The 72,089-nt window shown below is 44.2% G+C and overlaps 1 protein-coding gene across 1 annotated transcript; it reads left to right on the top strand.

Annotated features, from left to right (window-relative positions):
* Window positions 1–52,418: 52,418 nt before the first annotated feature.
* Window positions 52,419–53,294, top strand: LOC123410827 (acyl carrier protein 1, mitochondrial). The gene is made up of 2 exons (XM_045103767.1): window positions 52,419–52,744; window positions 52,859–53,294. Exons 1-2 carry the CDS (start codon window positions 52,523–52,525, stop codon window positions 53,033–53,035), a joined length of 399 nt encoding a protein of 132 aa, XP_044959702.1. The 5' UTR covers window positions 52,419–52,522; the 3' UTR covers window positions 53,036–53,294.
* The last annotated feature ends 18,795 nt before the right edge of the window (window positions 53,295–72,089 follow it).

The raw sequence follows: 72,089 nt of genomic DNA, 5'->3' as shown, positions 1-72,089 counted from the left end.
GCTCAAAGCATACAGAAAGATTAAGATGGAGGAGATGAACACACTTTTAAACCAGTACCTCAATTTCTGTAGAGTTTCTCTCAAGGTGAGTTAACTAATCCAGGAAAGGCTACATGGATCACTTATGATTTCTTGTTATATGTCATCTATAAAAATAAAAAATAAAAAATTAACAGATGCAAGCTGAAACACCGGTGATCGAGAAGAACAGTCTTGCAAATGGGATTATCGAGCTCATTGATCAGAACCACATTACAAAGCTTGTTATGGGAGCATCTTCCTTCTCAGTGTATGTACAGATGCAATACTCCAACTCTGTAACGAGGTTTTCTGGAAAAAATACACCGCAATTATTTCCAACTGCACTGTTTCCATAGAGCAAAGCACCATGAGTTATATAATTAGATGTTGGACTCCTGTATATGTAAATTTCATATTTCTTTTTTATTGGTCCGTTGTTCTAACAAGTGGCGATAAGGAAGGCGGCAGAACCATTTAGTCAATACTTCACTTAAAACTCCCAATAACAAATAACTACAGTTTAACTAATTATCATCTCTCCCTGTGTCAGAAGTCTAAAGTAGAAATAACCCAAGGTGTTTATGTTGATTATGAATCTTGCATGAACAGGAAGAGGAAAGTACCAAAATCAAAAGTTGCTACCGGTGTGCATCTACATGACAAACCATATTGCCAGATCTTCTTTATTTGTAAAGAGACTCTTGGTTGCTCTAGGTATGAGTGTCATGCATCCCTAACTCAGCATAAAGCAAATACTACATAGACTTTGCAAATTTTAGCTCAAGCAACTACTCAAAATTATATCTAGCCTGGCAAGTAAAACGGTGTCATTTTTCTTATCATTTTTCAGGGAGGCCACTCAGCTTTCTACAAAAGTAGAGTCACCCTGAAGTAGCTGTGCAAGCACTATCTCAGACCAGCCTGATTTAACTCCAAGATCCGTATCACTGCCACCTGGGCCTCCAGGTCTCTTAGGCCCCATAGGCCAACAACCTCTTCCACGACGGTCCAACTCAGTGAGTTATCCCTTGTTTGGATTGATAACAAAAAATGTAGAAAATAAAATCAGTGGAATGTTTGACAATAGAATGTATTTGGCTGTAGTAACTCTCAACAAGTAGTGTCTCTAATGTTTGCCAATGGCACTATGGAAAAATTCCACTTTGTGAAACAAAATCTTACTTCTATTGGTCTATCATCTAAATTTTAGTTGACCAACCAAGGTCTTCTGTTTTGGTCTCAGTTATCATACTTACTAGATAATGTTGTCATACTTACTGAATTCAAAGCGAACAAAATGTTTTACAGGTGGAAATACATGAAATGTTTGAGCAACTGTACCTAGTCCTCAATCAGCTAGAGCGCTCCTTCCACTGCCAAACATAATGCATGTGACGAACCACTGCCAGGGCCCCTTCCACAGCCGCCCGGGGTCGATGGCGAGCACGTTGAGCACAACGGAGAGGGAGGCGAGGCTGCAGAAGGCCGGCTCCGACTACGTCTGGAAGTAGGAGATGAGGTTGAAGAAGCCCTCCATGGTCCCGCCCTGTAGTGCCTCCATGGTACACTACATCACAAGACTAGTCCAACTACAGTACATCATAGCACAGTAGAAGAAATCAATCTAATTTCTGAATGCAATCAAACGGCAAATAGCTACTAGCAATATGGGTTAGGTACTTTGAGCTCTCATCATCAGGCATTGCAGCATCAAACAAGCTAGCAGAGGAGAAAATCTTTAAATAGGGGAGAAGAAAAGTGGGCTGAACCGAACCCGAACAGAAGCTTCTCCGTCATGCACATGAACAACAGCTTAGCTTCTCCGTGGACCATCCCCGATCGCACAAGAAGGGACCCAATGAACGACACTAACGTCGCCGAGGGGCACTGAGCGGATCCTGACGGAGTCGACCACGCCGAAGGTGGTGAACTCCTTGGTGAGCGCCTTCTTCTTGGTCCGCAGGGGCAGGTTCTCGACGAAGACGGTCCTGACCAGCTTACCCTCGTCGTCGAACACCTCGTCCTCCTCGCCCCCGGAGGCCACCGCCTCGACATCGTGGGGCGCCTTCCTCTTGGCCCCAACCACCAGTCGCGGCCGTACCTCCTCCTCCGCGGGCGCCGCCCCGAGCGTCCGCCGCTCGTACCCGGCCTCCACCTCGTCCCGCTTCCTCTTGCGCCATGCTGGCGGCCCCTTCGCCTCCCCTTGCCCCGCTTCCTCCGAGACGGATCCGCGGCCTCCGCCTCTGCCTCAGCCTTGGGCCGCTTCGAGGGCTTGCGCGCCTGCGTTGGGACGGCGGATGCAGGGGTTGGCGGGGGAGCGCGGGGGGCTCCTCCGGGGCGGACTCCTTGCGGCGGCTCCGGATCGGAGGTGGGGGAGCCGATGGCTCTGGAGGAGGGGAGATACTGGATCGGGAGGAAGGGTGCGATGGGGGTGGTGGTGTGACCTAGGGTCTGGCTACGGGTGGGTATCTTTTTTTTCTAGATAGATGGATGGATGGATGTGGGTTGGAGATATGGATGGATGGATGGATAGGTGCCATGTCATCAATCTGTGGGAAGATTTTTCATTGGTTCGAAAAATCAATGATTTAAAATAGTTTCTGAAGCATCTATCAAAAATATTTTGCAAAAGGGCACCACACAAATTTTACTAGAGTTAGACCACATTTTATGGATGAGGACCAATTTGTATGCATTTTCGATCTTTCTAGCTTTTTTAAATCATTTTTCGAGTGGCAAAAATGATTTTTTTGTGAAGAACCTACCAAATATTTATTGCAAAATTGAACTCCATCAATTTTCTAAAATACTAGTCCATATTTATGATCCAATGTATTTATGAAAAAAATCGAGAATTTTTGGAATGACGGAATAGTAGGTTGCTTCACAAACTAGGATGAGGTGGGATAGAATGGACCCACGAGTGACACGTCAACATAGTTAGAACATGTTACGACATTTTTACAATCGTCGTAAAAGTTATGACGATCTCATCTTATGCGGTTACGATGTTTTTGACTCACATCGTCGTAATTTATATGTAGATTTGATCCACTCAAACGGTTTCCGACGATCTCGGATGAAATCGTTATAGATTTATGCGAATTCATCAACGACATCTTAAAAACGTCATATATGAGCATATTTCTTGTAGTGATAGTATTTGGTGAACTGGCGTGCAGGTTCCTATCGTCCTTCTTCTTCTCCTTAGGATGACTAGGTGTATCAGCATTGATTCCTTGAGAATCTTGATCAATTCTCTTAGGATGACCTTCAGGATACAAAGGTTCCTGAGTCATTTTTCCTCCTATAGTAATGACTTTGACAGAGTTGTCATTTAATTCATTGAGCAGGTCATTCTGAGCTTTAAGTACTTGTTCCACCTGAGTAGTAATCATAGAGGCATGTTTACTCAGAAGCTTCAGAGCATTGACATTTCTGTCTACACAAGCACTTAGATGGCTAAGCATACGAGTACTTTGTTCCAAATGTCTGCTAACATAATCATTGAAACTCTGTTATTTGGCAACAAAGTTGTCAAATTCATCAAAGCATAGGCTAGCAGGTTTATCAAAAGGAATACCACTCTCATCAAACCTACGCAGAGAATTCACTTCTACTACCTATATCGGGTTATCGAGACCGTGGATCTCTTCGATAGGTGGTAGATTTTTGACATCTTCAGATCTAATGCCTTTCTCTTGCATAGATTTCTTGGCTTCTTGCATATCTTCGGGACTGAGGAATAGAATACCTCTTTTCTTAGGAGTTGGCTTAGGAGGTGGTTCGGGAATAGTCCAAGAATTATCGTTGATCAAGATGTGATTTAGTAGGATCTCAGCTTGTTCTACAGTTCGTTCCCTAAAAACACAACCTGCACAACTATCTAGGTAGTCTCTAGAGGCATCGATAAGTACGTTATAGAGGATATCAAGTATCTCGTTCTTCTTAAGAGGGTGATCAGGCAAAGCATTCTGTAGCTGGACGAGCCTCCCCAAGCTTGTGGAAGACTCTCTTCTTGGAGTTGAGCAAAGTTGAATATTTCCTGCAAGGCAGCTTGCTTCTTATGGGCAGGGAAATATTTCTCATAGAAGTAATAGACCATCTCCTGGGTACTACGCACACATCTAGGAGCAAGAGAGGTTAACCAGGCTTTAGTGTCATCCTTTAGAGAGAAAGGAAACAACTTAAGGATATAGTAGTGGCGAATCTTCTCCTCATTAGTGAAGAGGTTGGCTATTTCGGATAGTTTGGCAAGATGGGCTATGACCGTCTCAGACTCATAACCGTGAAAAGGATTAGATTCGACTAAAGAGATTATCTCAGGGTCGACAGAGAATTCATAATCCTTATCGGTGACAAAGATACGTGAAGTGGCAAACTTCGGGTCATTTCTCATCCTAGCTTCCCGAGATTTTTCCTTCCACTTGAAAAGTAATTTCTCAGCGTCATAGGCATCCTTACACACAAGAAAATCCTCAGCTATCTCTCCCTCCATAACGTAACCCTCAGGTATATCAGGCAATTCATATCTAGGAGAGCTAGATCTAGCAGGAGCAAAAGCAGGTTCTATCTCAATAGTATCGACAGTATCAGACGCATCACGAGCATTGGCAGTAACTCTAGCAATATGAGCATCAAGGAACACCCCTAATGGAACATCAGGCAAAGTAGTATCTCTAGCAGTATCAAGCATAGCATCATCAGGAAAAATAGCATCTCTAGCAGTAGTATCAAGCATAGCATCTCTAGTAGTATCAGGCATAGTATCAAGCATAGCATCTCTAGTAGTAGTATCACAAGCATCATCAAGCACAGGTGACATATCAGGATTTCTAGCAGGAGGTGATGTCTCAAACTTACTCATAACTGAAGGTGAATCAAGTGCAGAGCTAGATGGCAATTCCTTACCTCCCCTCGTAGTTGAGGGCAAGACTTTGGTCTTCGGATGCTTTAGATTCTTCATAGTGATCAGCAGATATAAATCCCAAGTGACTCAGAGAATATAGCAATACCTCCCCGGCAACGGCGCCAGAAAAATGCTGATCCTGCAATCTCTGGCGTTAGCTAGATGAATGCTTATGACAACAAACCTTCTCCTGCAACGGCACCAGAAGAATGCTGAAAGCACTCCCCAGCAATGAGGCTAGAAGAATGTTGTTGATGGCCCACCAGCGCGTGGGTTCGCAGCAGTTTTCGAGGGTAGAGTATTCGACCCAATTTGTTGATAAGCCAGTCGGGAGGTGAGAGAATACTCTCGAGTATTAGCAGCTGAATTTGTCAGACTCAACCACACCTGAAAGATTAGTATCTGCAAGCACAGTAGTAACAGCAAAGTAGTATGATAACAACGGTGTCAGAAACGATTTGTCGACGACAGACTATTCCTAACAATTGTATCAATGGCGCGTTCGTTGCCGCGTAGACGGAAGTTGTCAATTCCCGTCAACGGTAGGTGAACCGACAGTGTAGCAGGTAGCAGCAGTGTAACGAGCAATAGCAGTGGCAAGGAATATCAGCAATAGCAAGTAGAAACAGTAGCAAGCGACAGTAGTAGCAACAGTAGTAGCAGAGCAAGACAAGTAACAGCAGTAGCAACAGTAGTAGCAGCAGCAGAGCAAGACAAGTAACAGCAGTAGCAACAGTAGTAGCAGCAGTAGGACAAACTCGTAGGCAATGGGTCGGTGATTTGTTTGGATGATATTCATCATGCAACATCTATAACACGGAGGGATAAGTGGCTAGCTCCCGTTCGTCAATGTGATGTTGGCATGCATTACATGTGTCGTCATACGTGCTTAGGGAAAAGAACTTGCATGACATCTATTGTCCATCCCTCCCGTGGCAGCGGGGTCCAAAAGGAAACTACGGGATATTAAGGTTCTCCTTTTAATAAAGAGCCGGACCAACGTATTAGCACTTGGTGAACACATGAACTCCTCAAACTATGGTCATCACCGGGAGTGGTTCCGGTTATTGTCACTCCGGGGTTGCCGGATCATAACACATAGTAGGTAACTACAACTTGCAAGATCGGATCTAAAACACACATATATTGGTGACAACATAATAATTTCAGATCTGAAATCATGGCACTCGGGCCCTAGTGACAAGCATTAAGCATGGCAAAGTAGTAGCAACATCAATCTCAGAACATAGTGGATACTAGGGATCAATCCCCATCAAAACTAACTCGATGACATGATAGATCTCATCCTACTCATTACCGCCCAGCGAGCCTACAAATAGATTACTCACAAACGACAAAGAGCTTCATGGAATTGGAGAGGGAAGAAGGTTGATGATGACGATGGCGACGATTTCCCCTCTACGGAGACCAAGACGGACTCCATATCTGCCCTCCAGATGAAGAACAGAAGGTGGCGGCGCCTCCGTATCGAAAACGCGACGAAAACTTCTCTTTTTTATTTTTCTGGGACGAAAGGCAACTTATAGAGCTGGAGTTGGGGGCGGCAGGTGCCTGTGGGCCCCACAAGCCTGCCCACCACCACCAGGGGGTGGTGGCGGGGCAGGGGCTTGTGTCCCACTGGCCCACCCCCTGAGGTGGAGCTTGGCGCAGATATTTTTGATATTTTCCAAAACTGCTCACCGTAAATTTTCAGGACGTTTGGAGAACTTTGATTTCTGCACAAAAATAACACCAAGGCAATTCTGCTGAAAACAACGTCAGTCCAGGTTAGTTCCATTCAAATCATGCAAATTATAGTCCAAAACAAGGGCAAAAGAGTTTGGAAAAGTAGATACGTTGGAGACGTATCAGGGGGCCACAAGCCTGGTAGGCGCGGCCACCCCCCTGGTCGCTCCTAGGGGGCTTGTGGGCTCCCTGCTGGCCCACTGGCTCCCCTCTTCTGCTATATGAAGGGTTTCGTTCCAAAAAAAATCCGGAGGAGGCTTTTCGGAGGATTCGCCGCCGCCACGAGGCAGAACTTGAGCAGAACCAATCTAGAGCTCCGGCAGGACGATCCTGCCGGGGAAACTTCCCTCTCGGAGGGGGAAATCGTCACCATCGTCATCACCAAAACTCCTCTCATCGGAGGGGACTCATCACCATCAACATCTTCATCAGCACCATCTCTTCTCCAAACCCTACTTCATCACTTGTAACCAATCTCCGTCTCTCGACTCTGATTGGTACTTGTACGGTTGCTAGTAGTGCTAATTACTCTTTGTAGTTGATGCTAGTTGGATTACTTGGTGAAAGTGTTTATGTTCAGATCCTTGACGCTACTCATTACCTCTCTAGTCATGAATATGATTATGCTTTGTGAGTAGTTACTTTTGTTCCTGAGAACATGGGATAAGTCATGCTAATAGTAGTCATGTGAATTTGGTATTCGTTCGATATTTTGATGTGTTGTATGTTGTTTTTCCTCTAGTGGTGTTATGTGAACGTCGACTACATAACACTTCACCATTATTTGGGCCTAGAGGAAGGCATTGGGAAGTAGTAAGTAGATGATGGGTTGCTAGAGTGACAGAAGCTTAAACCCTAGTTTATGCGTTGCTTCGTAAGGGGCTGATTTGGATCCACTAGTTTAATGCTATGGTTAGACTTTGTCTTAATTCTTCTTTCGTATTTGCGGATGCTTGTGAGAGGGGTTAATCATAAGTGGGATGCTTGTCCAAGTAAGGGCAGTACCCAAGCGCCGGTCCACCCACATATCAAACTATCAAAGTAACGAACGTGAATCATATGAACATGATGAAAACTAGCATGACAGATATTCCCGTGTGTCCTCGGGGGCGTTTTTCCTCCTATAAGACTTTGTCCAGGCTTGTCCCTTGCTACAAAAGGGATTGGGCCACTTTGTTACATCGTTTCTACTCTTGTTACTTGTTGCTTGCTACGAATCATCTTGTCACACAACCACTTGTTACCGATAATTTCAGTGCTTGCAGATTTTACCTTGCTGAAAACCACTTGTCAGATCCTTCTGCTCCTTGTTGGGTTCGACACTCGTACTTATCAAAAGGACTAGATACATCCCCTATACTTGTGGGTCATCAATTGCGCATACCCATGCTTAGTTGTCTTCTTTTGGAGGTGATGGTGGTGGAGTTGTTGCAACCTTTGATTCCAAGAGGGCCATCAATCTTTGATTTATACCTTGGAGATCTGTGATATGTTTCTCCAGCAAAACAACTTCACGAGTGAGATAAGTATTGCAAGCACGAGTTGTCTCACAAAACCTCAAGAGTTCAATCAAGGATGGAGACAGTAGGTGGAGGTAGGGTTGGAGGAAATCCACTTCTTCAGCTTCTTCCTTGTTGAACACATATTGTACTTCGTCCCACGCCTGTTTCTTCTCCTTAGTTTTGCCCTTGGTTTCTTTAGGTAGCCTTTCCCTGGCCTCCATGACCTCCATTCTTTTCAGATCAGCATTTACTTCTCCATACACCCGAGGGAGATTGTTCTCCCCCACAGATTCCTGAGACAACATCTTGCTCTAAATCTGCGGTAGAAAACAAGCTCGAAACGAAAACAGAGGAAATCTGCGTGATACGAGGGTCAGACCTTACATGAAAATATATAATGATTTCTTCCGACTAGAAGGGGTACTCCGCAAGAAAACGGAGTCCGGGAGGCACACGAGGTGGCCACAAGCCCCCCAGGCGCGGCCAGGGGGTGGGCCCATGTCTGGCAGGCTTGTCGCCTCCTCGTGCGCTTTCCGGACTACTTCCAATTTTTCTATTTTTCTAAATATTCCAAAACGGAGAAATATTCCTACTGGAAAAGTTTTGGAGTCTGTTTACTTACCGAAACACATACCTCTTCGTTTTCGGAGTCTGAAACAGGCTGATAAATATCCCTTAGGTATTCCTCAGGAGTTATGGTATTGATAATATTGCTTTCAACATTTATGGGAGTACCTGAGATATAATGCTTGATTCTGTGCCCATTAACCACTCTCGGACAATTACCTTCCGTGTTGTTGATTGCTGCGGCAACAAAAGTCCTTCCCAGGCGCTTAGGAATTCTTCTTGTTACTTCTCTAGTTTGCGTCGGTTTTTCCCTTGAAGAGGAAAGGGTGATGTAGCACAGGAGCAGTAAGTATTTCCCTCAGTTTGAGAACCAAGGTATTGATCTAGAAGGAGGGCCTCGTCAAGTCCAAACTACCTGCGCAAACACAAACAAGCTTGCACCCAACGCTTCAAAGGGGTTGTCAATCCCTTCAAGATTGTTTGCAAAGTGAGATCTGAAGGCGGAAAGAGCAACAAAGTAAAAAGTGTAAGGCTGAAAATATGGTGTGGAGTAGACCCTGGGGGCCATAGTTTTCACTAGAGGCTTCTCTCAAAATAGCAAGTATTATGGTGGGTGAACAAATTACTATCGAGCAATTGATAGAACCGTGCAAAGTCATGACGATATCTAAGGCAATGATCATACATATAGGCATCACGTTCGAGACAAGTAGACCGATACTTTCTGCATCTACTACTATTACTCCACACATCGACCGCTATCCAGCATGCATCTAGTGTATTGAGTTCATGAAGAATAGAGTAACATGATGTAGAGGGATAATCTCAAACCAATGATGAAAACCCCATCTTTTTACCCTTGATGGCAACAACACGATGCGTGCCTCGATACCCCTTCTGTCACTGGGTGAGGTCACCGCACGGTATGAACCCAAAACCAAGCACTTCTCCCATTGCAAGAATCATAGATCTAGTTGGCCAGACAAAACCCACAACTCGAAGAGAATTACAAGGATATGAAATCATGCATAAGAGAGATCAGAAGAAACTCAAATAAGATTCATAGATAATCTGATCATAAATCCACAATTCATCGGATCTCGACAAACACACCGCAAAAAAAGATTACATCGGATAGATCTCCATGAAGATCATGGAGAACTTTGTATTGAAGATCCAAGAGAGAGAAGAAGCCATCTAGTTACTAGCTATGGACCCCGTAGGTCTATGGTGAACTACTCACGCATCATCGTAGAGGTCTTGGTGTTGATGAAGAAGACCTCCGTGTCCGAATCCCCCCTCCGGCAAGGCACCAGAACGTGCCCCAGATGGGATCTTGCGGAGACAGAAGCTTGCGGCGGTGAAAAAGTACTTTCGATGATCTCTTGATTTTTTTGGGAATTTTTGGGAATATATAGGCGCAACCCCTTGGTCAGAGGATGCTCAGGGGGGCCACAAGCCTGGATGGCATGGTCTACCCCTGGCCGCGGGGTGGGGGCTTATGGGGCCCCTGGGGCTTCCCTGCCTTGGCTCCCACGCTCCCCGATCTTCTTCCGTTCCAGAAAAAATCTTTTCGGGGATTTTCTTCTGTTTGGACTCCGTTTCAAAATCTCCTCTGAAAGGGGTCAAAAACATGGAAAAAATAGGAACTGACACTTGGCACTGAGTTAATAAGTTAGTCCCAAAAATTAAATAAAAGGCATGCAAAACATCCAATGTTTGACAAGATAATAGCATGAAACCATCAAAAATTATAGATACGTTGGAGACGTATCATTGATCTTGATACCACCAGAACGATATACTTCCACAACAATGTAGAGACCTTCCCATTTAGAGAGAAGCTTGCCTGCAAAAAATCTTAAACGAGAATTATATAGCAAGACATAATCACCTACATTGAACTCACGCTTTTGTATCCTTTTATCATGCCACCTCTTAACTTTTTCTTTGAACAACTTGGCATTCTCATATGCCTGAGTTATCCATTCATCAAGCGAGCTAATATCAAATAACCTCTTCTCACCAGCAAGTTTGATATCAAAGTTGAGCTCTTTGGTTTCCCAATAAGCTTTATGCTCTAGCTCCAAAGGTAAATAACATGCTTTACCGTATACCATTTTGTACGAAGACATGCCCATGGGATTCTTATAGGCAGTTCTATAAGCCCACAGTGCATCATCGAGCTTCTTAGACCAATTCTTTCTAGACTTTTTGACAGTCTTTTGCAGAATTAGTTTAATCTCTCTATTGCTTAGCTCTACTTGACCACTGGACTCAGGGTGATAGGGAGACGCAATTCTATGATTGACATCATACTTAGCAAGCGTTTTACGGAAAGCACCATGAATGAAATGTGAACCACCGTCGGTCATTAGATATCTAGGGACTCCAAATCTAGGGAAAATAACTTCTTTAAGCATCCTGATAGTAGTGTTGTGATCAGCACTACTAGTGGGCATAGCTTCTACCCACTTAGTGATGTAGTCAACAACAACTAGGATATGAGTATACCCGTTGGATTTTGGAAAAGGTCCCATATAATCAAAGCCCCAAACATCAAATGGTTCAATGACAAGTGAATAGTTCATAGGCATTTCCTGACGTTTACCGATATTACCTATTCTTTGACATTCATCACAAGACAAGACAAACTTACGACCATCCTTGAAGAGAGTGGGCCAATAGAAACCTGATTGCAATACCTTGTGTGTAGCTCTATCTCCCGCATGGTCTCCTCCGTAGGCCTCGGAGTGACACTTCTGTAGGATCTGTCCCTGTTCATGTTCAGGTACACAACATCTAATAACACCATCTACTCCTTCCTTATAAAGGTGAGGATCATCCCAGAAGTAATGTCTCAAATAAAAGAAGAATTTCTTCTTTTGCTGGTATGTGAAACTAGGTGGTATATATTTGGCAACGATATAGTTTGCATAATCATCATACCACGGTGCACTACGTGAAGTATTGATGACATTCAATTTCTCATCAGGAAAGCTATCATCAATAGGTTGTGGGTCATCAAGAACGTTCTCCAACCTAGACAAGTTATCTGCTATGGGGTTATCAGCACCCTTCCTGTCGACAACGTGCAAATCAAACTCTTGTAGCAAGAGGACTCATCTCATGATTCTAGGTTTAGCGTCTTTGTTCTCCATATGGTACTTAATAGCAGCGTGATCAGTGAGAATAGTGACTTTGGAATCAACTATGTAAGACCTGAAATTTTCACATGGAAACACGACTGCTAAAAATTCCTTTTCCGTAGAGCATAGTTTCTCTGGGCACTGTCTAGAGTTTTACTAGCATAGTGAATAACATTCAACTTCTTATCAACTCTTTGCCCTAGGACAGTGATACGTCTCAAATGTATCTATAATTTTTGATGGTTTCACGCTGTTATCTTGTCTTCTTTGTATGTTTTATGTACCTTGTTATATCTTTTTGGGGACTAACTTATTGATTCAGTGTCAGTTCCTGTTTTCCGTGTTTTTGACTCTTTTCAGATCTGATTTTGGAATGGAGTCCAAACGGAATAAAATCCCCGAAATGATTTTTTCCCGAACGAAAGAAGACCAGGGAACCTTTGGGCCAGGCCAGGTGGGCCCTAGGGAGCCCACAAGGGCCCACTCTGCCACCAGGGGGAGGCGGCGGTGGGCAAGCTTGTGGCTCCCCTGGCCGCCTCCTGACCTAGGTTTTGCGCCGATATATTCCCAAATATTCCGCAAAAAATCAGGGGAGCCTCGAAAATACTTTTCCGCCGCCGCAAGCTTCCGTTTCCGCGAGATCTCATGTGGAGACCCTTCCCGGCGCCCTGCCGGAGGGGACTTTGGAGGTGAAGGGATTTTTTTCATCATCATCATCACCCCTCCAATGACTCGTGAGTAGTTCACTTCACACCTACGGGTCCATAGTTAGTAGCTAGATGGCTTCTTCTCTCTCTTGGATCTTCAATACAAAGTTCTCCATGATCTTCATGGAGATCTATCTGATGTAATCTTCTTTGGCGGTGTGTTTGTCGAGATCCGATGAATTGTGGACTTGTGATCAGATTATCTATGATATATATTTGAGTCTTTGCTGATTTCTTATATGCATGATTTGATATCCTTGTAAGTCTCTCCGAGTCTTGGGTTTTGTTTGGCCAACTCGATCTATGATTCTTGCAATGGGAGAAGTGCTTGGTTTTGGGTTCTGCCATGTGGTGACCTTTCCCAGTGACAGTAGGGGCAGCAAGGCACACATCAAGCAGTTGCCATCAAGGGTAAAAAGATGGGGTTTTTATCATTGGTTTGAGATTATACCTCTACATCATGTCATCTTGCTTAAGGCGTTACTCTGTTCTTATGGACTTAATACACTAGATGCATGCTGGATAGCGGTCGACGTGTGGAATAATAGTAGTAGATGCAGAAAGTATCGGTCTACTTGTTTCGGACGTGATGCCTATAGAAATAATCATTGCATAGATATCATCACGACTCTCACAGTTCTATCAATTGCTCGGCAGTAATTTGTCCACCCACCGTCTACTTCCTTTCATGAGAGAAGCCACTAGTAAACACTACGGCCCCGGGTCTATTCACATCCATCATTTACAACTCCGCTTTTACTTTGCTTTGTTACTTTGTTACTTTCAGTTCTCACTTCGCAAACAATCTAAAAGGGATTGACAACCCCTTCATAGTGTTGGGTGCAAGCTCTTGTGTTTGTGTAGGTCGGTGAGATACTCTTCCGCCGGATTGATACCTTGGTTCTCAAACTGAGGGAAATACTTACCGTCGCTGTGCTACATCACCCTTTCCGCTTCGAGGGAATACCAACGTGCCGTAGTAGGAGTATTTCTGGCACAATTGCCAGGGGTACACACCAAACATCAGAAGTATTTCTGGCGCCGTTGCCGGGGATCTTTTTGAAGTAGCAGAAGTATTTCTGGCGCCGTTGCCGGGGAAGAGGATCACTTGCCGAGGAGGATTATGAAGAATATTCTCCTGACAACACGCCTATTTCTGGCGCCGTTGCCGGGGAGGAGAAATCAAGATCTATCCAAGTAGGTCTCACAAACTCTTCTCTTGCATTTACTTTTATTGCCATTTGCCTCTCGTTTTCCTCCCCCCACTTCACATTTGTCGTTTTCATTCGCCTTTCTCCTTTGCCTTTTCCGTTCGCCCTTTTCTCTCGCTTGCTTTCTGTTCGCTTGTGTGCCATGTGCCCTCAATATGCTTGCATCTTCGCTTGCTGAAAATCTAGTGATATGGATCCTCATCCACTTGCTAGTCTCTTTAAGAGACCCACTCGTGTGGAACAAATTGCTATTGAGTTGAGGGAAATTGCCTATTCCTTTGGAGTTTGCGTAAGATGCGTGAATCTGAAAATTGTGAGGAAGAAATTCATGAAGTGATTCACGAGGGCTCCTTGGATGAAAAGCATGATTGCAATGATTTCACTATAATTCCTATTAGTGAAAATCATGCTAAAATTATGCAAACCCCTAAGCTTGGGGATGCTAGTTTTGCTATGTCCACTACTTGTTGCAATAATCATGATTGGGGTGATGATCTTTCTTATGATCTTGAAAATTTGTTCAAACCCCATGATGAATATGATATTTGCAACAATACTGGAAGTGGGATTGGAGAAGTCATGACTTTATTTGATGATAATCCCACTATTTTTGAAGAGCGTCAACTTTGCATGCATGTGGATCATGAAAAGAATATCCTTTGTGATAGTTACATTGTTGAATTCGAATATGATCCCACATGTAATAGCTATGAGAGAGGAAAATATTGTGGTAGAAACTTTCATGTTACCAAATTACCTCTCGTTATGTGGAGATTGCTATTGTCTCTTTCTTCTTCCTTGCATATGGCAACTATTGGTTGCCTTGACAATCTGTTTTCCTATAAAATGCCTATGCATAGGAAGTATGTTAGACTTAGATGTGATTTTCACATGCTTTAGGATGCTCTCGTTATGCTTCAATTCTTGTCTTTTGTGTGAGCATCATTGAAATCAATGCCTAGCTAAGGGCGTTAAACAAAAGCGCTTGTTGGGAGGCAACCCAACGATCTATCATTTTTCTGTTTTGTGTTTTCCACACTTTCATAATTCTGTTATGATTGTGTTTTTTGTGTTTCTTTTTGCATTTTTGCCAAGCAAAACCGTTATGATTAGTCTTGAGGATGATCGTTTGGTCATGCTGGGAAAGACAGAAACTTTCTGCTCACGAAAAGAATTTTCATTTTGTTTCTGTAAGAGCTTTGGAGTTGATTCTTTTTGCTGCTGATTTCTACGCAAATTCTTCAGACTGTCGTAATTTTTCAGAATTTTTTAAGTACCATAGGTATATGAAACATACATATTGCTACAGACTGGTCTGCTGTTAACAGATTATGTTTTTGTTGTGTTGGTTGCTTATTTTGATGAAACTATGGATAGTATCGGGGGGTATTATCCACGGAAGATTGAAAGTACAGTAACCCAACATCAGCACAAGTATAATTTAAGTTTGCTACAGTACCTAAGGAAGTGGTGGTTTGCTTTCTTGTACTAATGTTATCACGAGTTTCTGTTTAAGTTTCGTGTTGTGAAGTTTTCAAGTTTTGGGTGAAGTTCTTATGGACAAAGATATAAAGGGTGGCAAGAGCTCAAGCTTGGGGATGCCCAAGGCACCCCAAGAGATTCAAGGATGCCGTAAAATCCTAAGCTTGGGGATGCCCCGGGAAGGCATCCCCTCTCTCGTCTTCAATCCATCGGTAACGTTACTTGGGGCTATATTTTTATTCACCACACGTTATGTGTTTTTGCTTGGAGGTACTTGTATCGTAGGAGTCTTTTTTTTGTTGTGTCACAATCATCCTTGCTGCACACCTAGAGAGAGACACGCACACGCCGTGATTTGGTCGAGCTTCACTTATATCTTTTGAGCTAGATACTTTTGCTCTATGTGCTTCACTTATATCTTTTAGAGCGCAGCGGTGCGCAGCTTGGTAGCTGATCTATGCTTTGAAAGTAGTCTCAAAAGGGGTAGTTATCCAAAGGGATACGAAAACTTCCTCCTTCATGTGCATTGAATAGTTAGAGAAGTTTGATTCATCTCAATTAGTTTTGAGTTGTGGTTATGGTAATATGAAAGTCATGCTAGTAAGGTGTTGTGGATCTAGAAATACTTGTCTTGAAGTTAGTGATTCCCGTAGCATGCACGTATGGTGAACCGCTATGTGATGAAATCTGAGCATGATTAGTATATTGATTGTCATCATTTGCGTGGCGGTCGGGATCGCGCAATGGTTTATACCTACCAACCCTTCCCCTAGGAGTATGCGTTGAATGCTTTGTTTCGATTACTAATAAAACTTTTGCAACAAATATATGAGTTCTTCATGACTAATGATGAGTCCAAGGTTTAGATGCACTTTCACCTTCCACCATCACTATCTTCTTAGTGTCGTGCAACTTTCGCCGGTGCACAAAACCCACCATTAGCCTCCCTCAAAACAACCACCATACCTACCTACTATGGCTTTTTCAAAGTCATTCCGAGATATATTGCCATGCAACTACCACCATGACATGTGCCACCACATCTACTTGCCTTTGCATGATCGTAAGATAGCTAGCATGATGTTTCCATTGATGTCTATGCCATGCTAGATCGTTGCCACGGTACACTACCGAAGGCATTCCATATAGAGTTATAATTGCTCTAAGTTTTGAGTTGAAAGTGTGATGATCATCATTATTGGAGCATTGTCCCATGTGAGGAAATAAAAGAGGCCAAAGAAGCCCATAAAAAAGAGGCCAAAGAGCACAGCAAAAAAAAGAGAGAGAAAAAAAGAGAGAAGGGACAATGCTACCACTTTTTCCACACTTGTGCATTTTGAGCACCATGATCTTCATGATTGAGAGTCTCTCGTTTTGTCACCACCATATAGCTAGTGGGAAATTCTCATTATATAACTTGGCTTGTATATTCCAATGATAGGCTTCCTCAAAATTGCCTTAGGTCTTCGTGAGCAAGCAAGTTGGATGCACACCCAGTAGTTTTAGTTAAGAGCTTTCACTTACTTGTAGCTCTAGTGCATCATTTGTATGGCAGTCCCTACTCACTCACATAGATATCTATTGATGAGCATCTCCACAACCCATTGATATGCCTAGTTAATGTGAATATCTTCTCCTTTTTGTCTTGCAACCTCCACCATACTCCACACCATATATAGTGCTATAACCATGGCTCACGCTCATGTATTGCGTGAGAGTTGAAAATGTTTGAGAAAGTAAAGGTGTGAAACAATTACTTGGCCAATACCGGGGTTGTGCATGATTTAAATTCACTGTGCAATGATGATAGAGCATAGCCAGACTATATGCTTTTGTAGGGATAACTTTCTTTTGGCCTTGCTATTTTGAAAGTTCATGATTACTTTGCTAGTTTGCTTGAATTATTATTGTTTCCACGTCAATAGCAAACTATTGTTTTGAATCTAATGGATCTGAACATTCACGTCACATAAGAGGAATTACAAAGGACACCTATGCTAGGTAGCATGAAAACATCAAAAATTCATTCTTATCACTTCCCTACTCGAGGACGAGCAGGAGTTAAGCTTGGGGATGCTTGATACGTCTCAAACGTATCTATAATTTTTCATGGTTTCACGATGTTATCTTGTCTTCTTTGTAGGTTTTATGTACCTTTTTTATATCTTTTTGGGGACTAACTTATTGATTCAGTGCCAAGTGCCAGTTCCTGTTTTTCCGTGTTTTGACTCTTTTCAGATCTGATTTTGGAACGGAGTCCAATCGGAATAAAATCCCTGAAATGATTTTTTCCCAAACGAAAGAAGACCAGGGAACCTTTGGGCCAGGCTAGGTGGGCCCCAGGGAGCCCACAAGGGCCCACTCCGCCACCAGGAGGAGGCGGCGGTGGACAAGCTTTTGGCTTCCGTGTCCGCCTCCTGACCTAGGTTTTGCGCCTATATATTCCCAAATATTCCGCAAAAAATCAGGGGAGCCTCGAAAATACTTTTCCGCCGCCGCAAGCTTCCGTTTCCGCGAGATCTCATCTGGAGACCCTTCCCGGTGCCCTGCCAGAGGGGACTTTGGAGGTGAAGGGCTTCTTCATGATCATCATCGCCCCTCCAATGACTCGTGAGTAGTTCACTTCAGACCTACGGGTCCGTAGTTAGTAGCTAGATGGCTTCTTCTCTCTCTTGGATCTTCAATACAAAGTTCTCCATGATCTTCATGGAGATCTATCCGATGTAATCTTGTTTGGCGGTGTGTTTGTCGAGATCCGATGAATTGTGGACTTGTGTTCATATTATCTATGATATATATTTGAGTCTTTGCTGATTTTTTATATGCATGATTTGATATCCTTGTAAGTCTCTCCGAGTCTTGGGTTTTGTTTGGCCAACTAGATCTATGATTCTTGCAATGGGAGAAGTGCTTGGTTTTGGGTTCTGCCATGTGGTGACCTTTCCTAGTGACAGTAGGGGCAACAAGGCACACATCAAGCAGTTGCCATCAAGGGTAAAAATATGGGGTTTTATCATTGGTTTGAGATTATCCCTCTACATCATGTCATCTTGCTTAAGGCGTTACTCTGTTCTTATGGACTTAATACACTAGATGCATGCTGGATAGCGGTCGATGTGTGGAGTAATAGTAGTAGATGCAGAAAGTAGCGGTCTACTTGTTTCGGACGTGATGCCTATAGAAATAATCATTGCATAGATATCGTCACGACTCTGCACAGTTCTATCAATTGCTCGGCAGTAATTTGTTCACCCACCGTCTACTTGCTTTCATGAGAGAAGCCACTAATAAACACTACGACCCCCGGGTCTATTCACATCCATCGTTTACAACTCTGCTTTTACTTTGCTTTGTTACTTTGTTACTTTCAGTTCTCACTTGGCAAACAATCTATAAGGGATTGACAACCCCTTCATAGTGTTGGGTGCAAGCTTTTGTGTTTGTGCAGGTCGATGAGATACTCTTCCTCCGGATTGACACCTTGGTTCTCAAACTGAGGGAAATACTTACCGTCGCTGTGCTACATCACCCTTTCCGCTACGAGGGAATACCAACGTGCCGTAGTAGGAGTATTTCTGGCACAATTGCCAGGGGTACACAGCAAACATCAGAAGTATTTCTGGCGCCGTTGCGGGGGATCTTTTTGAAGTAGCAGACATCACCAACAGCATAATCACTAGCATCAAAAGGTAAGTTCCAATCAGGTGGTTGAACAATAGGTGCAGGTATCAAGGCCTTCTTAAGTATCTCGAAGGCTTCCTCACAATCATCGTCAAAGACAAAAGGAATATCCTTTTGCAAGAGATTGGTAAGAGGCCTAGAAATCTTAGAGAAGTCTTTAATGAACCTTCAATAGAAACCAGCATGACCAAGGAAACTTCTTATACCTTTGATATCTGTGGGGTATGGCTTTTTCTCAATTGCGTCAACCTTAGCCTTATCGACTTCAATACCTCTTTCAGAAATTTTATGTCCTAAGACGATGCCTTCATTAACCATAAAGTGGCACTTCTCCCAATTCAAGACAAGATTGGTATCTTTACATCTCTACAAGACTCAATCAAGGTTGCTGAGGCAATCATCAAAAGAAGACTCGTAAACGGAGAAGTCATCCATGAAAACATCGACAATCTTTTCACAAAAGTCAGAGAATATAGCCATCATACATCTTTGAAAGGTGGCAGGTGCATTACATAAGCCAAAAGGCATACGTCTGCAAGCAAAGGTACCGAAAGGGCTGGTGAAAGTGGTTTTCTCCTGATCAGATTATGCAACAGGTATTTGGGAGAAACCAGAATAACCGTCTAGAAAGCAGAAGTGTGTGTGTTTAGACAGTCTTCCTAGCATTTGGTCGATAAAAGGCAAAGGGTAATGATCTTTCCTAGTGGCTTTATTCAATTTCCTAAATCGATCACCATCCTATAGCCAGTAATAATCCTCTGTGGGATCAATTCATCCTTATCATTAGGGACAACGGTAATACCTCCCTTCTTAGGGACGCAATGCACCGGACTCACCCAATCACTATGAGCAACATGATAGATAATACCTGCTTCCAGGAGCTTTAGTATTTCTTTCCTTACTACCTCTTTCATCTTAGGATTTAATCTCCTTTGATGATCAGCAACTGGTTTGGAATCAGGACCATTTTTAATCTTGTGCTGGCATAGAGTGGGACTAATGCCCTTAAGATCATCAAGAGTATATCCAATAGCAGCACGGTGCTTCCTCAGAGTTTTTAGTAACTTATTTTCTTCATGCTCTGAGAGGCTAGCACTAATAATAACAGGATATATCTCTTTTTCATCAAGATAAGCATACTTAAGAGTATCTGGCATCTGTTTAAGCTCGAATACAGGATCACCCTTTGGTGGGGGTGGATCCCCAAGCAGTTCAACAGGAAAATTATTCTTAAGGATAGGATATCATTCTAAGACAACTCTATCTATCTCATCCCTTTCATCCATATGCATATCATTTTCATGCTCAAGCAAGTATTGCTCTATGGGATCAGTAGGAGGCACGGCAATAGAAGCTAAGGCAATAGTTTCATCCTTACTAGGCAACTCTTTTTCATGAGGTTGTCTACCAAACTTGTAGAAATTGAACTCATGTGACACACCTTCAAAGCCAACAGTGATAGTTTGCTTCTCACATTCAATATGAGCATTGACAGTATTGAGAAAAGGTCTGCCAAATATGATGGGACAAAAGATATCTTGTGCGGTAGCAAGAACGAGGAAATCAGCAAGATACTTCGTTTTACCACACAAGACTTCATCATCCCTAACAATTCCGACATGGAAGATAGTATCTCTATCTCAACAGGTGCAATCTCGTCTTTGATTTCATCATATAAGGATTGAGGTATTGCACTAACACTAGCACCCACGTCACATAAACCATGAAAATAATACTCTCCTATCTTAACAGAAACAACAGGCGTGCCAACAACAGGCCTATGTTTGTCTCTAGCGTGTGGTTTAGCAATTCTAGCAGCATCTTCACAGAAGTGAATATCATGGCCATCAACATTGTCGGACAGGAGATCTTTGATAATAGCAATGCTAGGTTCAACTCTAATTTGCTCAGGGGGTGTAGGTGTTCTAATGTAGCCTCTACGTATCACAGTTGAAGCTTTAGAATGATCCTTTATCCTAACAGGGAAAGGTGGTTTCTCAATGTAAGCACTGGAAACAATAGGATCATTATAGGCAATGATTTTCTCTTCAACTGGATTGGGTTTAACTCCATTGACTTCTAAGGGAGGATGATATTTAAACCACTTCTCTTTGGGGAGATCAATATGAGAAGCAAATGATTCACGCAATGAAGCTACTATCTCAGAGTCAAGTCCATACTTAGCGCTAAAGTCACAAAAAGTATTTGTTTCAACAAAGGATTTAACGCAATCAAACTTGAAATTCATACGTGACTCCTTACCTTCATCAAGCTCCCAATATTCAGAGTTGCGTTTAATTCTTTCCAATAGATTCCATTTGAAGTCTATATCTCTCTTCATAAAAGAACCGGTACAAGAAGTGTCAAGCATGGTACGATCATCATGAGAAAGTCGAGCATAGAAGTTCTGAATGATAATTTCTCTCGAGAGCTCATGGTTGGGGCATGAATATAACATTGATTTAAGCCTCCCCCAAGCTTGAGCGATGCTTTCTCTGTCACGAGGCCAAAAATTATAAATATAATTCCGATCACGATGTACTAAATGCATAGGATAAAACTTTTGATGAAATTCCAATTTCAACCGATTGTAGTTCCATGATCCAGTATCATCACATAGCCTATACCATGTCAACGCCTTATCTCTCAAAGATAAGGGAAAGACCTTCTTCTTGACCTCATCCTCGGGCAAACCTGCAAGCTTAAATAAACCACAAACTTCATCTACATAGATTAGATGCAAGTCTGGATGTGATGTTCCATCTCCTGTAAAAGGATTAGCCAGCAGTTTCTCAAGTATACCCGAAGGAAATTCAAAGCAAATATTTTCAGTAGGTGCAGCAGGTTGAGGAGCAACTCTTTGTGCTTCCGTTCGAGGTGAAGATACCCCAAACCAGCCCCTCAAAGGATTAGTTTCCATAGTGACAAGTGACAATAAATTTCAGCACACTATATGAATGTTTGATACGTCTCCAACGTATCTAAATTTTTTTATGGTTTCATGCTATTATCTTGTCAAACTTTGGATGTTTTGCATACCTTTTATTTATTTTCTGGGACTAACTTATTAATCCAGTGCCAAGTGCCAGTTCCTGTTTTTTCCATGTTTTTGACCCCTTTCAGAGGAGGATTTTGAATGGAGTCCAAACGGAATAAAACTTCCGAAAAGATTTTTTCCAGAACGAAAGAAGATCGGGAGACTTGAGAACCAAGGCAGGGGGTCCTCAAGGACCCCACAAGCCCTCATGGCGCGGCTAGGGGGGCCCGGGCCGTCCAGGCTTGTGGGCTCCCTAGGCCACGTCTGCCCTAGGGTTTGCGCCTATATATCCCCAAAAATTCCACAAAAAATCAGGGGAGCATCGTAAGCTTCTGTCTCCGCAAGATGCCATTTGGGGCACGTCCTGGTGCCCTGTCAGAGGGGGGATTCGGACACGGAAGGCTTCTCCATCAACACCATGACCTCTCCGATGATGCGTGAGTAGTTCACCATAGACCTACGGGTCCATAACTAGTAACTAGATGGCTTCTTCTCTCTCTTGGATCTTCAATACAAAGTTCTTCATGATCTTCATGGAGATCTATCCGATGTAATCTTCTTTTGCGGTGTGTTTGTCGAGATCCGATGAATTGTGGATTTATGATCAGATTATCTATGAATCTTATTTGAGTTTCTTTTGATCTCTCTTATGCATGATTTCATATCCTTGTAATTCTCTTCGAGTTGTGGGTTTTGTCTGTCCAACTAGATCTATGATTCTTGCAATGGGAGAAGTGCTTGGTTTTGGGTTCATACCGTGCGGTGACCTCACCCAGTGACAGAAGGGGTAGCGAGGCACGCATCGTGTTGTTGCCATCAAGGGTAAAAATATGGGGTTTTCATCATTGGTTTGAGATTATCCCTCTACATCATGTCATCTTTCTTAAAGCGTTACTCTGTTCGTCATGAACTCAATACACTAGATGCATGCTGGATGGTGGTCGATGTGTGGAGTAATAGTAGTAGATACAGAAAGTAGCGGTCTACTTGTCTCGGACGTGATGCCTATATGCTAGATCATTGCCTTAGATATCGTCATAACTTTGCGCGGTTCTATCAATTGCTCGACAGTAATTTGTTCACCCATCGTGATATTTGCTATTATGAGAGAAGCCTCTAGTGAACACAATGGACCCCCAGGTCTACTCCACACCATATTTTCAGCATTACACTTTTTACTTCGTTGCACTTTCCGCCTTCAGATCTCGGATTAACAACGCCTTTGAAGCATTGGGTGCAAGTTTGTTTGTTTTTGCGTAGGTACTTTGGACTTGACGAGGCCCTCCTTCTGGATTGATACCTTGGTTCTGAAACTGAGGGAAATACTTACTGCTCCTATGCTGCATCACCCTTTCCTCTTCAAGGGAAAAACCAACGCAAATCAGAGAAGTAACAGGAAGAATTCCTAAGCGCTAGGGAAGGACTTTTGTTGCCGCAGCAATGTTCCCTTACCAAGTTCCACTTACCAAAGGCGCTTCACTCCCCGGCAATGGCGCCAGAAAAGAGTCTTGATGACCCACAAGTATAGGGGATCTATCGTAGTCCTTTCGATAAGTAAGAGTGTCGAACCCAACGAGGAGCAGAAGGATCTGACAAGTGTTTTTTAGCAAGGTAATATCTGCAAGCACTGAAATTGTCGGTAACAAGTAGTTGTGTGGTGAGATGATTCGTAGCAAGTAGCAAGTAAAAAAAAGTAACAACAGCGCAGAAAAGTGGCCCAATCCCTTTTGTAGCAAAGGACAAGCCTGGACAAAGTCTTATAGGAGGTAAAACGCTCCCGAGGACACATGTGAATTTCTGTCAAGCTAGTTTTCATCATGTTCATATGATTCGCGTTCGTTACTTTGATAGTTTGATATGTGGGTGGACCGGTGCTTGGGTACTGCCCTTACTTGGACAAGCATCCCACTTATGATTAACCCCTCTCACAAGCATCCGAAACTATGAAAGAAGAATTAAGACAAAGTCTAACCATAGCATTAAACTAGTGGATCCAAATCAGCCCCTTACGAAGCAACGCATAAACTAGGGTTTAAGCTTCTGTCACTCTAGCAACCCATCATCTACTTACTACTTACCAATGCCTTCATCTAGGCCCAAATAATGGTGAAGTGTTATGTAGTCGACGTTCACATAACACCACTAGAGGAAAAACAACATACAACACATCAAAATATCGAACGAATACCAAATTTACATGACTACTTATAGCATGACTTATCCCATGTCCTCAGGAACAAAAGTAACTACTCACAAAGGATAATCATATTTATGACCATAGAGGTAATGAGTAGCATCAAGGATCTGAACATAAACTCTTCCACCAAGTAATCCAACTAGCATCAACTACAAAGAGTAATTAACACTACTAGCAACCTTACAAGTACCAATCGGTGTCGCGAGACGGAGATTGGTTACAAGAGATGAACTAGGGTTTGGAGATGAGATGGTGCTGATGAAGATGTTGATGGTGATGAGTCCCCTCCGATGAGAGGAGTGTTGGTGATGACGATGGCGACGATTTCCCCCTCCGGGAGAGAAGTTTCCCCGGCAAGATTGTCCTGCCGGAGCTCTAGATTGGTTCTGCTCAAGTTCCGCCTCGTGGTGGCGGCGAATCCTCCTAAAATCCTCCTCTTGATTTTTTTTCAGACCGAAACCCTTCTTGTAGCAAAAGGGGGGAGCCAGAGGGCCAGCTGGGAGCCCACAAGCCCCCTAGGCGCGGCCAGGGGATGGCCGCGCCTAGCAGGCTTGTGGCCCCTGCTGGCGCCCCTCCGGTACTTCTTCGGCCCAGTATTTTTTATAAATCCCAAAAAAAATTCCACGTTGATTTTCACGGCTTTTGGAGTTGCGCAGAATAGCCATCTCAAACTTGCTCCTTTTTCAGGCCAGAATTCCAGCTGCCGGCATTCTCCCTCTTCATGTAAACCTTGCAAAATAAGAGAGAAAAGGCATAAGTATTGTGCTGTGAAGTGAAATAACAGCCCAAAAAGTGATAAATATCAACATGAAAGCATGATGCAAAATGGACGTATCAAGAGGAAATTCTTATATTCAACCTTAGGGGAGAAAGTTCTAAATTCTCTTGGAGACATATCCATCATCAAATCATATTTTCAATATGTCTTCAATATCTTGGTACTTTTGAAGCTCTTTGCATATTTACAATAGAGTACTCTTGTCTTATCTAACATTTGTTTTCCCAATTGTGCCCTTACTGCTAAGATGCTCAAGAACCTCAAGGTAAGTATATGCATCATATCCTTGTTCTTGATGATCCCTTGTCTCTTGCACATATTGTTTGCAAGAGTGAGTCTTGAACATGGAAGCTCTTAATTCACATGTGTTTGATGCATATAGCCAAGATTTATATTACTTGTCTTGTCCTTCTACCTTCAGTGTGCCCATGCAGTCCAAAGCAATTATCCTTTAAAAGGGATTGCACACATTTAGGGGGAGCTTGTACCGGTCATGTTTCTTTCAAAGTTGTCATATTCTAATGCCTATATTTATTTGAAGCTTTGTTTGTATGTTGTCATCAATTACCAAAAAGGGGAGATTGAAAGCACGTATCCTCCCTTGGTTGTTTTGATAATTCATGACAACATACATTGTCTCTTGGACTAACACTTTTACCTAGTATATTTCAGGTATAGTCCACAGAGAGCCTTGGCTAAAGGATCATGAGGAGAAGCTCCTTGATGAAGGAAGGAATGGGATTGCCTCAATCTTCAAGCAAGAAGACTCTTCATTTTATACTTTGTGAGAATTCACTCTGAGTCCATAGGAAAGCCAATACTATTAAAAGGGGATGAGGTATTACGATGAATTGGTTGCACAAGTGCTTAGAGGTAGCTACCAAAAATACTCACCATTCTCCCACAAAATATCTCTGTCCAAATGCAAGCTAGTAAAATCGGTGTCACCAACAATTTCAATTTGGCCCTATCGATTTCACACTTGACAAAGCCTATGCCAAACCCTATCATCTCGGTACCACCAACATTCCTATCGGTGCCATCGAGATTCAGTGACCAACTTTCTGTTGAGAAGATTTCAAGAATTAGAATGTCCGAGATTTAAATTGGTCTCATCGAGTTTGGGAAACTGGTCTAGGACACCCTTGTTGGGGAACGTAGCATAAATTCAAAAATTTCCTGCGCATATTCAGATCTTCCTATGGAGAGACCAGCAACGAGAGAGGGGTAAGAGCATCTTCATACCTTTGAAGATCACTAAGCGGAAGCGTTGCTAGAACGCGGTTGATGGAGTCGTACTCGTAGCGATTCCGATCTAGTGCCGAACAACGGCACCTCCGCGTTCAACACACGTGCAGCCCGGTGACGTCTCCCGCACCTTGATCCAGCAAGGAGGAGGGAGAGGTTGGGGAAGAACTCCAGCAACACGACGGCGTGGTGTCGATGGAGAGAGGAGGTCTCCCGGCAGGGCTTCGCCAAGCACCGGCGGAGAGGAGGAGGAAGAAGAGCAGGGCTGCGCCGAGAGAGAGGGAAAAAACCGTGTGTCTCAATGGCCAAAAGTGCCCGATATATATAGGGGAAGGGGGGAGGGGGTGCCACCCCTAGGGTTCCCACCCTAGGGGGTGCGGCAGCCCCCCCAGATGGGAGGTGCGGCGGCCAGAAGGGGGAGGAGGGGGTGGCGCACCATCTGGTGGGCCTTAGGCCCACCTGGCCTAGGGTTTGCCCCCCCTTTTCTCTCCCTTGCGCAATGGGCTGAGTGGGGAGGCGCACCAGCCCACCTAGGGGCTGGTTCCCACCCCCACTTGGCCCACCTTATCTCCCGGGGTCGTTGCCCCCCTTCGGTGGTCCCCCGGGGCCACCTCCGGTGGTCCCGGTGGTCCCGGTACGTTACCGGTGATGCTCGAAACACTTCCGGTATCCGAAACCATCCGTCCTATATATCAATCTTTACCTCCGGACCATTCCGGAGCTCATCGTGACGTCCGGGATCTCATCCGGGACTCCGAACAACTTTCGGTAACCTCGTATAACAATTCCCTATAACCCTAGTGTCATCGAACCTTAAGTGTGTAGACCCTACGGGTTCGGGAGACAGGCAGACATGACCGAGACACCTCTCTGATCAATAACCATCAGCTGGGTCTGGATACCCATGGTGGCTCCCACTTGCTCCACGATGATCTCATCAGATGAACCACGATGTCAAGGATTCAATCAATCCCGTACACGATTCCCTTTGTCTGTCGGTATAGAACTTGCCCGAGATTCGATCATCGGTATACCTATACCTTGTTCAATCTCGTTACCGGTAAGTCTCTTTACTCGTTCCGTAGCACGTCATCATGTGACTAACTCCTTAGTCACATTGAGCTCATGATGATGTTCTACTGAGTGGGCCCAGAGATACCTCTCCGTCACACGGAGTGACAAATCCCGATCTCGATTCGTACCAACCCAACAGACACTTTTGGAGGTACCCGTAGTGCACCTTTATAGTCACCCAGTTATGTTGTGACGTTTGATACACCCAAAGCACTCCTACGGTATCCGGGAGTTGCACAATCTCACGGTCGAAGGAAAAGATACTTGACATTAGAAAAGCATTAGCATACGAACAATACGATCTAGTGCTATGCTTAGGATTGGGTCTTGTCCATCACATCATTCTCCTAATGATGTGATCTCGTTATCAATGACATCTAATGCCCATGATCAGGAAACCATGATCATCTATTGACTAACGAGCTAGCCAACTAGAGGCTTGCTAGGGACACATTGTGATCTATTTATTCACACATGTATCACTGTTTCCTGTTAATACAATTATAGCATGAACAATAGACGATTATCATGAACAAGGAAATATGATAATAACCATTTTATTATTGCCTCTAGGGCATATTTCCAACAACCCTTATCGGTACCACCGAGATTTATATATCGGTCTCGTCGAGAATTCAAAAGTTGCCACATTTAGTGCAACTCAGTATCACCGAGATTCATTTCGGTGTCACCGAGTTGGGCAATAATGTTGTAGCGGTTGGATTTTGGGAGATGCACCTCCTCTCATTCTTATGGGAAGCACTCAGAACACACTTACACTTGCCAGATTCTTTTTTTTTGAGAGAGCGACCTACTCATGTGTTGAGATCAAGAGATTCCATTCAAACCATTTGAACCTTGATTTATAGCCTCCCCAAGTTGCTTTCCACAAGATCAATCTCTCCTACCCGTGCCAAATCTGAGAGAGAGTGATTGAGTGTTGAGGAGACTATCTTTAGAAGCACAAGAGAAAGGAGTTCATCCTTCTACCACATCTATTAGCTTTTGGAGGTTGGTGCCTCCTAGACTAGTTAGGTGTCGCTTGGGAGCCTCCTACGTCGTGTTGTGGAGTTGAACCAAGAAGTTGGTACGGGCAAGGAGATCGCCTACTTCGTGAAGATCTACCATGAGTGAGGCTAGTCCTGTGTGGTCAGAAGCCGTGGTGGAATAGACGAGGCCGCTTCTTCGTGGACCTCTTATGGGTGGAGCCCTCTGTGGACTCTCGCAGACGTTACCTTCTGTGGGTTGAAGTCTCCACTAACATGGATGTACGATAGCGCCACCTATCGGAACCATGCCAAAAATTGCCGTGTCAACTTATTCGCGTTTGGTCTTCCTAAACTCTACTCCTTACTACATGTGCAAAGTCTTTACTTTTCGCTACCATATTTGTTAACTAGCATGTATAGGGTGCACTAGACTTGTCCGAATCGCTAAAATTTGCCAACCATTAAGTTGGGAAAAGGCTATGATTTTAATTTTATGCAAGTAGTCTATTCACCCCTATCTAGACACCTCTTCTATCGATCCCACAAATTCATTCCAACCAGTATGTTTCATGGGTCATTCACTAAAAAGGAATAAAAACCTAATCGCTGGTCTAATCAAGCTCCCAACCTCGATGAAAAATTCCCTCCTTGTACCCATCACACTCTGTCACACCACACAAAATCCGACCCATCTCTCTCTCACTTCAACCCTAGGTGGGAGATGCCACGGGCTATCCCCAGTTGTTGTCGCCGCCTGCCTGCAGCGACGCAATGGGTCGTCTCCCTCATAACATCATCTCCTCCTTGCACCTCTTTCCCTTCATGCGCGATGATGCCTCCTCCCACAACTCTTTGCTCATTGTCCCGTCTCCTTCACACGATCCCCACCAGGTGGACGGAGCTCCTTTTCCTAGCCACGCCATGCTCCATGCCTCGAGTCGACAAGCACATGAAGAGTGGCCAGGAGGACGTCGAGGAAGTTTGTCACTCCACCACTAATGACCTCCTCTGCGCAACTACGCTAGACAAGGGGGAATTTGAATAAGATGGCGTAGATGGGAGTGGTTCTCATGCACCAACGCCTTCTCTTTTGCCTACCCTTACGCCTCCAACCACCATTGAGGGGCACATCCACGGAAGCGAGTGATACGTCTCAAACGTATCGGTTTTTCCAAACACTTTTGCTATTGTTTTGGCCTCATTCTTGCCTGATTTGAATGAAACTAACCCAGACTGACGCTGTTTTCAGAAGAGCTGCCTGTATGGTTTTCTTGTGCACAAGAAAATGGATATTTAGACGTCCCGAAAAATTCCAATAAAAATAGAGAAAACCCACGCACCAGGAGGAACCATGGGACAGAAGATGGGCCAGAGTGGGGACACCAGGCCTCCAGGCGACCTGTGGGCGCGGCGTGCCCCCTGGCCGCGCCGGGAGGCCGCCTGGGTGGGGTCCGCCCCCTCTAGTGCCCTACTTTGGCTCCTATTTTTACCCGTGACGGGAAAATCCCAGAACATAAGTCGTTTTGCAAGTTCTCGATGCGGAGCCACCGCCACTCTCGGTTCTTCTCCGAGGGAGCTAATCTAGAGGCTGCCTTGGCCTCCGGAGAGGGGAAATCGTCGCCATCGTCATCACCATCATCACTCCATCACCCTTCCATGGCTTCCCCATCATGTGTGAGTAATCTCCTGCTGTAGGTGAAGGGGATGGTAGGGATTGGATGAGTTAGATCATGTAATAGTTCGTCGGATTGTTGGGGGCATGTTGCCTATCATCTACTATGGTGTTTATCATCTTTGCTACCACTTGTTACTCTTAATGCTTGTCACTTTGGGCCCGAGTGCCATGATTTCAGATATGAATACCTTATGTTTTCATGAATATATTTGTGTTATAAGATCCTATCTATGAGTAGTATGCACCTATTATAGTCTGGAACCGGCGATCCCAATGGTGACAGCTTGGGACACCAAAGGGGATAGACTATAGTTTGAGGATTCCATGTATCCACTGATCGTTAATGCTTTGTTTCGGTGCTCTTTGATAGGAGCACCTTAATCTCCATAAGTTCCTTTTGGCCCCGTTGGTAGCGGGATGGTAGGACAAGAGATGTTGTGCAAGTTCTTATTGCAAGCACGCACGACTACCTTGGGATACATGCCTAATGTTTGATATTTGCCTAGATGGTCATTACTATTCTATGTGCCTTTCCCCCAGTTAAATACATGATATCTATCATCCATGACCAACCATCCATCTCCCTAGCCTACAATGTTTTAATTCAGCTAGTTACAAGTTACTCTACTTTCGCTGTTTTACTTTCGTTGCTTTGCCACCATTATTTCCGTTGTCACAATCACTTCCATATCGCCGTTGCTACTAATATTTCGTTGCCAAGCAAGTACCTTTTAGGTGCGGTTGAATTGACAACTCAACTTTTAAAGCTTATAAATATTCTTTGGCTCCCCTTGTGTCAAATCAATAAATTGGGTTAACTTACCCGCGAAGACTGTTGCGATCCCCTACACTTGTGGGGTTATCAAGACTACTTTCTGGCGCCGTTGCCGGGGACATAGCTTTATTTACAAGTCTATTTGGAGTTATTTTGTTTGCTGCGATTTATCTGCTATGGGTAAGAAAGGAGACCCCAAGGTTCCGATTTTACCATCCACAACAAGAAAAGGTACTGTTCTTAGCACTTGTGCTACACTTGATTCACCTTCCGTTATGAGTAAGTTTGCTTCACCACCACCACATGCTGCTTCTACCGAGTCCGTCACTATGTCTCAAACTATTGATGATGCTTCTACTGCTACTCATGAGACTGGTTTACTTGGTTATTTTATTGAGTCTCTGATTTCTAAGGCTGCAAAGCAGTCTGGGGTTGAAATCTCTGTTACACGCTACCCCATTGGTATATTTTGGTTACCCAGACTTGAGTGTCTTAGGGAAAGAATTCTTGATGATGATTATATTGAACTTGATGATGATTTATGCAGGGAGCTTACAGAGTGTGCTGACTCTGACCCTGCTTCTGTTAAGAAGCTGCTTGAAAAGCATTCTATGAAGAACAAATTTACTCCTGATCCTAAATTTGCTTCATCTCCTATTTGCATTGAGGATGCTGATTTTGATTTCTCTGTTGATCTTTCACTTATATCCACAGTTGAAGCTGACCTCTTTTATGACAGAGAAAATGACGATGATATTGCACATCTTACCAAACTCATTGAGTTGGGTGGTTTATTCACTACAGAGGACAAGAAGAGAAATTATTATGTTACTAAGCTACTTCCTTTCTCTTTGAAGGAAGATGCTAAAGCATGGTATGATGCACTACCATGTGGTTCCATTAATAGTCCTCAAGATTTAGCTCAATCTTTTGCTACTAAATATTTTCTTGCTCATAAGCAACATGCTGCTTTACAAAGAATATATAACTTTAAACAGTTGCAGGATGAGCACCTCCCTAAAGCTTGGGGGAGGTATTTCACTTTACTCAAGGCTAGACCGGGACATGGAGTCCCTAAGAATGAATTGCTTGATATATTTTATGTTGGTCTAACCGATGAATCTAGAACCTATTTGGATAGTTGTGTTGGTTGTGTTTTCTGGGAAGGAACACCGCACGATCATGAAGAACTAATGGGCAAGATAGCTAAGAATCATGATGATTGGTCCGTGCGTGAACCACCTGCACCACCAAAGAAGAGGGGTATGCTTTTCCTGAGCCCCGAAGCTATGCAAGAAGCAAAGAAGTCTATTAAAGAGAAATGTATTAAAGCTAAAGATGTGAAGAATCTACATCCTACTGAGAAATTATGTGAGCCTACCACTCACCCACCTATGGTAGAGGTACACTCTCTTTTAGAATTCAATGGAAGTGACGACCCTCATGGTAAGCCTCGTGATCAATGTTTGGATGAGCTTGATAATTTCATTGTCAAGCAAAGTCACTTTAATGAGAGGATTCAAAGCCAATTGCATGATAATTCCCTTGCTATCAAAAGTTTGCTTGATGTTTTAAGTAGAACCGTTAATGTTGTTAAAGGTCTTGTTAAGCATTTTCATATGGTTCAAACTCAGCTTGAACAAATTTCTAATGTGCAAAAAGATTTGCTTGCTAACAATACCAAACAAGTTGATACGCAGGCATATGGTATAAAGACCCGAGGTGGTACACACACCCAGGACCCGCTCTGTCCGGAGGGCCATCCAAAGAGGATCCAGCAAGATTCTAAATTGTAGGAAGAAGACGTGTCAGCTCCCCCAAAGAAGAAGAAGAAACACAAGGAAGCTGATAACTCCAATGATCCCATAATTGATGAAGAACCTATTGTTGATCCTAATAGTATATCTATTCCTGATGCTGAAACTGAAGATGGTGCTGAACCTGATAAAGATAATGAGAAGAATGATCCTCCTGAAGTACAAGAAGAAGAAGCACCTGACAAGCGCAAGAGGTATACTGGAGAATACTTTGTTGCAAGAAGACATGGGAAGGAAAGAGAACCTTGGGTACTGAAATCAATGCCCTTCCCAGGTAAGTCTTTCAAAACCAAAGAAGAAGAGCATTACAATAAATTTTGTGAATGGATGAAACCAATTTTTCTTCAAATTCCTTTGACTGATGCTATTAAGTTGCCTTCGTACTCAAGGTATATGAAAGATATTGTTACTAATAAAAGAAAAGTTCCTAATGAGGCAATATCTACTATGCTTGCTAATTACTCTTTTAGTGGTAAGGTTCCTGAGAAGCTTGGTGATCCAGGTATACCCACCATTCCTTGCTCCATAAAAAATAATTATGTCAGAACTACTTTATGTGATCTCGGTGCAGGAGTGAGTGTTATGCCTTTCTATCTTTACAAAAGGCTTTGTTTAGATAAACCAATCCCTACAAATATCTCTCTTCAAATGGTTGATAAGTCAACGGCCGTTCCTGTTGGTATTTGTGAGGATGTTCCTGTTGAAGTTGCTAATTGCTTGATCCTTACTAACTTTGTTGTGCTTGACATGCCCGAAGATGGGAGCATGTCTATTATTCTTGGTAGACCTTTTCTTAACACCGCAGGTGCTATTATTGATTGCAATAAAGGAAATGTGACTTTCAATGTTAATGAGAAGGAGCACACGGTATATTTTCCGAAGAAGATTGATAAAAGGCATGGCCTTAATTCTATTAAGAATATTGAGACCATGAAAGTTGGAGAGTGAGATTGCTCTACATGTGCACCACAAATACAAAACCATTATGGTGGGCACAATATCCATTAAAATAAAGGTACCATGATTGCTTTATAAGAAGTGAAACTTTTTGCTCGATATAACACCTGTTTGGTAGTAAGACTTGATCAACCTTGCTAACACATATGTTTTATATGAGTAAAAAGAGAAGCTTGTTATATTTTGATTTCCTTTATCTTTCATCCTCCTTGATGTACCAAAGTTTTATGTTTTTGAAGCTTCATATGTTTAACCATTGTTTCGAGCTTTCAGGAAGTTTTGCAGCTTTCGGTACTTCAATTTTTTTTTTCAAAAGTGAAGTTGTCAGAAAACTTCTAGAAAAAATAAAATAAAAATTTCCATCAAAAAAGAGATCCAGGGGCACTTGGGGCCAGCCAGGGGTGCCACCCCAGGTGCGGCCTGCCCCCTGGCCGCGCCCACAGGTCGCCTGGGCCCGCCTGGTCCCCTTTCCAGGTACTTCTTCCTCCCTCCTCTCTCTCTCACTCCAAAAATCCTGATTTTTCTCCTAGAGCTCGAGTTCTTGCTGTTCTTGGTGGCAAATTTTGATCTCTCTCGACAGCCCATCGTTTGCATTGAGAATTTGAGCATTTGCTCCTTGGTATGTGACTCCTCCACTCCTCCAATTAGAATTTTGATTGGTAGTATTATTTGTGAGTATTTAGGAGTTCTTGGTGCTGTTTATATGAGCTTGCATGCGTGTTTAGGAATTTATTTATGAAGTTTTGACGCAGGCTCATGCATCGGGGAAGGGAGTAGAATAGTTTGCTCCAACTCAGTTTTGCTTAAACCTTCGTTTTTGTGATGCATCAAAAATTTCAGAAATGAGTTTGTTTGGAAAAGCAAAAGGATGGCTTGGGAAGAAGAGACCCGAGCCTACCGACAGACTAACTAGAGCTGCAGCTTCATCTTCCACTATGAGGACAAGTTTCAGTGATCATATCGTGCCACCAGAGTTGCTCCACGAGACGGACACGACACGTGTCATGGCATACCCGTGTTCAGATTTCCTTATGGCGGCAGCAAAGATCCGTGAGACATTCACCGGGGGAAGATCTCCAGCATCTCGTTTCCCCACATCAGGTATTTCGCATACTATATTGCTCGAGGGGTGTTAGCCCATGACAACACGAGCAACATATCGGCTCCGGATCTCGCTATCTTGGCAGCTGCCCTCTTAGGAGATAACACGTATAATATTGGTGCTTTGATTGCTCGTCGCCTCGTCGCTAACATCGGCAAAGGGCCTCACTTTGGTGGCATTTATTCCACGCTTATCCTCGAGCACCTCGGGCGCACTTTTACGCACGGATGATACGCCTTCTTCATTCATAAGCTTTGATCTTACCGCTATGAAGAGGCATGATTTGTTACTTGGACTTCTGAGTTTGGTAACCTTGTTTATATTATGAGGTTTGGCGAGCTTACTACTCGCGAGATCCGTCTACCTGCACCACTTTTGTTTGATTACACTAGCAAGAATGGATGGTCCTTCACCTCGATTGAGTTGGACGAGTTCTTGATCCAGCAGCAGTTCCACAACCCCATGGAGGGAGTTGTTCCCGAGGAAGAAGAGCCTTCTTCTTGGGAGGCCAGCGGGGCATCAGTGTACGCGCCCGAGACCTCGTATGATTCTTGGAGCCACCCATACCACTCCGGAGCCGGAGGGAGCTCCTGGAGCCCGCAGTAGCCAAGCTCAACTTAGGCCAAAAGCCTAAGCTTGGGGGAGTACGTACCGTTCTCCCCTTTCATTGTATCATCGTGGTTTCCATTTTAAATCTTTTTGGAGTTTTTGCCCGTTATTCTTTGTTCTTTCTTTGCAAAAACAACAAAAAGATTTCTCTTTTCTTTTGCTTTCGTTTAACCTTTGGAAACCCCAAAAAGATTTCTTTTCTCTCTTTAGTTTGCTTTGTTTGCAGAGTTCAGCTCACGTCCATGGTTGCAATTGCACTTGATTACATCTCCTACGTTCGGTCGCGCAAGTGACGATACAATAATGACGAAGATCGATGGAAGGGATGCAACAAGGAAAGCTAGTATGAACTCTATTTATTTATACTTTTGTACATATGCATGTACTTATGATCTAGAGACCAGCTTATATCGACATAGTGCTATGTTTACAATGCCTTCCTAGTAGTTCATGATTTCTTTGTGACTAGTCTCAAATAGCTGGAGTGCATAATGTGTTACCGAAATGATTTGCATGCATTGCATTGTTCATGTTTGGCATAGTGGAGTGGTATTTCCCTTCGGAGAGTTTTTGGATTGACTTGGCACATGCTTACACATGTTTATGACTAGAAGTCTATCAAGCCTTGATGATCTTTTTATTTCAGAATAGCTATATCACTTTCATGCCCGATTCAATATTGCTTTGTCGCTCTGCATGATTATGACCGTTATTGCTCTCTAGTTGGTCGCTTCCCCGTTGATACGTCTCAAACGTATCTATAATTTTTGATGGTTTCACGCTGATATCTTGTCAACTTTGGATGTTTTGTTTACCTTTTTTATATTTTTTGGGACTAACTTATTAATTCAGTGCCAAGTGTCATTTCCTGTTTTTTCTGTGTTTTTGACTCTTTTCAGATCTGATTTTGGAACGGAGTCCAAACGTTATAAAATCCCCAAAATAAATTTTTCCAGAACGGAAGAAGATCGGGAGGCTTGAGGGCCAAGGCAGTGGGCCCACAAGCCCTGTTGCCGCGGCCAGGGGGAGGCCACGGCAACCAAGCTTGTGCCCCTGGCTCTCCCCTGCCCTAGGTCTTTGGCCTATAAATTCCCTAAAAATCCATAAAAAATCAGGGCATCCACGAAAACACTTTTCCGCCGCCGCGAGCTTCCGTTTCCGTGAGATCTCATCTGGAGACCCTTCCCGGTGCCCTGCCTGTCACGCCCAAGATGCGACCCTATCCTCAATTTGGCACGAAGGCCTCGTCAGGGATAGAAGCGCATCTCGTCGTGTTGCAAGAATGGATATCGTTACAAGTACATGTACTAAAAAGAAGAGATATATATAAAGAATTGGCTTACACTCGCCAAGCTACATCAGAGTCACAGCAGTACAGTACATGTTCATCAAGAGTAAGAGCAGGGTCCGACTACGGACGAAAACAAACGAGAAAATAAGAATGACGTCCATCCTTGCTATCCCAGGCTGCCGGCCTGGAACCCATCCTAGATCGATGATGAAGAAGAAGAAGAAGCAACTCCAAATGAACAATCAACGCGCTCGCGTCAAGTAACCTTTACCTGTACCTGCAACTGGTGTTGTAGTAATCTGTGAGCCACAGGGGACTCAGCAATCTCATTTCCAAAGGTCTCAAGACTAGCAAAGCTTAATGGGTGAGACATGGTTAAGTGGTGAGGTTGCAGCAGCGGCTAAGCATATATTTGGTGGCTAAACATACGAGTACAAGAAATAAGAGGGGAAGAACTACGCATAACAGACGTGAACTACTGATGATCAAATGAATGACCCTGTACACCTACCTACGTCACACATAACCCCACCGTGTCCTCGATCGGAGAAGGAACTCACGAAAGAGACAGTCATGGTTACGCACACAGTAGGCATATTTTAATTAAATTAACTTCAAGTTATCTAGAACCAGTGTTAAACAAAGCTTCCACGTTGCCACATAACCGCGGGCATGGCTTTCCGAAAAGATTTAACCCTGCAGGGGTGCTCCAACTAGTCCATCACAAATTACCACAAGCCGCATAGAAATCCTCAATCACGAAGCTCGCGATCTCGTCGGATTCCCTAGTGGAAAACCTCAACTCTGAGATTACCCAAAGCATCACCGGAATCCCAATGCACAAGATATCTCGTCAAAGGTAAAACTAATCCAGCAAGGCAGCCCGGCGTGTCGACGATCCCGATAGGAGCCAAGTATCTCGTTCTCAGGACACGACGGATAAGCGAAGCGTACGAGTGCCAAACCTCGAGTTTCCTCGCGGTGGCCCCGCACGGTGCTCTGTTTTGGACCAGCACCATCAGCACTGGCCCTCCCTGTATTATGTAGAATTACTCCTCGGGTGGCGCTAACTCCCTATGCATTTCAGTATTATCAAATTATTATGTTGGGCAAATGTAGAACCAATGTTGGGCCTTGCCAGACCAGCTTTAATCTAAAATGAATTATCAAGGGCGTCCCCATAACAACCCCGATCGTGTTAGGAGCGCTCAACTATGGAACATAACACCGGTAGCCGAAACTAAGGGGGCAAAGGTGGAACAAAACACCAGGCTAGAAAGGCCGAGCCTTCCACCTTTTACCAAGTATATAGGTGCATTAAATTAAACAGCATTTAAATATGGTGATATGACAAGGGACCCATGTTATCACATGGAAGCAATTACACCTGCAACTAGCAACGCTACAACAGGGTTAAGCAAGCATTAACATAGCCAATCAGTGGTTTTCTAGGCTGAACAGGTCGAAGGTTTCATGGCATTGTTGAGAGACTGATATTTAACATGTGGTAGGCAACGAGACATAATCGATAGAAGCGATAAAACTAGCATGGCAATGATAGTAATGGTATCTGGGGAAATTATCATCTTGCCTGAGATCCCGCTTGGAAGAAGAATGACTCCGTGAAGCAGACGAACCGACGTAGTCGAACGGGTCCTCACAATCCGGCACGCTGCGGAACTCTATCGAGACGAAGCAAACTGAAAACACAAATCAACACACGGAATTCACCACACGATGCACAACACATATGATTCATGAGCAGCTGAATACATGCAAGTCATGACATGACCATTCACACAATCAAACACTACACATTAAGTGAAGTTCAATATGCAACTAGTTGCATATTGACGAAACTCCACGTTTAATTATTTAGTTCTATCCCGATTAGATACACGGCAATATTAAATGTTGTCAAACATGTCAAGAGGTGAAGCGTAATTAAACTACCTATCTAGGCATTTTAAATGAGGTCGGAAATGACATATAGCACCTCCAAGACGACCTCACATGCTAATTTACAATTCTGTCCAGATCTGAACTAACACATTTAATTAGTGGTTAAACAACAAAAAAAAATAGGTTCACGTGATTCTACGCGTCATTTCAAGCAATCTACACATAGAGATCATCTCCAACGGAGCTACAGTTCAAAAGATACAAGCACCGCAAGATATGAAGGCATGAATGCAATATGTGTGCAACGACGATCACGAGCACCTCAAAACATACAACCACCAAGAGAAAATGAAACTACACGAGATTCTAAGAATTATATAGGACACGAGCAAATCGGAGCTACGGTTCAACAACTACGAGCAACACAAGAAAACACTACAATCTGCCAAAATCAGCCACATAGCATCTTCAACACCCCACAACTACGAGCTACACAACTCCGATAAACTCAAGCAAGGCATGAAACGAAAGAGGGCAAGAAGCACTACTACAAACAACTAACAACAACTAACATGGCAGCAAGGATCACTAGGGAAAGAAGTCACAAAATGGCATCTCACACACTATTTCAGACTTGGTGAAAATTACACCTCATGAGAGTGCAGTTTTCGATCTGAAGCCATATTGACAGAAGCAAAACCATAAGCTACAGGGCTCCAAATGGCATGAAAATTTACAGCATGCTAGAGAAACACAAGTGCTACAATTAACTCCATTGGACCAACCTCAAAAGAGCTACAGATCAAAAGATACAAGCAAGACAAAACAGCAACAAAACATAACAGATTTCAGACTTGGAAATATTTCAGCTCCTCCAAATCAGCACTATTTCTAGCAACCTGATAGCCAGCAAACAACACCTAAACATGCATTTCTATTGCAACCAAAAATACCAGGGGCTAGACAAAACACCCAAGAACAACTCTCTAGTTGACAACTCCTTCAAACGAAGCACGAAATAAATCCTACGAATTAAACAAAAGGGCATCACGGAAAAATATCGCGCGAACTAATTTACTCAAAAGCTAAAACCAATTGCACAGAAAAATCCCATAGATTTTTCTACCCCGAAAACATATAAAATATGTGGAGTTGCGCAACAAAAATAATGCCACACATAAATGCGAAATAATAACCTATACACGGGAAAATAAGCTACCGGCAATCCCTACACAAAAAAATACCAATGACCGCTCTAAAATACATGGAAAAATGGTTCCTAAAACATGGGCATTTCTATTACGGCATACGAGCAATCCGGACTTGCGCAAAAATTAAATATGGGGCGACATTCTATTGGAACAGCACGCTAAACTAGGCGTTAGGCGCTAAACGACGTCAAACAAATATGCACGTTGCACCAACGTATTCTACGCGCAAAACTACCCGAAAACCATATATTACACGTCTCGATCCGATTTACGGTTTTAAAGATACGGTCGATCTAATATACGTATATTTTTCTCGAATTAATTATAATTCCGAAAAATCCCTGAAAAGAGAAAATACCACTCGGCCTAACAGAAAGGGCGCAACATAGCTACACTTCGCCTAGGCGTAGAAGGAAAACAGAGGGCCGGCGCTGGAGCTACTCACCTTGGGCCGGATCTGGCCTGGGCGCTGGAGCGGAGGAGCCGGTTGGGCCGGGGCAGGCCGAGCGGGGCTGTCGGGCGAGGCAGGCTGGCAGCGGGTAGCTGGGCCAGCGCGGGGCCCACGGGGCGGCGCTGGAGCGGTTGGCCGAGGGGAAGGCGAGGAGGATCTGGTGGCGGTCAACGCACGCGCGCGCGGGGGGGGGGGGGGGGGCTCGACACCGCAGGATTCCACGCGGGGGAAGTAGCGAGCGAGAAGTAGCGGTGGCTGGCGCGATCTGCAGGGCGCGGGGAGGTTGGCCGCCTCGGTCAACGCGGCCCGACCGGATCTGTCGGATCGAGCGGGAGGCGCCTCGATCGGGGAGGCGGCAGGGATCCGCGCGGGAGGGTTGGCGGCGGGGAACGGCACTGGCGGGGAACAAGGGGCGCGACGCGATGGGATCTGGAGCGAAGCTGGCGGCGGGGTCGGCCCGCGGAACGAGGAAGGCAGTTGCGGCTCTCTGCCTTGGACAGGGGTGCTGTCGGGACGAGGGGGAGGTTCGAGACGATGCTGTGGTGGCGGCTACGGCTGCCTGCGTGGGGATCGAGGAGGGTTAAGGCTGTGCCCAAATAGGCAGGTTAGGTTTAGGGGCATCTGGACCCTCCGATTTAGATCGGGTGGTCGAGATAATTAGGTTCGGGAGTGCAATGGACAAACCGATGACGATTTGCGGTAAAACGGGGTCGATCTGGATCCAACGGTCACGACCGCCCGGTTCGGGTTTCGGGAGGTTTTCGGACTGGGCCGCGCGTAGGGTCGACGCACTGTGCAGAGGGCTAGGCGAAGATGAGAGGGAAAACGGGCGACCTGGCAACGTATTTAAAAACATCACAGACGTCCGACGGTAGACCGAATACGGTGTCGCTACGGTCGACCGTTCGGGTACCAGACGGACTCCGATCGCGACGAAATTCGACAGGCGGCCTGGCTATAACTAATCACGACCGCATGTCAAGTTTCACCCCGATCAGAGAAAGTTTTCAATACACTTTTAAAACACGGTAACGACGATGCCGCGGGCACGTGCGTGTGCGGTCGGGCTCAGAACGGACAACGACGAGAACCGGCAACTAACAACGGATGCAAGTTTTGAAAACTGTCGGCAACGGAGATGCCGATGCAATGCAGATGATGCGAATGATGCGATGATGATGCGACAAAATAAAATAGACACACGACGAAAACGGAATAGAAGGGGAATCTTCTGGAACATCGGCATCGGGCTGTCACACTGCTGGAGGGGACTTTGGAGTTGGAAGGCTTCTACATCAACATCATCGCCTCTCCAATGACTCGTGAGTAGTCCACTTCAGACCTAGGGGTCCGTAGTTAGTAGCTAGATGGCTTCTTCTCTCTCTTGGATCTTCAATACAAAGTTCTCCATGATCTTCATGGAGATCTATCCGATGTAATCCTCTTTGGCGGTGTGTTTGTCGAGATCCGATGAATTGTGGATTTGTGATCAGATTATCTATGAATTATATTTGAGTCTTTGCTGATTTCTTATATGCATGATTTGATATCCTTGTAAATCTCTCTGAGTCTTGGGTTTTGTTTGGCCAACTAGATCTATGATTCTTGCAATGGGAGAAGTGCTTGGTTTTGGATTCATACCGTGTGGTGACCTTTCCCAGTGACAGAAGGGGCAGCAAGGCACGCATCGTGTTGTTGCCATCAAGGGTAACAAGATGGGCTTTTATCGTAGATATGAGATTGTCCATCTACATCATGTCATCTTGCTTAAGGCGTTACTCTGTTCTTTTGGACTTAATACACTAGATGCATGATGGATAGCGGTCAACGTGTGGAGTAATAGTAGTAGATGCAGAAAGTATCGGTTTACTTGTTTTGGACGTGATGCCTATAGATATAATCATTGCCTTAGATAACGTCACGACTTTGCGCGGTTCTATCAATTGCTCGACAGTAATTCGTTCACCCACCGTCTACTTGCTTTCATGAGAGAAGCCACTAGTGAACACTACGGCCCCCGGGTCTATTCACAACTATCGTTTCCACTTTCACTTTTACTTTGCTTGTTTACTTTGTTGCTTTCAGTTCTCACTTTGCAAACAATCTATAAGGGATTGACAACCCCTTCATAGCGTTGGGTGCAAGCACTTTGTGTTTGTGCAGGTACTTGTGACTTGACGAGATCTTCCACTGGTTCGATACCTTGGTTCTCAAAACTGAGGTGAATACTTACCGTCACTGTGCTACATCACCCTTTCCTCTTCAAAGGAACACCAACGCAAGGCTCCAAGGCCACGGGGAAATCATTTGCATATTTGCCAAGGAAGTCCCTAAAGGCGTAGCCGTAGCAGCAGGAATCCTGGCGCCGTACCAGGGAAGTTATGTTGTCGCAGTAGCATAAGGATTTCTAGCGCCGTTGCCGGGGAGGATCAAGTCAAGAATAGTCTCCCGTCAACGTGCCTATTTCTAGCGCCGTTGCCGGGGGGAGATCAAGTCAAGATCTATCCAAGTGAGTGTCACAAACTCATCTCTTGCATTTACTTTGTTTGCCAGTTGCCTCTCGTTTTCCTCTCCCCCACTTCAAATTTGCCGTTTTCTTTTGCCTTTCTCCTTTGCCTTTTTTGTTTGCCTTTTTCGTTCGCCCTTTTCTCTCGCTTGCTTTCTGTTCGCTTGTGTGCCATGTGCCTTCAATATGCTTGCATCTTCGCTTGCTGAAAATCTAGTGATATGGATCCTCATCCACTTGTTAATCTCTTTAAGAGATCCAATTATGTTGATCCAATTGCTAGGGAGTTGAGTGCACTTGACTATCTTTATGGAGTTTTGCTTGAGATGCGTGAATCTAAAAATTGTGAGGAAGAAATTTATGAAGTGATTCACGAGGGATCCTTGGATGAAAAGCATGATTGCAATGGTTTCACTATAAATTCTGTTAGTGACAATCATGCTAAGAATATGCAAAACCCTAAGCTTGGGGATGCTAGTTTTGCTACGTCCACTACTTGTTGCAATGATCATGAGTGGGGCGATGGTTTTTTTTATGCTCTTGAAAAATTGTTTAAGCCTCATGATGAATATGATATTTGCAATATTATTGAAAGTGGGTTTGGAGAAGTCATGACTTTAGTTGATGATAATCCCACTATTTTTGAAGAGCGTCAACTTTGCATGCACGTGGATCATGAAAAGAATATCCTATGTGATAGTTACATTGTTGAATTCGAATATGATCCCACATGTAATTATTATGATAGAGGAAAATATGGTGGTAGAAACTTTCTTATCACTAAATCACCTCTCGTTATGGTGAGATTGCTATTGTCTCTTTCTTCTTCCTTGCATTTGATAACTATTGGTTGTCTTGCCAATTTGTTCTCCTATAAAATGCCTATGCATAGGAAGTATGTTAGACTTATATGTGATTTTCACATGCTTTATGATGCTCTCGTTGTGCTTTAATTCTTGTCTTTTGAGTGAGCATCATTGATTTATCAATGCCTAGCTAAGGGCGTTAAACAATAGCGCTTGTTGGGAGGCAACCCAACGAATCTATCATTTTTCTTTTTATTTTGTGTTTTCCACACTTTCATAATTCTGTTATGATTGTGTTTTTTGTGTTTCTTTTTGCGGTTGTACCAAGCAAAACCGTTATGATTAGTCTTGGGGATGATCGTTTGGTCATGCTGGAAAAGACAGAAACTTTCTGCTCACGAAAAGAATTTTCATTTTTTTTTCTGTAAGAGCTTTTGAGTTGATTCTTTTTTCTGCTGATTTCTACGCAAATTCTTCAGACTGTAGTAATTTTTCAGAATTTGCGAAGTAACAGAAGTATACGAAGTATACAGATTGCTACAGACTGGTCTCCTGTTAACAGATTCTGTTTTCTTGAGTTGGTTGCTTATTTTGATGAAACTATGGATAGTATGGGGGGGTATTAGCCATGGAAGATTGAAAATAAAGTAACCCAACATCAACATAAGTAGAATTTAAGATTGCTACAGTAACTAAGGAAGCGGTGGTTTGCTTTCTTATACTAATGTTATCACGAGTTTCTGTTTAAGTTTCGTGTTGTGAAGTTTTCAAGTTTTGGGTGAAGTTCTTATGGAAAAAAAGATAAAGAGTGGCAAGAGCTCAAGCTTGGGGATGCCCAAGGCACCCCAAGTTGATTCAAGGATGCCCTAAAAGCCTAAGCTTGGGGATGCCCCGGGAAGGCATCCCCTCTTTCGTCTTCAATCCATCGGTAATGTTACTTGGGGCTATATTTTTATTCACCACATGTTATGTGTTTTGCTTGGAGCGTATTGTATCGTAGGAGTCTTTTATTTTTGTTTTGTCACAATCATCCTTGCTGCACACCTAGAGAGAGAGACATGCACTCACCGTGATTTTGTCGAGCTTCACTTATATCTTTTGGTTAGACAATTCAGCTCACATGTGCTTCACTTATATCTTTTGAGCGAGTTGATTTTGCTCTATGTGCTTCACTTATATCTTTTAGAGCACGGCGGTCCGTGGCTTGGTAGTTGATCTATGCTATGAAAGTAGTCTCAAAAGGGGTAGTTATCCAAAGGGATATGAAAACTTCCACCTTCATGTGCATTGAATAGTTAGAGAAGTTTGATTCATCTCAACTAGTTTTGAGTTGTCGTTATGGTAATATTGAAGTTATATTAGTAAGGTGTTGTGGATCTAGAAATACTTGTGTTGAAGTTAGTGATTCCCGTAGCATGCACGTATGGTGAACCGCTATGTGATGAAGTCTAAGCATGATTAGTCTATTGATTGTCATCCTTTGTGTGGCGGTCGGGATCGCGCGATGGTTTATACCTACCAACCCTTCCCCTAGGAGTATGCGTTGAATGCTTTGTTTCGATTACTAATAAAACTTTTGCAACAAGTATATGAGTTCTTCATGACTAATGTTGAGTCCATGGTTTAGATGCACTTTCACCTTCCACCATCACTATCTTCTTTAGTGTCGTGCAATTTTCGCCAGTGCACAAAACCCACCATTAGCCTCCCTCAAAACAGCCACCATACCTACCTACTATGGCTTTTTCAAAGCTATTCTGAGATATATTGCCATACGACTACCACCATGACATGTGCCACCACTTCTACATTGCCATTGCACGATCGTAAGATAGCTAGCATGATGTTTCCATTAATGTCTATGCCATGCTAGATCATTGTCACGGTACACTACCGAAGTCATTTCATATAGAGTCATCATTGCGCTAAGTTTTGAGTTGTAAATGTGATGATCATCATTGATGGAGCATTGTCCCATGTGAGAAAATAAAAGAGGCCAGCGAAGCCCATTTACAAAAAGAGGCCAAAGATGCCCACCCAAAAAAAAGAGGCCAAAGAGCCAACCAAAAAATGAGAGAAAAAGAGAGAAGGGACAATGCTACCACCTTTCCATACTTGTGCATATTAAGCACCATGATCTTCATGATTGAGAGTCTCTCGTTTTGTCACCACCATATAGCTAGTGGGAAATTTTCATTATATAACTTGGCTTGTATATTCCAATGATAGGCTTCCTCAAATTTGCCTTAGGTCTTTGTGAGCAAGCAAGTTGGATGCACACCCACTAGTTTTCTTTAAGAGCTTTCACATACTCTTAGCTCTAGTGCATCATTTGTATGGCAATCCCTACTCATTCACGTTGATATCTATTGATGAGCATCTCCATAGTTCATTCATATGCCTAGTCAATGTGACCATCTTCTCCTTGTTTGTCTTGCAACCTCCACCACACTCCACACCACTTATAGTGCTAAAACCATGGCTCACGCTCATGTATTGTGTGAGAGTTGAAAAAGTTTGAGAAAGTAAAGGTGTGAAAACAATTACTTGGCCAATACTGGGGTTGTGCATGATTTAAATTCGTTGTGCAAGGATGATAGAGCATAGCCAGACTATATGATTTTGTAGGGATAACTTTCTTTTGGCCTTGTTGTTTCGAAAGTTCATGATTACCTTGCTAGTTTGCTTGAATTATTATTGTCTCCACGTCAATAGCAAACTATTGTTTTGAATCTAATGGATCTGAACATTCACGTCACATAAGAGGAGTTACAAAGGACATCTATGTTAGGCAGCATGAAAGCATCAAAAATTCATTCTTTATCACTTCCCTACTCGAGGACGAACAAGAGTTAAGCTTGGGGATGCTTGATACGTCTCAAACGTATCTATAATTTTTTTATGGTTTCACGTTGATATCTTGTCAACTTTGGATGTTTTGTTTACCTTTTTTATCTTTTTTGGGACTAACTTATTAATTCAGTGCCAAGTGTCAGTTTCTGTTTTTTGTGTGTTTTTGACTCTTTTTAGATCTGATTTTGGAATGGAGTCCAAACGGAATAAAATCCCCAAAATAAATTTTTCCAGAACGGAAGAAGATCGGGAGGCTTGAGGGCCAAGGCAGTGGGCCCACAAACCCTGTTGCCGCGGCCAGGGGGAGGCCGCGGCAACCAAGCTTGTGGCCCCCCTGGCTCTCCCCTGCCCTAGGTCTTTGGCCTATAAATTCCCTAAAATCCAGAAAAAATCAGGGCATCCACGAAAACACTTTTCCGCCGCCGCAAGCTTCCGTTTCCGCGAGATCTCATCTGGAGACCCTTCCCGGTGCCCTGCCTGTCACGCCCAAGATGCGACCCTATCCTCAATTTGGCACGAAGGCCTCGTCAGGGATAGAAGCGCATCTCGTCGTGTTGCAAGAATGGATATCGTTACAAGTACATGTAGTGAAAAGAAGAGATATATATAAAGAATTGGCTTACACTCGCCAAGCTACATCAGAGTCACGGCAGTACAGTACATGTTCATCAAGAGTAAGAGCAGGGTCCGACTACGGACGAAAACAAACGAGAAAATAAGAATGACGTCCATCCTTGCTATCCCAGGCTGCCGGCCTGGAACCCATCCTAGATCGATGATGAAGAAGAAGAAGAAGCAACTCCAAATGAACAATCAACGCGCTCGCGTCAAGTAACCTTTACCTGTACCTGCAACTGGTGTTGTAGTAATCTGTGAGCCATAGGGGACTCAGCAATCTCATTTCCAAAGGTATCAAGACTAGCAAAGCTTAATGGGTGAGACATGGTTAATCTGATTTTGGAACGGAGTCCAAAAGGAATAAAATCCCCGAAATAATTTTTTCCAGAATGGAAGAAGATCGGGAGGCTTGAGGGAAAAGGCAGTGGGCCCATAAGGGGCCCACAAGACCTGTTGCCGCGGCCAGGGGGAGGCCGCGGCAACCAAGCTTGTGCCCCCCTGGCGCTCCCCTGCCCTAGGTCTTTGGCCTATAAATTCCCTAAAAATCCAGAAAAAATCTGGGCATCCATGAAAACACTTTTCCGCCACCGCAAGCTTCCGTTTCCGCGAGATCTCATCTCGAGACCCTTCCCGGTGCCCTGCCGGAGGGGACTTTGGAGTTGGAGGGTTTCTACATCAACATCATCGCCTCTCCAATGACTTGTGAGTAGTCCACTTCAGACCTGCGGGTCCGTAGTTAGTAGCTAGATGGCTTCTTCTCTCTCTTGGATCTGCAATCCAAAGTTCTCGATGATCTTCATGGAGATCTATCCGATGTAATCCTCTTTGGCGGTGTGTTTGTCGAGATCCGATGAATTGTGGATTTGTGATCAGATTATCTATGAATTATATTTGAGTCTTTGCTGATTTCTTATATGCATGATTTGATATCCTTGTAAGTCTCTCCGAGTCTTGGGTTTTGTTTGGCCAACTAGATCTATGATTCTTGCAACGGGAGAAGTGCTTGGTTTTGGGTTCATACCGTGTGGTGACCTTTCCCAGTGACAGAAGGGGCAGCAAGGCACGCATCGTGTTGTTGCCATCAAGGGTAACAAGATGGGCTTTTATCATAGATATGAGATTGTCCATCTACATCATGTCATCTTGCTTAAGGCGTTACTCTGTTCTTTTGGACTTAATACACTAGATGCATGCTGGATAGCGGTCGACGTGTGGAGTAATAGTAGTAGATGCAGAAAGTATCGGTCTACTTGTTTTGGACGTGATGCCTATAGATATAATCATTGCCTTAGATAACGTCACGACTTTGCGCGGTTCTATCAATTGCTCGACAGTAATTCGTTCACCCACCGTCTACTTGCTTTCATGAGACAAGCCACTAGTGAACACTACGGCCCCCGGGTCTATTCACAACTATCGTCTCCACTTTCGCTTTTACTTTGCTTGTTTACTTTGTTGCTTTCAGTTCTCACTTTGCAAACAATCTATAAGGGATTGACAACCCCTTCATAGCGTTGGGTGCAAAGCTCTTTGTGTTTGTGCAGGTACTTGTGACTTGACGAGATCTTGCACTGGTTCGATACATTGGTTCTCAAAACTGAGGGAAATATTTACCGCCGCTATGCTACATCACCCTTTCCTCTTCAAGGGAACACCAACGCAAGGCTACAAGGCCGCGGGGAAATCCTTTGCATATTTGCCAAGGAAGTCCCTAAAGGCGTAGCCGTAGCAGCAGGATTCCTGGCGCCATACCAGGGAAGGTCTGTTGTCGCAGTAGCACCCGTCTTTTGCTAGCCTTCGCCTGTACTAAGCGGACTGACTGCTTGTGCATCCAAAATCCTTGAACCAGCTGCGCCATATGAGTCCACCATACCTACCTATATGTGGTATTTATGTGTCGTCCTAAGTAAATTTGCATGTGTCATATTCTAAATTTTCAAATAAATATTTTGTTTTGTATGCCCGAATCGCTCATGTGGTGACTAGGGGCTATCAGTATCTTCCATGCTAAGTGGGTTATTCTCAAGATATGTGTTGATTCACTATCATTCACGAGAAAGTGCCTGGTAACCGGGATGCCCAGTTCCATGCTCAAAGTCAAATCAAATTTAATGAAACAAAACTCCCCGAGGATTGTTGTTTGTATGGACGGTACCCGTGGATCCGGCCCGCCGTGGAGTGTGATTGATTGGTGGAGGGGGAGAAAAAAAATTACTATTCTGTTTGGGAATCGCATATAATGTATTTAACATGGAAGATATTGAGATCTCTTAGTTGTTACGTTGACAATGAAAGCATACCACCCAAAATTTTGATTCATCTATGTTTTAAAAGCTCGAGTTCTGGCACCTCTGCAAATCAATGCTTCCCTCTATGAAGGTCCTATCTATTTTACTTTTTTGTTGAGTCGTCCTCTTCTTATAAAAAGCACCAACTATAGAGAGCATAATTGTCATTCTGAGTGTAATGTGCGTTGTCCCAAAGTACCACATTGACTTTTGTATGATTGTGATATTACTTATTCTGAAGTATTTATTTCTAGTCTCCTTTAAAACTCCGAAGGAGCGTCTGCATTTATGTTTTGCTTCACTCATTGGGGCTAGCGAGATACCACTCTAGTATGTCGAGTCATGTACATTGTGATCTCATCATGATTTTTAGTTGCATTTTATTCATTCTTAGTTGTTTGAAATTCTTCACATAATCGAAGGATTGGTTCGTGCATTGTCTTTGTAGCATTGCTTCAATACTAGTTGGACTTGTTCCTAGTGCATGCTTATATACATCGGATGAAGCAAACGAGTTTGTCAAGTTTTCTTTGTCGCATCCAGTTCGCCGAACTGAATTGCTTGAAGACAAGCAATATGCTAAGGCTGGGGGAGTTGATACGTCTCAAACGTATCGACTTTTCCAAACACTATTGCTATTTTTTTGGCCTCATTCTTGCATGATTTGAATGAAACTAACCCGGACTGACGCTGTTTTCAGCAGAGCTGCCTGTATGGTCTTCTTGTGTGCAGGAAAATGGATATTTAGACGTCCCGGAAAATTCCAATAAAAATAAGAGAAAATCCACGCACCGGGAGGAACCATGGGCCAGAAGGTCGGCCAGAGGGGGGCCACCAGGCCTCCAGGCGACCTGTGGGCGCGGCCTACCCCCTAGCCGCGCCGGGAGGCCGCCTGGATGGGATCCACCCCCTCTGATGCCCTACTTTGGTTCCTATTTTTACCCATGATGGGAAAATCCCATAACAGAAGTCGTTTTGCAAGTTCTCTACGCGGAGCCGCCGCCACCCTCGGTTCTTCTCCGGGAGAGCTAATCTGGAGGTTGCCTTGGCCTCCGGAGAGGGGAAATCGTCGCCATCGTCATCACCATCATCACTCCATCACCCTTCCATGGCTTCCCCCATCATGTGTGAGTAATCCTCTGTTGTAGGTGAAGGGGGTGGTAGGGATTGGATGAGTTAGATCATGTAATAGTTCGCCAGATTGTTGGGGGCATGTTGCCTATCATCTACTATGGTGTTTATCATCTTTGCTACTACTTGTTATTCTTAATGCTTGTCACTTTGGGCCCGAGTGCCATGATTTCAGATCTGGATACCTTATGTTTTCATGAATATATTTGTGTTCTAAGATCCTATCTATGAGTAGTATGCACCTATTATAGTCCGGAACCGGCGATCCCAATGGTGACAGCTTGGGACACCAAAGGGGATAGACTATAGTTTGAGGATTTCATGTATCCATTGATCGTTAATGCTTTGTTCTGGTGCTCTTTGATAGGAGCACCTTAATCTCCATAAGTTCCTTTTGACCCCGTTGGTAGCGGGAAGGTAGGACAAAATATGTTGTGCAAGTTCTTATTGCAAGCACACACGACTACCTTGGGATACATGCCTAATGTTTGATAGTTGCCTAGATGATCATTACTTTTATATGTGCCTTGCCCCAAGTTAAATACATGATATCTCTCATCCATGACCAACCATCCATCTCCCTACCCTAGAGTGTTTTAATCCTGCTAGTTACAAGTTACTCTACTTTCGTTGTTTTACTTTTGTTGCTTTGCCACCATTATTTCCGTTGTCACAATCACTTCCATATCACCGTTGCTACTAATATTTCATTTCCAAGCAAGTATCTTTCACGTGCGGTTGAATTGACAACTCAACTGTTAAAGCTTATAAATGTTCTTTGGCTCCACTTGTGTCGAATCAATAAATTGGGTTAACTTACCCGCGAAGACTGTTGCGATCCCCTACACTTGTGGGTTATCAGCGAGCGGGTGAGTTAGGCAAGGTGGAAGAGATGTGTATTTGCACCCATGGATATTACCAGCATCTAGCCGGATATGGGTACGAGAATAATTTGAAATCCGAGATGCACGTAAGGGTACGAGTATCGACAAGAAATATTGAGATGGGAGTGGGTTTGGGCGAGCTCTTCCGGCACCAAAAACCGATGGCGGCTACAAGAAATCATTCGACTAATTCCCTAGGGAAATCAGTCGGGTCCATAGTCGTTCGATCCATCGTGGCTAAACCGTTAGATAGGTTAACGATGCTTCATCGCTTCCTTCCTCCCTCGAGCATCGGTCCATTACTTTCTTCTTCCCCGAGCACACGCAACAGTTCCCCGCTGCGAAACGGACAGTAGCAATGCCGATGAGCAGCGCACGACGAGCATGGCTGATGTTGCGATGCAGCACAGTGTGACTACGTAAGTGGTTGCTGTGATGCAGCACTCGCGACGACGGTTTTCCAACGCAACATGCGACGACCATGCCAGGAGTTGCGATGCAGGGCGGGATGTTTCGATGCAGCGCGCGGCGACGGCGGTAGAAGATTAAACTCGGTGCGGTGGTTGCTGCGATGCAGCACCCACAGTGATGAGTGCTGGGACGCAGCACGCGGCGGCCATGGCGGGAGCTGCGACGCAACTTGAGGGATGTTGAGATGCAACACTGACGATGATGGTGCGTGTTGTGATGCGGCGCCGGTGGCGATGGGTGCTAGGATGCAGCACACAATGACCATGGCTGAAGTTGTGATGCATCGTAGGAATATGTAGCTATGTAGCCCTGGCCACGCTCCAATACAGTTGCAGCGGCGCTCCATCGCAACCCCCGACATGGGATGAATCAAGGCGGCGGCGACTGTTGTCCCCTCGCAACCTCGACGTGGGATGAATCAAGGCGGCGCCGACGGTTGTCCCCTCCTCCACTGCAGGTTGTGGTGTTGCCTCTCCTTTATTGCGTCATGAACGAGAAAGAGGAAAAGAAAGAGAAACTGATGATGGATTGACACCGTCGAGAAGATAAGGTGAAGGGGACCCAAGCAGTGGGCGGACCCTCACAGGGGCACTTGGTAAGCGAAGAGAGCGGTTTAAGGGAGAGAAAATCCATCCGAATGAAATTAAACATTTTCCAAAACCGGTGGGTGCCATCTTCAGGGGAATTGTTTCGTGTATGTGTATGTCTCGTATGACAGGTGGGCCCAGAATTTGGAACACTGATACAAGTGTAGGTGGAGATTTAGGTGAGGTGAGGTCAAAGATCAGTGAGGGGATCCTTGTAGACGCTCGCATAGCAGAGAGGCCGACGAACGGTGAGGTCGAAATCCCGAGCGAAGAGAAAGGCGGACAGGAAGATGGCGGCGGCAGCACTACGTCCGGCGATCCTCCGCCACATCCGACTCTCCCCCGCCATGGCGGCCCCTCTCGTCGGCGCCACCGCGGCCGGCCAGCCCCTCGCCCTCGCGCGGTGGCTCGCGCGGCCAATGTCCTCCCACGACGCCCACCTTACCCGCGACGAGGTCGTCGACCGCGTCCTCGACGTCATCAAGTGCCACCCCAAGGTCGACCCCTCCAAGGTAACCCCCCCCCCCCCCCCCCCCCCCCGATCCGCCCTCAAATCCGCATCACATCGCGCCGCGGCGCCGGCGGCGCCATCCAAACCCTAACCCTAAGATGAATCGCCGTGGCAGGTGACCCCCGAGGCGCACTTCGAGAAGGATCTGGGTCTGGACAGCCTGGACACGGTGGAGGTGGTGATGGCGATCGAGGAGGAGTTCAAGCTCGAGATCCCCGACTTGGAGGCCGACAAGATCAACTCGCTTCCGCTCGCCATCGAGTACGTTGCCAACCACCCCATGGCCGGCTGAGTGCCCGCCCTTCCGATTGTTGACCGCGCCAGGGTGAGGATTTTTCTTGTTTCTGTTTCGGGATGATGAATAATTGACTGGAGTTGTTCAGGAAAACTGGTCCCTGGTGCTCCACAGTGTGTCGGTCGCTATTGATCTTGGATGCAACTGTAACATTCTGCAGTGTCGCTGATGAACTAGCCTTGTTGGCCACGCGCTTGTTTTTTGTTGTAGCATATCTGTTTAATCTAAATTGGAATCTACTCATGTTTTTTGTTCACTCATTAGCATTGTACTCCCTCTGTTCACAAATATAACATGTTTTGGATATTCCAATATGGAATACATACAGACTGAAATGAGTGAATAGACACACTAAAATGTGTCTATATACATCCGATTCAGTAAAAAGTTAGAAAATCTTGTACTGAATTTCGTTGCCTTCTAGAATTGTATAGTGGGATTTTGCCTGCAACCAAGAGTGCAGTTGTAGAGGTAACTCACCAAGAGTGCAGTTGTTCAGGAAAACTGGTCCTTGGTGCTCCGCATTGTGTCGGTTGCTGTTGATCTTGAATGCAACTGTGACATTTTGTTTGTTGTGGTAATGCAATGTTAGCTCTTGTGTTATACAGTACTATATATAACTAGTCTTGTTGGTCGCACAGTTGTTTTTTGTTGTTGCAGTATATCTGTTTAATCTAAATCGTAATCTGCACATGTTTTTTGTTCACTCATCGTCAGCATTGTAGCAAACTAGCAATCAGTACTTACATTTTCTTTTCAACCAAAACTACTTACGGTTCTCCTTGATCTTGTGTATTCTCCATAGCAACTCAGACTTGGAACTTTCTGCAGTAAGGATATTTCCTCTTTGTTTAGAATGCATGGCCACTTTTATTCCGACCTACAAATTTCATTGCATTTATTGTATAGTGGGATTTTCCCTGCCATTGATGTCATAACCAAGACTGCAGTTGTTGAGGGAACTCACCAGTGTCCACTGCATAGACAAGAAAATCCTTGCATTCTGAAACATATATTATGCACTACCTCACGCATATGCTCATTGGGGCTTTACTTAGATAGACTGAGCATCAATGCATCTGGAGTTGATTTTATGGATCTGCAAGTTTTATTTTACCCCTTACTGATGTATACAGTTCTGTGACATCTTCATTTGGCATATTTTATTTTGTTGCATTTTGGACTGCTCTGCCTTGAACCTTTGTTTTGAACCATTGTTAAGCATAGGTGTCATTCAAGTGGGTGCGGTTTTTATGTTTCTCTTTTCTCTGGATAGTTAAGAGTTGTTACTTCTCTGTTATCTTTGCATGCTATTTGTTTGACTGTATGCTGTTAACATTGCTCCTCTACAAGGAGGGCCAATCTACTTGCTTATATCATGAGATGGTGAAGAGAAGATTGTATGGCTGATAGATTTTTCTTCTTCTAGATGTTAGGTTGTAGACAGAATACACCAGGTATTACAATTATCGATGCTGCTGTGATTTTAGATATCTTCATAGTGAGTCTCAAAGCTGAGAAATGTACTCCATCCGTAAAGTAATACTCCCTCCGTCCCAAAATAAGTGACTCAAAAGTGACCCAATTTTGCACTAAGTCACTTATTTTGGGACAGAGGGAGTATAAGACAATCTAAAACGTCTTATATTACTTTACAGAGGTAGTATATGCTAATACTACAATACTACCTCTGTAACTGAAGATAATTTGAACTGCAAAAACGTCTTATATTTAGTTATAGAGGTAGTACTTGATATGATGCCATGGAGACGCACATTTCAAATAAATATGGTGTACTATATATAAGACGTTTTTGCACTTGATATGATTCCATGGAGGCGCATGTTTCAAATAAATATGGTGTTGAATTTCTAGAGATATTGGCTCAATTCATAGCCATTGACTAGACATAGCATGTGGATATTCAGTTATTGAGTATGGCGTTCATTGTTTCTTTCAGAGAGGCTCAGGTGATCTGATGTGTTGCTGTGCTGTAGCTGCTAGAGCTTTATATGTACATATGGATTTATGCGAGTGGAATTAGTGGGGATTAGGTGGAGAGAGGGCGTTTACCTAACCAAACAATACAAAAAAAAATTGGCCAAATAAAATTAGATCAAACACACAAATCTTACACAAATTATAGAAGTCCGCACAACATAACGGTGAGTCTCTGCGTGCTGCCGCACAGCATGGCTAGTCTGGTCTACTGAGGCCCCAACACTTTTTTCGTTTTATCTGTTTTCTTCCAAGTTATGAGGCCTAACACAGATTGGTACCTTAGTACAACTTTATATTAGAGCTAATATAAAGTTGAGACATTTATTTTGAAATGGAGGGAGTACTTGTTTGTTTTTTTTAGGAAAATGATGTAGTTGGTGTCGGCTCTCATAGTTTAGTGGCACATGTGGTGCCTCTTCTTTCGTTTAGGCCGAATGTAGTTTGCTTAAGAAACCTATGGTTAGGTTAGTTAATATATTCTCTCTGTTCTCAAATATAAGTTGTTTGAATTTTTTTTGTGAATTGAATGTATGTAGATACGTTTTAGTGTGCTTGTTTACTAATTTCAGTCCCTACGTAGTTTATATTAAAATATCTAAACATATTATGTTTGTGAACATAACAGAGGTTTTTCTTGTGATCTTTCTCGTTTTATTCTGTTATCCCTTGATAATGAAATCCGATCCATCTTTTGGACTGAATGAGAAAATATATTCCGTTGATCTGAGGAATCGCAGGAAGTAATAAACAATACTGTAATAAAATCCTAAAGCATAACATTTGTGAATTACTCCAGTTTTCTTAGAGATTTTAACAGAGACTACATACGAAACAAAATGAGTGAATCTGTACTTTAAAATATGTCTATATATAGTCATATATTGTTTCTGATAGAATCTTTAAAAAAAACTTATATTTAAAAACAGAGGGAGTATAAGCTAATAAATTAAGTAATAAACGAATCTGCAAAAAAAGAAGAATAAACTGACTACACATTTTACTGCATCGAACCATTAGAACAAGTCTGACAGCTCTCAAAATCAACCATTCCCTTTTCCGAGAAAAGAGTCGTATACTATATTACTAATCTTTCTAGGATTGAAGAGCACACAATCAACTGAGGTATTTAATTAAAATTTGATCATCCAATTTTAACCAGATCAACAATTTCTCAACAAACTTTTCTATTCAATTTTTTTAATTCGCCATGCTCCTTAATTTTGAAGCTTTTTGATTCGACTATGGTATTCGATTTGGGATTAGGTTCATAATTTCGACTTGGTCAACGATTTTTAAAGTTAATCAGAAGCAACCGACTTATAATAGTATACCAATTCCGTGTATCCCTCGCCATCAAGAAATATATTATTGTAATATTAAAATAGTACACGTAGACAATGACACCGAAATTTTTCGGACGTAAATACGATTGATTAACACATAATACAGAATAACATCATGAAAGACCCATGAAAACACCGCTTCGTAAATAAAATTGAAAACATAGACCATCGCCTCTCATGCTAGTCAAATCAAACTCTCCCTTGGTTTCAAAATATAAGGTGTATTTTTTTCTTAAAAAGTCAAATCTATTTAACTTTGACTTTGTTTGTAAGAAATATCGACATACACAACACTAAATAAATAAAATATAAAAAATTATTTCATGATGAATTTAATGATCGCAACTTGATATTACAAATATTAATATAGTTTTTTATAAATTTGATCGAACTTAAAAAAGCTTTGACTTTTTAAAAATCTAATACACCAATATTTAAAAAATAAATAGACTAATTTATATTTTATAAAAACACAACAACACAAAAGGCGCAGCAACACGCGCTTAATCCTTTAGTACGTGCATTACTCCTACGCGAAGGGGCTTCAACATCCGAATGGTATCAGCTGGAATCGAGAAATGATCTACATCTGTCACCACAAGTCCACAACCACAGTGCTGTTTACCCACCAGTGACCAGTAGTCCAGCACGAATGAAACCCTCTACTCGATGCAAACTCAAGCTGCCCCGACTGAATTGGAGTCCAAGAAACGCTAGGCAACCTGCACTACGCTACAAGCACCAATAGGAAGATGAACAGGAAGATGCCAACAACAAACATCAGCAAGTATCTCGTCGACGAGCTCGAGCTCGAGCTCCGGTCGCTCTCCACTGCTAACGCAGAGACCTCTTCCTCCGCCTGGCTCGTCGTCGCGGCGGCGCTCTCGATGTCACACACGACGTGGTCGACGCTGCAGGCTTGCTCCTCGACCAGCGTATAGAGGTCCCTGAAGATCTCGTTGATTTCGGTGATCACCTGCTCCGTCTCCCGTATCCCCCGCTCCCTCTCATCCACGACGGCTTCGAGCTCTTCGACCTCCGTTCCCTGTGACAGAAGCTGCTGCTGCTGCTGCTGCGTTTGCCCGGTGCACTGCTCGTGTCCGGCAGACGTACCACCACCAGGAGCGGCGGCGTTGGCGGCGGCAGCGGCGGAGGAGTTGACCTTCCGCTCTGCCGCCGCGATGCGCTGCTGGACTTTCTGGAGCTCGCTCAGGGCCGCCTCGAAATCCATGGCCAGCTTCGAGCAGGGGGACGCGGACCCCTCGTCGCCGGCGGAGGCAGCGGCTTGCTTGAGGTTGCGCGACGTGATTCTGGCGAGCCGCGCGGCCTCCGACCGCGTGGCGCGGAGGCGGACGCGGAGCGCGGGCGTGTCCTTGGGCGTGCCCAGCGCGTCGACGAGGTGCCGCAGCGCCGCCACCTTGGTGTTGATCTGGAACACGCCGTGTGCCACCACCTGCGGCAGCGGCAGCGGCGGCGGCCGCAGGACGCCCGCCTCAAGGTCCTGGAAGCTCATCGATCGGCCCTGTCTGGTCCCGAGCCACGAGTCCACGTACGTGCTGCTCGCACGAGATCGAAGCTGCAGGCACCGAGAAGTTAGTCACCGTGTCAAAATAGTTTCGTTCTTCGCCTACCCGAGCTGTATATTTAACGATGGCGGCGTTGTCGGGGGGGGCGATCCGGGCCTCGGCACGGCGGCACCTTGTCGGAGTCGGAGCCGGAGTCGGGTCGGAATAGAGACGCTGCTCCGGTAGCAGACTTCCGTAGAAAGTATAAGAGCGTCCAACAGCTGCGCCATATATTGCTGCATCTCCAACGGCTGTGTTATATATTTCAACACGCGTCCAACCATCGTGTATGCTAAAACCATTTTACAACATTAAAATAGCAAATTCTAACGCGTCGGAGTGCGCTGGCTCCAACGATCGATGTAAAATATTGCACGCGCCGTCCAACATGCGCCGCAAAAAACTATAGCGCCCGCTCAACACAAACAGCATACGGGACCTAAAAAACGAGTTATAAAAATCAAAGAAATAAACAGCAATAAATAGTTTGATTTTTCACAATAGTTAATAATAAATAATTTGACACTACAACATCAAACGTACAACATCAAACAAACAAATTAACACTCATTTTGTTAATCATTCCATGCCCACCGTTTCTCGATTAGATCCTTCTGAAGATCATCATGGGTTTTGGCACGTCGAAGGGCATGATATAAGGCTACAAATCGGGCCACCCTCGCAGCCCGATGATGCACTCGCACAGGATGTCCCAAGAGCTCATATTTAGAGTAGTCTAAATCTTGAACATGCTCATTCCCGATGATCATGTTATGCATGATCACACAAGCGTGCATGATGTACCAAAGTCTAGCCGGTCCTCTCACAATAGCAAATTGGGCTTACAAAATCTCAAAAACCCTCTCCATATATTTCCGAGCCGCCGCCCGAGCATTGTGAAAATCTAAATTTTTCTTACCCTTCAGTTTTTTCAACAACTTCACAGATGTTTACCACTTTGGGTAGATGACATCCGCAAGATAGTAGCCATAGTTGTATGTATGGCCATTTGCTACAAACTCCACCGGTGGTGTTCACCATTTGCAATCTTATTCATGAGTGGTGACCGATTAACAACGTTGATGTCATTCAAAGATCCAGGCATTCCAAAAAAGCATGCCAAATCCAAGTCTCTTGATCGGCCCCCGCTTCAAGGATTATAGTGGAGCCCTTTTTCTGATCGTGGAATTGCCCATGCTATGCCTTAGGAAAGTTCTTCCAACTCCAATGCATGCAATCTATTAAGCCAAGCATACCTGGGAACCCACGAGCTTTGTGCATCTCCAATAGCCTTGCGACGTCTTCAGCATTGGAAGATCTCGAATACTCTGGGCCAAACACTTGCACAATTTCGACTGCGAAGTACTTGACACACATGATGGCCTGACTATCACCCATGACCGAGTGGTCATCAACTAGATCAGCCGGAATACCGTATGCCAACATACGCAAAGCGGCTGTCACCTTTTGAAAGGTGCTATGTCCGAGTTCTCCGACGGGATTCCTCCTGTGTTGAAAAAATCGATCATGGCTCACCAGTTTCTCTGTAATGCGCCTGAACAACTTGGTACTCGTCCTAAACAGGCGCCGAAAGTACGATTTGGGGTACACGGGATTATCTACAAAATAGTGTCACATCAATCTGTTTTCGGCATCGATCTTATCCCTCCAAATTTTGTGCCGACCCATAACCGAACCACCGTGCTTCGGTTTATTATTGATGTGCATAGCTAGGATCATTGCAAGGTCCTCCTCCTCTTCAATATCAAATTCTTCTTCGGAGGAATCATATGACGAACTCATCTACAATATTAAATTTAAACTACAAAAAACATGCACCAAATTCATGTAAAAAATGTGAAGGTGAAGCAACACATACCTTGCAAGTGTTTTCTCGAACACGTTGTGAGCGTCGAGCGGCAGTGCGACCGAGAGTCGAACGACAGTGGGCGGCCGAGCGCTCTTCGTCGGAGGAATGACAGGGCGACGACGACTAGAGGGAGACGGAGGAAGCAGCGGTGGCGCAGGGATAGGCCAGGGAAGCGTCGACGGGTCACCGAAGCGAATGGGTGGCGCGGGCGCCTGGATTCAGTGGTAGGTGGATGACACGCATGAGTCGTCGTTGTCCAGCGCGCGGTAGCGGGCGCACGAAATATGAGGCGCGCGATGCCGTTTCACCCAGCGCGCGCGTTTTTTGCGCCTCTGCTAGAGCGTCCGGGCGGTTGTGCGCACGCAATAAACGAGTTTTTTTCCAGCGCGGTGCTTATATAACGCGGCTCTTGGAGATGCTCTTAGAGGCTGCTGTTTCGGCGTTGCCGTACGTGATCGCCTCTTGACGGCTGCTACTGCGACAACAGACCTTCCCTGACAACGGCGCCAGAAATCCTGTTGCTACGGGCTACGCCTTTAGGGACTTCCTTGGCAAATATGCAAAGGATTTCCCCGCGGCCTTGGAGCCTTGCGTTGGTGTTCCCTTGAAGAGGAAAGGGTGATGTAGCACAACGACGGTAAGTATTTCCCTCAGTTTGAGAACCAAGGTATCGATCTAGTGGGAGGCGCGCGTCGAGTCACAAGTACCTACACAAACACACCGCCAAAGAGGATTACATCGGATAGATCTCCATGAAGATCATGGAGAACTTTGTATTGAAGATCCAAGAGAGAGAAGAAGCCATCTAGCTACTAACTACGGACCCGTAGGTCTAAAGTGGACTACTCACGAGTCATTGGAGAGGTGATGATGTTGATGTAGAAGCCCTCCAACTCCAAAGTCCCCTCCGGCAGGGCACCGGGAAGGGTCTCCAGATGAGACCTCGCGGAAACGGAAGCTTGCGGCGGCGGAAAAGTGTTTTCGTGGATGCCCTGATTTTTTTTCTGGATTTTAGGGAATTTATAGGCCAAAGAGCTAGGGCAGGGGAGCAGCAGGGAGGCCACAAGCCTGGTAGCCGCCGGCCCCCGCCGGTGGCGGCTACAGGGCTTGTGGGCCCCCTGTGGCTCTCCTGCCTTGGCCCTCAAGTCCCCCGATCTTCTTCTATTCTGGAAAAAAATTTCAGGGATTTTATTCCCTTTGGACTCCGTTCCAAAATCATATCTGAAAAGAGTCAAAAGCACAGAAAAAACAGGAACTCGCAGTTGGCACTGAATTAATAAGTTAGTCCCAAAAAAGATATAAAAGGTACATAAAACATCCAAAGTTGACAAGATAACAGCATGAAACCATAAAAAATTATAGATACGTTTGAGACGTATCAAGCATCCCCAAGCTTAACTCCTGCTCGTCCTCGAGTAGGGAAGTGATAAAGAATGAATTTTTGATGCTTTCATGCTACCTAGCATAGATGTCCTTTGTAACTCCTCTTATGTGACGTGAATGTTCAGATCCATTAGATTCAAAACAATAGTTTGCTATTGAATTGGAGACAATAATAATTCAAGCAAACTAGCAAGGTAATCATGAACTTTCAAAATAACAAGGCCAAAATAAAGTTATCCCTACAAAATCATATAGTCTGGCTATGCTCTATCATCCTTGCACAACGAATGTAAATCATGCACAACCTCGGTATTGGCCAAGTAATTGTTTTCACACCTTTAGTTTCTCAAACCTTTTCAACGCTCACGCAATACATGAGCGTGAGCCATGGTTTTAGCACTATAAGTGGAATGGAGTGTGGTGGAGGTTGCAAGACAAACAACGAGAAGATGGTCACATTAACTAGGCATATCAATGAGCTATGGATATGCTCATCAATAGATATCAATGTGAATGAGTAGGGATTGCCATACAAATGATGCACCAGAGCTAAGAGTATGTGAAAGCTATTAAAGAAAACTAGTGGGTGTGCATCCAACTTGCTTGCTCACGAAGACCTAAGGCAAATTTGAGGAAGCCTATCATTGGAATATACAAGCCAAGTTATATAATGAAGAATTCCCACTAGCTATATGGTGGTGAAAAACGAGAGACTGTCAATCATGAAGATCATGGTGCTTAATAAGCACAAGTGTGGAAGGATAGTAGCATTGTCCCTTTTCTCTTTTTCTCTCATTATTTTTTTGGTGGGCTCTTTGGCCTCTTTTTTTTGGGTGGGCATCTTTGGCCTCTTTTTGTAAATGGGCATCGCTGGCCTCTTTTATTTCCTCACATGGGACAATGCTCCATCAATGATGATCATCACACTTACAACTCAAAACTTAGAGCAATGATGACTCTATATGAAATGCCTTCGGTAATGTACCATGACAATGATCTAGCATGGCATAGACTTTAATGGGAACATCATGCTAGCTATCTTACGATCATGCTATGGCAATGTAGAAATGGTGGCACATGTCATGGCGGTAGTTGCATGGCAATATATCTCGGAATGGCTTTGAAAAAGCCATAGTAGGTAGGTATGGTGGCTGTTTTTGTTGGGTAACGTAGCATAAATTCAAAATTTTCCCTACGCATATTCAGATCTTCCTATGGAGAGACCAACAACAAGAGAGGGGTGAGTGCATCTTCATAACTTTGAAGATCGCTAAGAGGAAGCGTTGCTAGAACGCGGTTGATGGAGTCGTACTCGCAGCGATTCAGATCGCGGTGTGATTCCGATCTAGTGCCGAACCACGACACCTCCACGTTCAACACACGTGCAGCCCGGTGACGTCTCCCGCACCTTGATCCAGCAAGGAGGAGGGAGAGGTTGTGGAAGATCTCCGGCAGCACGACGGTGTGGTGTCGATGGAGAGACGAGGTCTCCCGGCACGGCTTCGCCAAGCACCTGCAGAGAGGAGGAGAAAGAAGAGCAGGGCTGCGCCGAGGGAGATGGAAAACTGTGTGTCAAACAGCCCTAAAACCCCCACTATATATAGGAGGAGGGGAGGGGGGGTGCCACCCCTAGGGTTCCCCCCTAGGTGGTGCGGCAGCCCCCCAGATGGGAGGTGCGGCGACCAGGGCTAGGGGAAGGGGTGGCGCACCCCTAGGTGGGCCTTAGGCCCACCAGCGCCTAGGGTTTCCCTGTCACGCCCAAGATGCGACCCTATCCTCAATTTGGCATGAAGGCCTCGTCAGGGATAGAAGCGCATCTCGTCGTGTCGCAAGAATGGATATCGTTACAAGTACATGTACTGAAAAGAAGAGATATATACAAAGAATTGGCTTACACTCGCCACAAGCTACATCAGAGTCACAACAGTTCAATACATAAACATCATGATAAAGAGCAGGGTCCGACTACGGACGAAAACAAACGAGAAAAGAAGAACGACGTCCATCCTTGATATCCCAGGCTGCCGGCCTGGAACCCATCCTAGATCGATGATGAAGAAGAAGAAGAAACAACTCCAAATGAACAATCAACGCGCTCGCGTCAAGTAACCTTTACCTGTACCTGCAACTGGTGTTGTAGTAATCTGTGAGCCACACGGGACACAACAATCTCATTTCCAAAGGTATCAAGACTAGCAAAGCTTAATGGGTGAGGTATGGTTAAGTGGTGAGGTTGCAGCAGCGGCTAAGCATATATTTGGTGGCTAACTTACGAGTACAAGAAATAAGAGGGGGGAAGATCTACGCATAGCGGACGTGAACTATTGATGATCAAATGAATGATCCTGAACACCTACCTACGTGAGACATAACCCCACCGTTTCCTCGATCGGAGAAGGAACTCACGGAAGAGACAGTCATGGTTACGCACAGAGTTGGCAAGTTTTAATTAAGTTAACTTCAAGTTATCTAGAACCAGTGTTAAACAAAGTTTCCACGTTGCCACATAACCGCAGGCACGGCTTTCCGAAAGATTTAACCCTGCAAGGGTGCTCCAACTAGTCCATCACAAATTACCACAAGCCGCATAGAAATCCTCAATCACGAAGCTCGCGATCTTGTCGGATTACCTAGTGGAAAACCTCAACTCTGTGATTACCCAAAGCATCACCGGAATCCTGATGCACAAGATATCTCGTCAAAGGTAAAACTAATCCAGCAAGGCCGCCCGGCGTGTCGACGATCCCGATAGGAGCAGCGTATCTCGTTCTCAGGACACGACGGATAAGCGACGCGTACGAGTGCCAAACCTCGAGTTTCCTCGCGGTGGCCCCGCTCAGTGCTCTGTTTTGGACCAGCACCATCAGCACTAGCCCTCCCTGTATTATGTAGAATTACTCCTCGGGTAGCGCTAACTCCCTATGCATTTCATTTTAACAGTTTTATTATGTTGGGCAAATGTAGTTCCAATGTTGGGCCTTGCCAGACCAGCTTTAATCTAAAACGAATTATCACGGGGGTCCCCATAACAACCCCGATCGTGTTAGGAGCGCTCATTTATGGAACATAACACCGGTAGCCGAAACTAAGGGGGCAAAGGTGGAACAAAACACCAGGCTAGAAAGGCCGAGCCTTCCACCTTTTACCAAGTATATAGGTGCATTAAATTAAATAGCATTAATATGGTGATATGACAAGGAACCCATGTTTTCACATGGAAGTAACTGCACCTGCAACTAGCAATGCTAACACAGGGTTAAGCAAGCGGTAACATAGCCAATCAGTGGTTTACTAGGTTGAACAGGTTGAAGGTTTTTCATGGCATTGTTGAGAGGCTGATATTTAACATGTGGTAGGCAACGAGACATAATCGATAGAAACGGTAATACTAGCATGGCAATGATAGTAATGGTATCTGGGAAAATGGTCATCTTGCCTGAGGTCCCGCTTGGAAGAAGAATGACTCCGTGAAGCAGACGAACCGACGTAGTCGAACGGGTGCTCACAATCCGGCACGCTGCGGAACTCTATCGAGACGAAGCAAACCGGAAACAAAAATCAACACACGGAATTCACCACACGATGCACAACACATATGATAGATGAGCAGCTGAATACATGCAAGTCACGGCATGACAATTCACACAATCAAACACTACACATTAAGTGAAGTTCAATATGCAACGAGTTGCATATTGACAAAACTCCACGTTTAATTATTTAGTTCTATCCTGATTAGATACACGACAATATTAAATGTGGTTAAACATGGCAAGAGGTGAAGCGTAATTAAACTACCTATCTAGGCATTTTAAATGAGGTCGGAAATGTCATATAGCACCTCTGAAACGACCTCACATGTTAATTTACAATTCTGTCCAGATCTGAACTAACACATTTAATGAGTTGTTAAGCAGAAAAACAAATAGGTTCACATGATTCTACGCGTTATTTCAAGCAATCTACACATAAAGACATCTCCAACGGAGCTACGGTTCAAAAGATACAAGCACCGCAAGATATGATGGCATGAATGCAATATGTGTGCAACGACGGCCACGAGCACTTCAAAACATACAACCAGCAAGAGAAAATGAAACTACACGGGATTCTTAGCAAGTTTCATGTAAGACACGATCAAAACAGAGCTACGGTTCAACAACTACGAGCAAAACAAGAAATCACTACAATCTGCCAAAATCAGCCACATAGCATTTTCTACGCCCCAGAACTACGGGCTACACAACTCCGATAAACTCAAGCAAGGCATGAAACGAAATAAGGCAATAAGCACTACTACAAACAACTAACAACAACTAGCATGGCATCAAGGAACACTAGGAACAGAAGTCACAAAATGGCTTCTCACACACAGTTTCAGACTTAGTGAAAATAACACTTCATGAAAGTGCAGTTTTTGATCTAAAGGCATATTGACAGCAGAAAAACCTATAGCTACAGGGCTCCAAATGGCATGAAAATTCACAGCATGCTAGAGAAACACAAGGGCTACAACTAACTCCATTGCATCAACCTCAAAAGAGCTACAGAACACAAGATACAAGCAAGACAAGACATCAACAAAATATAACAGATCTCAGACTTAGAAATATTTCAGCTCCTCCAAATCAGCACTATTTCTAGCAACTTGAGGGCAATCAAACCACACCTAAACATGCATTTCTATTGCAAGCAAAAATACCAGGGGCTAGTCTAAACATGAAAGGTCAACTCCCTAGTTGACAACTTAATCAAACGAAGAACGAAATAATTCCTACAAAATAAACAAGAGGGCAACATGGCCAAATATCGCGCGAACTAATTTGCTTAAAAGCTAAAAATAATTGCACAGAAAAATCCCATGGATTTTTCTACCCCGAAAACATATAAAATATGTGGGGTTGCACAACAAAATAATACCACACGTAAATACGAGATAATAACCTAAGCACGGAAAAATAAACTAGCGACAATCTCTACACGCAAAAATACAAATGACCGCTCTAAAATACATGGAAAAATGGTTCCTAAAACATGGGGATTTATACTACGGCATTCGGGCAAACCGGACACGCGCGAAAAATAAACTACGGGCAAAAACATTATAGGCAGCACACGATTCTAGGCATACGGCGCGTTAAACGACGTCAAACAAATATGCAAGTTGCAATAACGTAATCTACGCGTGAAACTACCCAAAATCCATATGCTACACGCCTCGTTCCGACACACGGGTTAAAAGATACGAGCACTTGAATACCTAGCATTAAATCTGGAAATAATAAATCCCCAGATAATAAAAAATGCCTCTCGGGCCGAATCTGATGCACAACGGGCCAACAGGGGGCGCAATATAGAATATATCGCCACGAGTAGGGAGTTCTCACCATGGGGAAGGCCATCTGGGCCGGTTGGGAGGCTGCAACAGAGATGGGCCGACGGGAGGCTGCTCGCCAGGGAGACGCGGGCCCAGGGATGGGGCCTGGGCGCTGGCCGCTGCTCGCCTGGTCGGCGGGGCGCTGGCGAGCGAAGATTGTTCGACGCGAGGCTGCGCCCTCGCTGCCGGCTGCGGGCGATGGGACGAGCGGTCGCAGGGTCAACGGGGTCAGGATCTTCCCTGGATCAGGGCGGGGCCGAGCGGTAGGCACTCGACGGCGGCTGGCGACGAGGCCCCCGCGGCACACGTGGCGGGCACCGGCAGGATCTGCGGCTGCGAGGGGGACCGGGCTCCGGCGGCCGAGCTGCTCGATCCGGCGAGCTCCGGCCGGCGCCGATGAGAGCTTCGGCCGACTGCCCCCGGGAAGATGAGGAGGTGGAGCACGTGGCTGCCATGGGAGGAGCTCGGGAGGAGAGGGGAGCCGCCGGGATGGCTCGTTGCACTGCGGTCACCCGGACATGTCCGAGTTGGCCACGAACATGTCCGGTAGGTGGGTTTTTGGGCAAATCTCGGCCTTTGGATGGACATCCAATGGTCCAGATCTGACCTGAAATTGGATTTCAGGGAGAGAGGAGGTGGAGCTAGCAGGTGGGGTTTTCTAGGGGGGTGGCTGCAAAAATGACTAGGGGGAACCCTAGTGAAGTGAGAGGGTCTCTCTAGGGGGGTGTTACTTATATAGGGTTGGTCTCTGGTGGGATGGACCTCGCCCGTCCGATCGCGATCCGACGACCACGAACGGAGGGAGTGGCTAGGTGGAACTAGTGGGCTGTGTAGAGCGGTTATCCGGAGTCGAGAGGGAAAACAGGCGGCACGGCAACGCGATTTAAAACACTGACAGACGTCCGAGGGTAGAGTGAATACGGTGCCGCTACGGTCGACCGTTCGGGTACCAGACGAACTCCGATCGCGACGAAATTCGACAGGCGGCCTGGCTATAACTAACCACGACCGCATGCCAAGTTTCACCTCGATCAGAGAAAGTTTTACGCACACTTTAAAAACAAGGTTTCGACGATGCCGCGGGCGCGTGCGAGTGCGATCGGGCTCAGAACGGACAACGACGAGAACCGGCAACTAACAACGGATGCAACTTTTGAAAATTGGCGGCAACGGGGTGCCGATGCAATGCCGATGATGCGCATGATGCGACAAAAGAAAATAGACACACGACGAAAACGGAATAGAAGGGGAATCTTCTGGGGCATCGGCATCGGGCTGTCACAACTCTCCTACACTACAAGAGGATCTCGCCCCGAGATCCAAGAATGAAAGGGGGAGAGGATGAGAAAGAACAAGAGGTCAAAACTTAGTCGCTTCTTTGACAAACGAGTGAAACCAACGATCCTTGAAGGTTGCAAAGAGATGAGGAATGATATGAGAAAGAAGCAAGAATTCACGGAAAATTTCGGCAACACTTTGGTAGGAAAATGGGACAAAAAATTCGATAAAAAGGAAGGAATAGACAATATTCACAACCAACAACTAAATATAACAAGGGAACACCAATATCTTGATAGAACAACACAATAGACCCAAAAGAGCAACATCAGAATGCCTCCGGAACAATAGAATAGGAACTAGCTCAAGCGGAAGAAGAGAATGAAGAAAAGAATGAAAACTACTATCTAAAATGAACTTGGCAAGCACCCTTGCAAGAAGAATTGAACGGAGTTGTTGGGAAAACAACAACGAAGAGAACAAGATAGTAGTGGGCTTATGGAAATCTTTCAAACTAATGAAGTGACAACCACCCACTAACAGAAACAAGGATTGATTGGGAGAAACAAGATATGAACAATTTTTACACCAAGAGGATACATTGAGAACTTGGATTAATGACAAGCACCATGATAGCAACAATCCATAGGAAAAGTTTGAGGTGAAATCCAAACCAAGATAGCTCAATGAAGAAATCATGGGTTGAAAATATCTCATGATCAAAGAATTGGTGGGTTTAATTATCTCATTCTTGAAAGGAATTCTCTTCGAGGCTCCTACACTAACAAGAATGAGATAATACTACCTCAAAGGATAAGGAAGAACAATTGCACATAGAAATGCAAGAGAAAGGATACTTGAGGTTCTCCAACAAGAATCTTGAAGAACACTTGAGAATGGATTGAAATCTTGATGAACCACCAAGAAGGACCTCCGTATACGAATGAATGATGCAAAGATATCAAGTTAGAAAAGAATAAGATTATGACCTTGCCAGGATTTAGATGAAGCCTCACAAAGAGATACTTGATAGACTTGGAACTTTGGAAAAGAAAGATAAGCACTTGCGAAAAGAATTTATATCATGAGTCACTCCGGAAGAAGAATTCAGATTACTATGAACAAGAATAAGAATTATGTTATGCTCCTACTTCATCAAGTTTAATTGATGACAAGCAACGAAATTAGCATACAACTTATTCTTCTTGAAATAAAACTTGAAGAGAGAGATAGGTAAGCACCACTTGACAAAATTGAAGGAAGCACCGGTAAGAATTCACACTTGAATGGGGACACCACGAATTAATGGAGATACATGCAAATGAAGAGATCATGAGCCACCTGAGAGAAAACTAGAACAAGGCACCGGATAATCGAGAGACGAACGAAGAGACAACAATGGAGAAGAATTAGAGAACGAAAGCTGAAAGCTGAGAACGAAAAAGTCTTCTGAAATGATGGCCTTCGGAGGATCGAGAATGAAAACAACTCAAAAAAGCACCGGATAGCAAGAAAAGGGATTACTCATGATTGGAACAATTAAGATGATGGAACCAAGCTGAAATGATTAATCTCCAAGAGAATGAACCAAGATTGAGAAAAATACTCCTTCGGTCTTGAAGCTAAAAATAATGAGGAGAACACCACCAAGAATAACGAGACACTCCGAAATAATGAAGAATGAAAGGTTGAGCCAAATATGAGAATTAATTCCAATTGATCTTGACGAAGGAATATGACTGATGAAAATCATACTTACGTCATAGTTGAAAAGAATTAAGGATCTCCGGAAAAGATTAAAGAGCCAGGTAAGATCCTGGGAAGAACCTGTGGGTTATGGGCCCACTCAAAGAAACCACCGTTAAAACAATAGATTAGAAAGAGATATTGCACCGGTATAAATAAAACTAGATGAGGATAGCACCTCGAAATAATTAAAAGGATTGGAAATAAGAACCTCTGAGATAACTTCAGCACTCCGGATGGAATAGAGAGAAATGACAATAAGAAGACTGATGAGAATTTACAACATGGGAAAAATTACAAGGATGAATAGGATACAATGAACACGGATACAACAACAAAAACAACAACCAAGCCTTTCAGTCCCAAACAAGTTGGATAGGCTAGAGTTGAAACCCATAAGATCTCGAAACCAATTCATGGCTCTCGAACGTGGATAGCTAACTTCCACGCACCCCTGTCCATGGCTAAGTCTTTGTCGATATTCCAAACCTTCAGATCTCTCTTAACGGACTCCTCCCATGTCAATTTTGGTCTACAATGAACACGGATAATTAAATTAAATTCACCGGAAAAGATGACAGAATGAACAAATATGACACGAATCTCCTGAGAATCTTCAAAATGAATCACCGGATAGGACAAAGAATAAAAGATAGCTGAAGCATCACTGAATATAAAGGCACTTGGATGATGACTGAAACATTGAAGAAAAGGGGTGGGAGGGCGGGGAAAAACAAAGACAACTTGGGATAGATGAGATGAACTCCGGAATAACATGAGAGAATGATCTTGCAAAATTAGAAAGGATTAAATTCCCTTGAAGAGAAGCACACCAGTTGGAAAAGAATTGACATGACGACTCCGGTTGACAAGAATTGATATGACAATTTGAATGATCAAAAGAATTAGTACTCTCATAAAAATATGAGAAGACCTCTTGGAAAGGTCTGAAATCACCACTTGACATCGAAGCAACACAAATTTGTTGGAAGATCGTCCTATAAGTAACTACTTGAATTCCCACATATGAATTCGCAAAATATCTGGTCATGCAATCTGGTACACGGATAAAAGGAGTAATATCACACAACTCCTATACTAACCCGTCACCTGTATCACATCCGTCAACACACAACCAGAATCTCGGACCTTCATCTACAACAGACCCTCGTGATCACAACGATACAAAGTATGACAGTACTCCCGAACAATCTGCACCAGTACTGGGGACATCGGGGTTATCTTGCCACTACCAGTATTGAAGCAATTACAAACATCCTTCGTTCTGAGATACTAAGAAATCTGAATGATAACGATGTGCTCAAGAATCCCCTGGAGCTCAACTCCCCTGAAACTCAAAGCAGATAGGAGGCACCAAGACAGAACTCCGTCACATCGGCATCATATAGATTCCAAGAATATCCGCGTGATCCTAATTTTTTTTTGAGTGAGAAGAGGAGTAGAATTAAATTATTATGTCAAGATTCCTCACCAGAGCATAGAAGAGGAGAAAAAAGAATCCTACTCTCCGATATATAACTAGACTCAAAGTAGTTTTCACTAGACTCGACTCGGCCATGTTCGATCAATCAAGGGGGCTCCTAGGTCGGTACTGGCTCTGATACCAACTTGTCACGCCCAAGATGCGACCCTATCCTCAATTTGGCACGAAGGCCTCGTCAGGGATAGAAGCGCATCTCGTCGTGTCGCAAGAATGGATATCGTTACAAGTAATGTACTGAAAAGAAGAAATATATATATAAAGAATTGTCTTACACTTGCCACAAGCTACATCAGAGTCACAACAGTTCAATACATAAACATCATGATAAAGAGCAGGGTCCGACTACGGAGGAAAACAAACGAGAAAAGAAGAACGACGTCCATCCTTGCTATCCCAGGCTGCCGGCCTGGAACCCATCCTAGATCGGTGAATAAGAAGAAGAAGAAACAACTCCAAATGAACAATCAATGCGCTCGCGTCAAGTAACCTTTACCTGTACCTGCAACTGGTGTTGTAGTAATCTGTGAGCCACACGGGACTCAACAATCTCATTTCGAAAGGTATCAAGACTAGCGAAGCTTAATGGGTGAGGTATGGTTAAGTGGTGAGGTTGCAGCAGCGGCTAAGCATATATTTGGTGGCTAACTTACGAGTACAAGAAATAAGAGGGGGAAGATCTACGCATAGCGGACGTGACCTCTTGATGATCAAATGAATGATCCTGAACACCTACCTACGTGAGACATAACCCCACCGTGTCCTCGATCGGAGAAGGAACTCACGAAAGAGACAGTCACGGTTACACACACAGTTGGCAAGTTTTAATTAAGTTAACTTCAAGTTATCTAGAACCAGTGTTAAACAAAGTTTCCACATTGCCACATAACCGCGGGCACGGCTTTTCGAAAGATTTAACCCTGCAGGGGTGCTCCAACTAGTCCATCACAAATTACCACAAGCCGCATAGAAATCCTCAATCACGAA

This window comes from Hordeum vulgare, chromosome 7H, assembly GCF_904849725.1.
Source record: "Hordeum vulgare subsp. vulgare chromosome 7H, MorexV3_pseudomolecules_assembly, whole genome shotgun sequence".
Classification (NCBI taxonomy): domain Eukaryota; kingdom Viridiplantae; phylum Streptophyta; class Magnoliopsida; order Poales; family Poaceae; genus Hordeum; species Hordeum vulgare.
This window is presented reverse-complemented; position numbering and strand designations above follow the sequence as displayed.

Excerpts from the sequence above, each read along its gene's own strand:
- LOC123410827 (XM_045103767.1), top strand. The coding sequence starts at position 52,523 with ATGGCGGCGGCAGCACTACGTCCGGCGATCCTCCGCCACATCCGACTC. Across the intron at positions 52,745-52,858 it reads CCAAGGTCGACCCCTCCAAG|GTGACCCCCGAGGCGCACTT; the intron begins GTAACCCCCCCC and ends TCGCCGTGGCAG.